Below are 60,948 nucleotides of genomic sequence, written 5' to 3' on the forward strand. Positions count from 1 at the left end.
ACCTTGCTCAGTCAAAATATAGCTCCCCTTCCCCATCCTCACCCCACTCCCAGTAGTTAATTGGTAGAGTACTTGCTTAGCATGCATGAGACCACTGGATCAATTCTCAATAAAACAATCCCCTTTTGTTATTGCTTTTATAATATTATTCCCATCACGGTCATTATCCTAATTTACTCTGCTATAAATTCATTCTAGTTTTCCAGAGTCCTTAAGTTAAATTAATTTTTATATTGATAATTTTACTTCTTAAAAGTATGCTATTCAGGCCTGGGGCTGTAGCTCAGAGGCAGAGTACTTACCTAGCTTGTGTAAGGCACTGGGTTCAATCCTCAGCACCACATAAAAATAAACAAATAAAATAAAAGGCATTTTGTCCATCTACAAACTACAAAAAGTTTTTTTAAAAATATGCTATTCATTCAGCAAGGTGGCCACATCTACAATCCCAACAACTGGGAGCCTGAGGCAGGAGGATTCCAAGTTCAAGGTTAGCCTGGGCAATTTAGTGAGGCCCTGTTTCAAAATAAAAAAAATATAGGGCTGGGGATATACCTCAGTTGGTAGAGTACTTGCCTCACATGCACAAGGCCCTGGGTTCAATCCTCAGCACCACAAAAAAAAAAAAAAAAAGAAAAAGACCTGTTGTGTAAAGTGTCAATGTGTTGCTGAGTTCAATACATACTACCAAAAAAAGAAAAAAGATGGTGATATAAAACTTAAAATCTTGGGGCTGGGGATGTGGCCCGGGTTCGATCCTCAGCACCACATAAAAACAAAGATGTTATGTCCGCCGGTAACTAAAAAAAAATAAATATTAAAACTCTCTCTCTCTCTTAAAAAAAAAAAAAACTTAAAATCTCTATGAATTCAGAGAATACTCTTTGTAATAATATTTGTAATAGTCCTTTAAATTCAGAAATTTGAAAAGTTAATTTCTACTGAGAAATAGATACTTTTTTTTTTTTTTTGTACTGGGGATTGAACTCAGAAGCTCTGGATCCCTGAGCCATAGTTCCAGCCCTACTTTGTATTTTATTTAGAGACAGTGTCTCCCTGAGTTGCTTGGCACCTTGCCATTGCTGAGGCTGACTTTGAACTTGAGATCCTCCTATCTCAGGCTGGGATTATAGGTGTGCACCACCACACCAGGCTCACGGAGAAATAGATACCTTTAACTGGCAGCAGTTGTTGGAGGATTGGGGTAACTTTGATGGAATAACCAATTCTGTAATTTGTAATGTAAAATTTACTGATTTTCTCTTACCACTCACTATTTGAAGGTCAAAGAGATTTAAATTAAAAAAAAGAGAGAGAGAGATTTAGGGGCTGGGGTTGTGGCTCAGCGGTACACCCAGGAGAGGCCCTGGGTTCGATTCTCAGCACCACATTAAAAAAAAAATTAATTAATTAATGATATTGTATCCAACTATAACTAAAAAATAAATATCTTTAAAAAAAGAGATTTAAATAAATAAGTAACAAAACACTTGTTATGATGTGAGGAATAAAGTTCTTGGTTTAGTCTTTTTATTTTATTTTATTTATTTATTTATTTATTTATATTATTATTATTTTTTAAATTTTTTATTGTTGATTGTTCAAAACATTACATAGTTCTTGATATATCATATTTCACACTTTGATTCAAGTGGGTTATGAACTCCCATTTTTACCCCGTATACAAATTGCAGAATCACATCAGTTACACATCCATTGATTTACATATTGCCATACTAGTGTCTGTTGTATTCTGCTGCCTTTCCTATCCTCTACTATCCCCCCTCCCCTCCCCTCCCCTCTTCTCTCTCTACCCCCTCTACTGTCATTCATTTGGTTTAGTCTTTTCTTTTTCTTTTTTTTTAAACTGGGAATTGAACTCAGGAATGCTTTACCGCTGAGTTATGCCCTAGTCTGTTTAATTTCTTTTTTTTCTTCCTCCCTCCCTCCCTCCCTTCCTTTCTTTCTTTTTGCTAAAGAACCCAGAGGGACTTTACCACTGAGTCACTTACCCAGCTCTTTTTATTTTTATTTTTTTCTTGATTAAATTATTTATTTATTCTAATTTGTTATACATGATAGCAAAATGCAGTTCATTTCTTTTTTTTTTTTTTTGAGAGAGAGAGAGAGAGAGAGAGAATTTTTAATATTTATTTTTTAGTTTTCGGCGGACACATCTTTGTTTGTATGTGGTGCTGAGGATTGAACCCGGGCTGCACGCACGCCAGGCGAGCGCGCTACCGCTTGAGCCACATCCCCAGCCCTGGTTCATTTCATATTACACATTTAGAGCACAATTTTTCAAGTCACTGGTTGCACATAAAGTGTTTTCACACCACTTGTGTCTTCATACATGTACTTAGGGTAATGATGTCTAAATTCACTATCATTCGTACCCCTTTCCTTCATCCATTCCCTTTGCCCTATTTAAAGTTCCTCCATTCCTTCCATGCTCCCTCCATCGCCATTATGAATCAGCATCCTCATATCAAAGAAAGCATTTGGCATTTGTTTTTTGGGGATTGGCTTACTTCACTTAGCATTATATTCTCCAACTCCATCCATTTACCTGCAAGTGCCATGATTTTATTCTCTTCTAATGCTGAGTAATGTTCCATTGTGTATATATACCAAAGTTTCCCTATCCATTTATCTACTGAAGGGCATCTAGGTTGGTTCCACAATTCAGTGTTCTGCTATAAACATTGATGTGGCTGTGGCCCTATAGTATGCTGTTTTTAAGTCCTTGGGGTATAAACCAAGGAGAGGGATAGCTGGGTCAAATAGTGGTTCCATTTCAAGTTTTCCAAGGAATCTCCCTCCATACTGCTTTCCAGATTGGCTGCACCAATTGGCAGTCCCACAAGAAATGTATCAAGTGTGCCTTTTCCCCCACATCCACACCAACACTTGTTGTTGTTTGTATTCTTGATAGGTACCATTCTGACTGGAGTTAGATGAAATCTTAGAGTAGTTTTGATTTGGATTTCTCTAATTTCTAGAGATGTTGAACATTTTTTCATATGTTTGTTGATTGAGTGTATATTCTCTTCTGAGAAGTGTCTGTTCATTTCCTTGGTCTATTTATTTATTTAGTGTGTGTGTGTGTGTGTGTGTGTGTGTGTGTTAAGGTTTTTGTTTGTTTTTGTGGTGCTGGGGATCAAACCCAGGACCTTGCCCATGCAAGGTAAACACTCCACCAATTGAGCTACATCTCAAGCCACTGGTGTTAAGGTTTTTAACCTTTTTATTTTTTATTATTTATTTATTTTTTTGCTGCTGGGGATTAGAACTCAGGGCCTTGTGCATGTCAGGCAAGCACTCTATCAACTGAGCTATATCCCCAGCCCCTTATTTTTTATTTTGAGACAGGTCTCACTAAAATTCTTAGGGCCTCCACAAATTGCTGAGGCTTGCCTCAAACTTCCAATCCTTCTGTTTGAGCCTCCTGAGTTGCTGGGATTATAGGCATGCACACCACCTCGCCCAATTTATATAATCAATTTTTATACATTTAATGTATTGTTAATATCTTTCTATGTTAGTATATATAAAGCAAACTCATTCTTTCCAGGAAGGTTTGTAAACATTTTTCTAAATCAGCAAAATGTAACAAAGGCTTAGGTAAAATCATATATATAATCAGAGTTCAAACCTGGGCATGTCACTCATCTCTGAGAGGAGAGTGTCACCCACATTTCCTCTTTTTTTTTAATTTTTTGATTATAGATGGACTCAATATCTTTATTTTGTTTATTTAATTTTATGTGTTGCCAAGGATAGAACCCAGTGTTTCCATATGCAAAGCAAGTGTGCTGCTACTAAGCCATAACCTCAGCCCCATATTTCCTCTTGAATGTGAATTTCTTTGCTATCCAAAAATAAATGTTTACCTGTGCCTTGCTTATTGATGCATTCTGCGATTCTATCCATGACTAAGTTTCCAAATTGATGTCCCCCTCATTTAGGACCTCCTCAGACCTTCACTGGTGATACTTTTTTTTTTTTTTTTTTTACCATAATGGGAATTGAATCCACAGTTGCTCTATCATCAAGCCACACTCCAGGGGCTGGGCATATAGCTCAGTAGAGTGCTTGCCTCACATACACAAAGCCCTGGTTCAATCCCTAGCAAAACACACACACACACACACACACACACACACAAAACAACCAAACAAAAAATCTACACTTCCACTCTTCTTATTTTTATTTTGAGATAGGATCTTGCTGAGTTGCCCAGGCTGGCCTTGAACTTAGGATCCTTTTACCTCAGACTCCCAAGGAGCTAGAATCACAGGTATGTGCTACTGGGCTTACCCAGTGATACTTCTGATGAGAACACCATAGGCCTTCTATTTGTTTGTTTATTTCCTTTTTTTTTTTTAATTTATTTAGGCAATACTAGGGATTGAACCCAAGGGTGCTCTACCACTGAGCTACATCCACAGTTCTTTTTATTTTTATTTTAAGTCAGGATCTCACTAAGTTGTGAGGCTGGTCTTGAACTTGTGATCTTCCTGCCCCAGCTTTGAGTTGCTGGGATTACATGTATGTGCCGCCATGCCCAGCTTTAGCCTTCATTTAAAAACAATCCATAGTTTGAATTGTCATTATAAATATTATTATTATTGTTGTCATTAAAAAATATTATTAAATTGCTGATAATATCCTTAATTACCAAGCAAAAATTGTCTTTTTCAATCGTTTGTGTATGATTTATCTTTCAATCCAAGAATATTATCAGAAATTCTAAAGTTGCTGAAAAGAATTAAATGTCAGGGCTCAGCGGTACAGCGCTCCCCTAGCATGTGCAAGGCGCTGGGTTCAATCCTTAGCACTACATAAAAATAAACAAATAAAATAAAGGTTAAAAAAAAAAGAATTTAAAGTCAAAACAAGGCAATACATTCTAGAGAAGGAAAGGTAGCAAATAAAATAGAATTATAGAGAAACAAATTATGAGTTGAGGGAGCCTGAGCCCCAATTATGAGATGGTTATACTATCTGGCACATAGCTATGATAATTAAATATTTGCCAAATGAATGCAAATGTTCAAGCACTAAGGATATTCTACAGCAAGAAAATACATTATAATAAAAATGCTTGGCTTAACCAGAATCCAGTTAATTAGCTATTTTCAATTTCAAAAATTTTGAGAACTTATATGAATTCAACATAGCACTACAGTCACTAAAAAGACTCAGACATTTTCCTAGCATGTTGTAATTCAATATCCTATAATCTAAATATATATATTATAAATTACTTATTTTCTTTTTTTCTATTCACTTGGACTGTTTACGTATTAGTATCTGAAAGTAGTCCATAAGTGAGCTATTGGCCCTGGATAGGGCCAGCAATAACAACATGTTCCAACAACGAAATGAACAAAAGAAACTTTGGAATGCACCTGGTTGCTTGTTCAAAAATAGCAGGTGATTGTTTTTTATTTTTTATTTAAAAAGACTGAGGAATTCAAAATTGTCTCAAGGATTTTTGTTGCTACCCTTCCAATAAAAATTACCCTGATTACTTCTTGACCTCTACTTTGAAATCAGAGGAGGTCTTGCCATTTGATATTAATTCCATAGCTTTGGAACTTCTAGGTTTTCTTTCTTTCTTTTTTAAATATATTTTTTTAGTTTTAGATGGACACAACATCTTTATTTTATTTTTATGTGGTGCTGAGGATCAAACGCAGTGCCTCCAACATAGGAGGGGAGCACTCTACCACTGAGCCACAACCCCAGCCCTCTATGTTTTCTTTCCTTTTTTTTGATGGTGCTGGGGATTGAACCCAGGGCTTTGTGCATGTGAGGCAAGCACTCTACCAATTGAGCTATATTCCCAGCCTCCTCTAGGTTTTCTTAAAGGGTATATTCTAAATATGGTGATTCCTGCATTGCTTGCACATTCAAAGCACACTCAAGCTCATTCCATCCCTGGATTACTACAAACATACACACATATATATTTATATATTTTTTCCTTTTTTGTGGTGCTGGGAATCAAATTCAGGGGCCTGTGCATGCTAAGTAAATGTTCTACCACAGAACCACAACTCTAGTTCTACAAATACACATACACACACACATACAGATACACACGTAAATGCATTACATAATTTTCAAGAGAAAGGGCATTTAAGGTACTTTTTTTGGTGGGGGGAGTACTAGAGATTGAACTCAGGAACATTTAACTGATGCACCACATCCTCTTTTTACTTTTTATTTTAAGACAGGATCTTGCTAAGTTTGTTAGGGCCTCTCTAAATTGCTTGAACCTGGCATCCTCCTGCCTCAGCCTCCCAAATTACAGGCCTGAGCCACCATACCTGGCTTAGGGAACATTTTTCTATTTTATATATAGTATAGATGTTTCTCTGTTTAGCAGTAATTGAAGTTTAAAAAATATTATGATACTTTCATTTTCCTACTTTAAGAGGCAGTTAATTAAAATTATTTTTGGAGGATCTGTCACTAACCAAATAAGTATTGGAGACAACTCAGAACAGCGTTTAAAATTCTTTTAAAAAATTAGAGGGTAATGGGCTAGGGTGTACCTCAATGATAGAGTACTTGCCTAGCATATCATGTTCGAGCCTTGGGGTCCATCCCAATGCCTGAAAAAAAAAAAAAAAAGGAAAAGAAAAGTAGTAAAAATTTATGCTTAGAGCCAGCAATGAAAAGTGCGGAAACAGGTTTTTTTTTTTTTTTTTTTTTTTTATGTTGTTGTTTTGCAGGGGTGTGAGTACTCGGGATTGAACCCAGAAGGCTTTTACCACTTTTACCATCCTCTTTCCCCTCAGCCCTTTTTATTTTTAAAATTTAGACAGGGTCTCACAAAGTTGCTTGGGGCCTCTCTAAGTTGCTGAGGTTGGCCTTGAACTTGTGATCCTCCTGCCTCAGCCTTGCTGAGGCATGCACCACCATGCCCGACCAGAAATAGTTTTTATTTTTTTTTTATTTTAATTTTTTGGTACCAGGGATTGGACCCAGGGGTGCTTAACCACTGAGTAACACCCAACACCCCAGACATTTTTATATTTTATTTAGAGACAGGGTCTTGCCAAGTTGCTGAGTCTGGCTTTGAACTCCTGATCCTTCTGCCTCAGCCTTCAGAGCCAAGGGCTTACAGGTGTGTGCCACTGCACAGTTAAAAACTGTTTACAGTTTTTAAACCTATTTAAAATTTTTATTACCACAAGAACTGAGATGGCATTGAATAAGAATGTCAATGGTCAGTCTTATTCAAACACAGGAACCACACCTGGAGGCAACTAGTAGACATATGAATGAGCACCATCAGGGCCTATTTAAAATGTAAAACACCTTGGGGCTTACCAGTAAGGACACCCAGCAGCCAGCTCCTTTGTCCCCAAGGTGGAAAAGGGAAGGTGGGTGTGAACCAGATGGAAGTTATAGGAAGTCAATAGCCTTCATACTTTTTCAATGCCTGTTTAACATACATTTTGCTAGTGCTCTACCCAGAACCATACATAAACTCCTTAGATGGCATACCAAAATGGTTTTTCTGCTATCAGGCCTCCTTCTGCATGGCAGGATTTCTATCTTTGCTTCAAAAAATCCTGCTCTGTTTACTCTTCTGTGATAGACCATAGGTTTTATTCTTCAAAGTTTGTGAGAAAAGAACCCAGAGGAAATTAGTGAAACAAAGAATCTAGTCTCATCTTAAAAACTCCAGTGTCAGCATCATATCAATCAAAGTTGGTCACTATAACCTCCAAACTCATTTTAGGTCACATAAATAATACAAGCTAACGGATTGCCTCACTGGAGCCACAGTGAACTCATTTTAGGTCAAACACAATTGTAAAGATGTTTTAACTTGAGATAAATCTGTAATAAAAGTTTACTTTTCCAGTGCTGGGGATGGAACCCAAGGTCTGGCACATGCTAGGCAGGTGCTGTATACTGAGCTATATACCCCGCCCAACCTTTATAAATTAAAAAATGTACATTGACTTATTGTTTCACAAGCAATTATCCAGTATTCAGAATCTTCTGTGCTCTCTCTTAGTCACTGGGATACAAAAATGGGTAAGATAAAATCCTGTCCTTGGGCTGGGGATATAACTCAATGGAAGAGCACTTTCCTAACTTATGTAGGACCTTGGGTTCCATCCCCATCTCAGGCACACACACACACACACACACACACACAAAATACTGGTAATATATTTACCCAGGCTTGGTGGTGCAAGCCTGGAGGCTAAGGCAGAAGGATTGCAAATTCCAGATATAGTTCAGCCATAGAGTGTCTTGGGTTAAATCCTCAGTACCACAGGAAAGAAAACAAAAACAGACAAATAAACAAACAAAAACCTTAGTTGAGGACTTCAGAAGTGGGTTTGTAATGTATGTTCAATGAACTGGCTGTTGAATTAAATTAGCGTTTCAGAAGTATCTATTTAGATTCTTATTGTTGACACTACAGTGAAAGCAGTGAAACTTGTCAGCAGATGATAAAGTTTTATGGTTGATTTTCACACTTTCGTATCTTGGGACCAATATCAAGTTTCTGGAAAAAACATCCTCTTTCCCCACCCTCCCATTACCAATAAACCAGACTGTCTGTCTCTGGAGTTACATGTGTCCTTGGAATAAAGAGGTATCACAATCTTTTACTTTTTTCATTTTCCATTTTTCCAACTGAGAAGTTACTTCAGCCTCCCTTCCCCCAACATCCCCCCACCCCCCCATCCCCGCGTCTAAAATAGTTTAGGTTGTTAGATTATTATACGTTCCACAGGGAAAAGCCTGCTTTTCACTGTTTTTTCAATTCCCAAGACCACCAGTTAGTGGTATTATTTCTGAGTGACTGGAACACCTTTTACAAGCAGCTGGAGGAGGTATGCGTGTCCCTAGATTACTGGCTTTCCACCGACTAGTCTTTTAAGAAAGCGGCACTGTTCCCACGGAAATTAACAACCATTCAATTCTGAGAGGCCTGAAATCTCACTGCTAAAGTGGGGGGAAAAAAACAACAACAACAACCTGGATTGTGATGGGTTGGGTTACCGTGTGAGAAGGGCACGCGGGAGTTGGTGGATAGACAGGATGTCAAAATTGGACTTCATTAAACGACTCATTCAAACTAAATCTTTGCTGACGTAGAGGAGGATTAAAAGATAAAAACTCAATTTAAAACAAAATTCAGCAAACATGGGGTTAGTATAACTTCAGTCTGGTGCTTACAAGACCACCTTCTCGGTCACCTCAAGCCAGAACCTGGGCACAGGTGTGAGGATTTTGCAAAGCAGTTTTAAAACTATTTTTCGACGCCAAGTCGTGATCCCTAAGAACTTTGGGACTGCAAAGCACGTCACGCAGCCTAGTTTTCTCCCCCTGTTGCTAACCTTTCCGCCTTTCCCATCCTGCCACTCCCCCTTCGCAGTCGCCTCCAGCCAGGAGGCGTTTGTTTACGTGACGTCCGCCGTAGTAAGCCGTCCCCGCCCTCGTTTCCCTCAGGCCGCCTCGTTTCCCGCGCCGCGGTACTTCTCCCCTTAAAAGGACAATAGAGGCCCCGGGAGCGCGCGCGGCCGCCCGGCCTTCTCCCCTCCCAGTCCGCGACGCGCGCGCGCCCGTATGCAAATAAGTTCGATTCAAGAGAATTTTGTACCGGGAGCCGCGCGTGCGCAGAGGGAAAGAGGAATCTACACCTTCCCGTCCGGCGGTAGCAACTGCAGAACTGCAGGAGACAATCTTTCTAGACAAGGCAGTTGAGGAGGGAGCGCTTGGAGGGGGTTGGCCTGGTGTGCACTCCGCACCTCGGGGACGCTATTGCGCGTGGATCGGCAGTTTTGGGAAGGTGAGTGACTCTGATCATTACTCTGGTGCAAAACTGTCTCACAGGCTTTGATTTCAGAGTGTTTTTTTTTCCTCTTTCACCTCACCCACCTCCCCCCAGCCCTCACACACACACACACACACACACACACACACACGCACACACAAACACAGGAAGTTTTGTCTTGGAGATGGCATTGCTGGGAGCGCTGTTTTTGTGATTTCCAGACCCCGGAGTCTTTTGTGTGTACATGTTTAACGTGTACTTAATAATTGGGGAGGGTATTTGAGGTAAACCGAAAGTCGGGGGCCGGGGGAAGTGAGTGGATCCTGGAAATGACTGAGGAGTCGCGGAGTTGAGGGATCCACGTTGAAGGTGACAATGACTTTTCGCAGCCGCAGTGTTCCCTAGCGAAAGGGAACCCGGTGGCTGGAAGGCCCGGGAGGAAAATGACTTGCTGGCAGTCGCGGGGCCGCCCGGGGTCGTGCGTCCGCGTGGGCGCGAACCCGAGGAGGGTCGGGCGCCGTTGTGAAACCTCGTTCTGTAGTTTGATCGCAGCTCCCTGCGCGTGTTTTGATAGGGTGGACAATAAACGCCATCGCTCGAAAACTAAGTTGCCATCTCCTTTCCGAGCTGGCGGCGCTAGGGGGTTTAAATCGGCCTTCGGTGGTCAGCGCCGGGTTTCTCGGGAGCGCACGCGGCGTGGCGTTGTTTGCCGAACTCCGGGGGGATGCGGATGCGACAATGAGAGCAACACGCGGTCGCTTAAAAACAGCCTGGCTTCCACACGCCTGCTGTCCGCGGACCGCGCCCAACAGCCGCTGGTGGCCGAGGTGTCTTTGCAGCCCGAAGTTTTGCTCCCCATTTATTCACCTGTAGCGTAGGTGTGGGCGCTACGCGAGGGCTTCCCATTCGGAGGGTGACCGCCTGCGGTTTAAGATGGCCAGTTAAGCTAAGTTCCTGGGGGATGGAGGCAGTGGCGCTGTCTGCGCTGCGGGAGCGAGCGAACTCCGGAGGGCACCGCTTTTTGTGCTCAACATGACAGACCACGTGCTTCGGGCAGCAATCCTGCTCTGGGTCTGAATGTCCAGCTCCTTGTGAGCTGTGGGATGCGGTCGCTGTCGGGCGGTCCGGCCGGCAGGACAATGTGATTCGCTGATGATGGCGTCCTGCCAGTTTAAAAAGCAGAGTGAAAGTCGCCAACTCTCAGCCTGTGCGGGGCGGGCAATCCGGGCGTTTCTCATCAAGGACACTGCAAAACTTTGATTAAATGGGCTCGTTGCCGAGGGGAGGACGGGAGGACGGGGCTCCGGACCCTCGGGACGCGGGTCGGGACCCTTCCCGGAGGTGCTCGTCAAGTGTCTTGCCCCTGAGAAACACTCCGACATCCTTGATGCTGCACGTAGGCAGCGCCGGGCTGGACAGAAAACAAAGAGCTGCATGTGCCCGTGCGGGCCCCGCGGCGCTCGGGGCGACGGCCGGGCGGAGGGCCATGCGGGCCAGGGGCCCCGAAGTTTGGGCGAGTGTCGGGAGGGGCTTTTGTCCCTCAGGCCCTCGTGGGGAAACTTTGGCGGCGCGACTTGTGCTAGGTGCCATGCTGGTGCGCAGGGAGGCGGCGTGCTTCCCTGCTCCGGGCGCGCGGGTGAGGCGACCGAGTCGGGCCCCCAGCGCTTCAGCCCAGGCTCCGGGGGCCGCGGCCGGTGAGGGTCGAGGAGAGCTAGACTCGGACTTTTCGGGCCGTTACTGGTGGCCCGGGAGTCTGCGTCTGGGAGGTCTGTGGATTCGCCTTTGAAGTCGAACTGTTGCCATGTTTGAATTACGTCAGGGCAAAGCCATGAGGAGGAACAAGCCCCGGCAGCGCGGCGTGCGGGAGGCGCGGCCTGCGGGAGGCGCCGGGCGGGCGCGGGGGCCCGTTGTTCCCACTCAGGTGAGGGAGGCGACTGCGGGGGATGCGGTTCACCTCCCGCTGCCCTCGCCCTGGCGAGCCGCTCTTCACAGGAACTTTCTTTCTTCCCGACCCGTGATGTCTTATTTACCAACAAATCCACCAGGGAGCATTTCTATTTGCCGCCTGGTGTCTCTCTCCGCGGTCGCCGCGTGTCGAGGGGACGCGCAGTTTGGGGAGGGGCGAGACCCCGGGAGAGCACGCCGGAGGCATTTTGCTGCTTTCGGGGAAACGGGCGAGTGCCGCTAGCCCCTCCTCCACGCGAGCGTCCTCGCACGTCCAGGGGCCGTACCCGGACGACACCCGAAAAGCCCCGTGGGGAACTTTCGGGGCTCCTGGTTGCCCTGCTGAGGGAAGCCAGGTCTGTGGGCGAATCGTGCGTGCCAGCAGGCTTTGTGTGCTTTGGTGTGGGAGGGGGAAACCGGGAAGGGCAGGTTTGTTTTGGTTGGGGTGGGTTTCTTGGAGTGGGAAGGTGGTGCGGAGTTTGTGCTGGTAACTATGACCCCAGTCAGTTTCTTTGTTTTTATTTTCTCCTTCTAACCTTCCATTTACTGCGGGCACTCAGAAGAGGAGGAATTACTGTTTAGCCAAACAGGGACCCTGTTACAGTTTTATCCCAGCATTGGTTTTCCCTTGCTGACGTTGTCCCAAGGAAGTTTAAAGACAACTTTTTTCTTTTTCTTTTAATAATTAAAATGAATTTGACCTTATCATTAAAAGTACACTGAAAGCACCTGTTTTGGAATTGCTAGTTTGCCAGACTTGAAAAGCCCTTTAATAATTGATGTTGCAGAACTGAACACATTTAGTTGCCCAGCCTTAAGTCTGGGAGTTTCTGATGAGGTTCCGGAGCAAGGGCTAATGGCATTTTATGTGATGATTTTGGGAGAGGGGATCTTTTTTGGCCTAGGTGTGTGCGACTCAAGTATTCAAATGCATTATCTTAGCATGACCTTGAGGAAACAAACGTTAAGGGGGTTGGGCTTTTCAGAGATATTATAAGGGGCTGGTGAGGAAGCTGCTCCGGAAGATGACACTGGTAATGGCTAGCTAGCTTGACCCTTCTAGTTTCTCCCTAGTTCCTGTGAACTGGGGTTGACCTTCTGGTTACAACCCCTCCTTGGTGTTTTTTTTTTTTTTTTTTTTTTTTGTGGGGGGGGTATGTGGCCTCAGGCATAGCTCAAAAAATTATACTGGTTTGACACATGGATGCTTCTTTGGTATTTGGGGTTTGCCTGCAGTCTAGACATTCGATAAGCAGCACCATATCTGTTGCTTCTTTGCTTCTTTCGTGATTTCTACTGTTCTAATCCGTTTAAGGGTTAGTTTAGAAATGGTTATGACTGGAAATAATGTCCTTAAATGTTTTGCACATACACACCAAAAATTCCATAAAAATTGAAAACCAGTTTTTCTTTTCATTGTTTAAAGAACACATTTCCTCCTAAGTTTTGGATGACCAAATTACAAATACTGAAAGGCAACCAGTATCAGTACATTTCTGAAGTGAATAGGAAGAGCCAGGTCATGAAAATGAAAAACCTTGAACATAGTAAATTTTGGTTTTCCTTCAGGCTATTATTTTTCATGTATTTAAAATGCCTGAGAGGTGTTTTGCACATAGATTGAGATTGTTTTTCTTAGTTCTTCATATCTCAGTTACTGGTAGATTTTCTGTATCCTGGGAAATTTTAAATACCATAGAACTTAATGCTTTCATTCTAATAATCAGATGGTGTATATAACAAAAGATTTGGTTTATCAAGGGGAATTAGGGTGGGAAAGACAGACAGGGACTCCACTACCTTCTGTTGGTATTTTGTGGGAGATTGGAGATGAAAAGTCAATGGGTAGAATATTCTAGAATCTTGATGGACAACAGGCTCTAAGGCTGCTGTTTCACAGTATTCTTTTTTATTTTTATGTATCTGAAATCTGTATGGTCAAGTTCTTTTGTCCCCTCCATTCCCTGTGCCCCACTGTATTAATTAGGTCTTGGGAAAATATTTGACCCTGAGCTCAGACTCAGGAACATTTCTGTCAGCAACATAATTTGAGTGTGATTTTTTTCCTTGTAAAATAAACTGAAGCTTATTTGAAACCCAAACCAACTTTATAAGGCTGTTATGAGGACAGTTAATTACTTTACCATTGCAGGCACATAGGTTGCTTTAGAGATATGTCATTTTCTATTAACTTCAGAGATGGTAGGAATATAATTGAGAAGAAAGGGAACATGTTTTTTACAGCGCACTTGGGTTAGTGGTTCAGAAGTTTCTGGATCTGAGATCGGATAGCCTAGTTTCCAAAGCTGTGATCATCCATCATCCATCTCAGAGTTACTTTGTGGTCCAGTTTTCTCATCTGTGAAATGGCAGTCGAATCTATCTCATGGAGTTGTAAATTATTAAGCAAGTGATATGGTTAATAAATACTGGCTGCTCTTATCCTCACAACATTGGTAAGCAGACATTTTACATAAGATAAAACTGAGACCTTTGTCAATTACCTTGCCCAGAGAAACATTTAGTAAATGTTGAATGGAAAGAGTGAATGTTTGGCCCCTTCCCCCACTTTCAGAAACCGGTTCTGGGAAGACACTGCCTTCAACTCCTGGTTGCCTTTCCAATTCTGATTGAACCATTTTACATCAGAAAGCCCTCTCTAGACCTAGAAAAGGCCACTTTTCTTTCTTGCTGATTTCCCTTGTCCACAGGAATGTCTTGTATTTTTGACATTTAGTTTTGATTCTGTGGGGATTTTTATTGTCTTGGTTCTCCAGTGTTTCTTTTAATTGTATATGTAACTAAAATTTTTTGTACTATGGAAATAATCTGGAAATCTAGTCCAAAAGACAGGTTCTTGTTTTCAATGTAAGGAGGTTTTCTTCTTGCATCAGTGATATTAAAGTTCTAGGTATATTTGCTATTATATATTCAAGTATGAAAGTTGCAACTAGGCTAAATTAATTCACTTCTAATGTTGTATTTAGTTGTTTCCACCTATTGGTTATTGTAATTTGGTTAATGTTAGTCTATGCTGAATTGCAGTAGTTCTCATTTTCCCCCACATTAGTCTGCTAATCTCCCCACACTCCCATTAGAAATAAGCATGAAATCTTTTTCCTACCAGTTTTGAAAATTGTTTACCATTCATTCTTCTCTTCAGTAATTCATTCAATTTACATTTCCAGGAAATCTATTTTATTTTTTAGTTTTCGGCAGACACATCTTTTGTGTGTATGTGGTGCTGAGGATCCAACCCGGGCCACACACATGCCAGGCGAGCGCGCTACCACTTGAGCCACATCCCCAGCCCCTCCTGGGAATCTTTAAACCCCACAATTTATAGACCAAAGGTTAAAGAAAAGGAACTCATTTTAAAACATTAGTTTTTTAAAAATTTTTCTTCCCATATTTATTGTGATCACCATTTCTTAATCTGTATCCTTCAGATTCATCTTGGCTATCCTCTCTTTGGGTAATTAGCAAATTCCTTGTGTACTGTGTACAGTTAGCACCTGGTTGTAATGTTAAGACTTTGTGCCCTGCCACAGTTTACTATTGAGCAGAGTAGGTAATACAAATAAACAAGTAAGTGATATATTGTTTGGGCAGGTGTTCTAAAGTGGGTATGGAATAGTTTTGTAAAAATTATTAAAGAATTATTTTTTAAATTTGGTACCAGGGATTGAACTCAGGGGCACTTGACCACTGAGCCACATCCCCAGCCCTATTGTATTTTATTTGGAGACGGGGTCTCACCATTGCTTGAAGCTGGCAATCCTCCTGTCTCAGCCCCTGGAGCTGCTGGGATTACAGGCATACACCTGGGTAGAATTCTTAAAATAATTTCCCAGGTTTAGGGAATGGGAAGGATACCATCTCATACTGAGTAACAGAATGGCTAGTTGTTAAAATTGGTCTGATACTCACAGAATATAAGAGTTCCAACCTGGGAGCAGCTAGTAGGCAGGACTAGATCCTGAAGAGCTTTGAAATCTTTGCCAAGGAGGTTAGATATTATCCTAAAGGCAGGGTTGATACTGTGGAAGGGAAGATTTAAATTTGAGTTTTAGGAAGATAGTACCTGTTGGAAGGATGTAGAGAATTCAGTTATGAGGTCCTAACAGGAGACCAAGCACCAAGATGAAGGACAAACAGGCAGTAGGGATGGAGAGGAGGATATGAGAAGGGAAGAAGCAGATCTCTAAAGGATCTCATAGATCTCTTGATGGGGGATCCTGGAGAGAATGAGAAGGAAGAGACTGGTTAACTTCAGATTTGTGTGTGTGTAACTGTGGGTAATAACCAAGACAGGTAAACACAGGAAGAAAAGATTTAGAAGGGTAAGTTATGTAACCAGTTTAAAAGGGCATATAAGGATTAAAATTGACCAATTGGCTCTATTGAGCTACAGCAAAAATAAGAGGTTGAAGCAGGACATGAATATTGGGAAATTACCATTAAGGGTGTTGGTAACTTCCAGAGAGTGGATGCCCCAAACAGAAAGCAAAATGATATCTGAAATGTTAGAGGACAGAAAAGGGAAAGATTCATGTATCAAAAGAACTGTCAGAACTGAGCGTAAAGTACCACTTCTTGTTGTTACTTTAAAGATATTCAAGAGTTAGAATTTATCACTATTTTATAGATGAGGAAGCAGAAGTGTCAGAAAGGTTAGGGAAATTTACCGAGGTTTGGGTTAGATCAGGTCTGTGTTTACCATAACCCCTTTCTTTTTTCTTTTTTCTTGTCCTGGGGATTGAACTCAGGGCCTACTGAGCTAACCCCTGGCCCTTCATTTTTTATTTTGAGATGGGGTCTTTCTGTGTTACCCAGGCTGGCCTCAAATTTGAGATTCTTCTGCCTCAGGCTATTGAGTAGCTGGGATTACAGGTACATACCACTATGGATGGCCCACATCCATTTTCTTAACATTTTTATCAAGCCTGAAAATGAAAAACATCTTCATAAGAAAGGACTATGGGCCTATTATGACTGTAAAGTCTCCTTAAAAAGATCAAGTTCCTCTTTTCCTGCAGGCCTAGACTTAAAACCTTAAAATAGGGAGAACTTTCATTTAATTTGTTGGATATATCCTGGTAAAGACAGAATTTACATTTCTGTAATGTGCAAGTCTTAAATTCAAGGGAAAAAATCGTGAACACAAGCACTTGTATTTTCTTATACTTGTTTCACAGCAGCATCCTTGGAAAGTAGAAGTGAGATTTTTTATCCTAATATACAAAGAGGCAAATAAAATTAAAAGTTACTTCCTATTAAGTTGTAAAGACAGAACCCAAATAGATATCAAGTTGACTCATAGTACTTTTTTCATTGCTCACTATAGTTAACATTTTGTAACTGATAATCATCCCTTAAAAGCAAATAAAGACTCTCAACCCCTTCAACTTCCTTATCCTCTGGAATCACTCTTAATGTAGAATTGGGATAACTAGTATTTTTTTATACTATCTAAAGTCTGGATTTGTGATTTTTATTTTCAATCTGTGCTGCTTTAGCTGAAGGCTTGTTTTTAGTTTGGACCCCTTTTCTGTAGGATAAGTTTTAGGCTCCTCAGCCAATTATGGATCCTGTAGACAGCCACAGTTATAAATGTTTTTCCATATTTTATAAGAGACAGGGTATGTGTGTGTGTAAAAGCTGTTGGCAAGCAAGTGGGGGTCCAACACCCCTTTTTCATTTCTTCCAGGCAGATTTAAATTTTATCTCTTAAGTGATTAAATTCAGAACCTTTAAAGCTGGGACATAATGCTGGTATCTGGAAGCAGGTAAGAGGAAATAATAATGTTTTATTGTTCCATGGCTCCCTTAAGCGCTGATGAAATATGTTTCATTGTTGGTGAATACTACAACCAAGTGGCCTAGCAGCGGGAGAATACAAAGCGCTTAGTCCTGTTGACCCTTTGTGAAGAGTGTTGCTCTAGTTACACTGTTAGTGTTTACTGGATCCTGTATTTACAGATGATTAAAGATAGTATACGATTGACTAAAATGGTGGCATAACCCATTACAGCAACTCTAGTATCCCACAGCATGTGATCAACAGGGTTTTTTTTTTTTTTTTTTTAATGCTTATTTTTCTTCCTTTCCCATCATCCTGTCATTTAAAGCTTGGCTCTAAAAGAAATGCATCTCTTTCACTTCAAAGTTGTCTTTGGTTGCTTGGTTCCTTTTGTCTTTGTTCATCGCTGCTTCCTTCCCATTTTACAAATCTTTTGCTTGTCTCCTCTGGGCAGTTTCCTTCCCATTCTGCTGTTGTCTATTCTGATTTCACTAGTCCATTCTGTAATCTGTCCCGTGTAATGTATTTTCTAACATGTATCTCTCCATCTGTAGATCTTTGAGGAAGTTTATTTAAGCCCTCTGGGCTTCTGTCAGTTTCCTCTTTTAGTTAAATGAAGGTGTGTGATGATAACCAGAGTTATGGGGGAGTGATGCTCTTGATTTAAAAAAGATAGCTGTATAGAAGGGAGCAAAGTGAAAGTAAGCTGCCTTCATTCATGCTCATTCAGAGGCAACTACTGTTTACTATGAAGTTCTCACTTTTAAAACATTCTGTGCTCGTTATTTAGAACAAGATATTTTGGACATAAGGAATGAAACAGTTTTTTATAGTACTAGTCTGATAATCTATGGACATTAGGTCATTTCAAATGTTTGTGTGTGTGTTTGTTTAGGTCTAGGTTGTTGATTTTTAGAAAGAAAACATGATGACTAGAAGCTATAAGGTTTTAGTTTATTGTAATCTAAGAATATTTTCACTTGGGAGGTTGGTTGCTTTCCTAATTTGTGCCTATCAGAATTTCAGTTCCCAAGATGGCATGGACAAGTTGTGAAATTAACTGTTGATTTACCACCTTTGGCTACTTCTCTTAGTTTTCTTCCATAAAGTCCATCCAGGGGAATGTTTGAGTTTTGAAAGGTATGTTTGAATGTAAAACAGTCAGAAGTACAACTCTAGAAAGTGGAATTGGGAAGTTACTGTATTGGAGAAACTATTGGTATCCTTTAAAGCCATAAACAATCAATTAAGGTGAGTCTAACAGATGTTACATTTATAATAAGAACTCTCTCCATTTACCTAAGTATTAAATTAACAAGCTTGTAAGATTAAAAAGAGATAAAAAATGCTGGACAGAAGTAATTTCTTCAACTTTTCACCCAATTCCATGCTAAAAAGGATATTAAAACTGAAATTTGCATTTCAGTATTAGTATTTGGTATTAATATTTTTAAAAGGTCATCTTCAACATTATCAGAAAACTTAAATGGTCTTACTACAATATTGACTTACAGTAGAAATTCTTTTTCCATACTATTTATGTTATACACAGTGAACTTAAGTGTGTTAAATTAGGTAAAATATTAGACATTATCTCATCATCTTTGGCTTCACAGTCTCATTCAAATTGACCCTTTACATCTTTGATATATATAGGGTGCTCTTATTCTTTTCTTTTTCTTTTTAATATTTATTTTTTAGGTGTAGATGGACACAACACAATGCCTTTATTTTTATGTGGTGCCAAGGATTGAACCCTGGTCCTGCTCTACCACTGAGCCACAATCCCAGCCCCTCTTTATCCTTTTCTTGACTCATCAACACCAACATTACATTCCCCATGTTTTCATTGAGGTGATCATTAGATTTATATGAAACTCAACAGTAGGTAGAAAAATCCCCAACAGATGTTTAGAATTAATTTTTGTATTTTGAAATGTCACTTTTTGGTCTCTTTGATATTTTGTTTGTATAGTTAGTTATTTCTTACCACTTTTGCTGATTTATTTGAAATTTGGGAGGTTCACTTAAATTGACAGAACTAAAATTTTAGGGTAGCTGATTTGTTTTTAACTGTTACAGTAATTCTAAAAATTTGAGTGTTTAGTCAATAGTAGCTAAGGAAATATGTCATGAATGTACTTTGTCAAATATTTATCAAAGGTAAAGTGTTATACAAATGACAGCTTTTAAAATAATTTATATTTGTGGTGCTGGGGACTGAACCAAGGAGTGCTTTACCACTGAACGACAGTCCCCAGTCTCTTTATTTTTGAGGCAGGGTCTCATTAAAGATCTCAGGCAGTTCTTGAACCTGTGATCCTCACAAGTAGCTGGAAATTATGCATTTGTGCCACTGCATTTGGCAAATGACAGCATATTAACAAAAGTTTAGTCATGAGGCCCTAAGCAACTTAGCAAGACCCTGTCTCAAAAAATGAAAAGGACTACAGATGTGGCTTTATAATTGAGCACCCCTGGGTTCAATCCCTGGTTAAAATTCTTAAAAAAGCCACATTTATTGAGTATTCTCTGATACTAGTGCTATCATAGATGCTGAGGTTATGAAGATGATAAAGACAGGAGAATTCCCAACTCATTTAAGTGTATCTTTAAGAAAGAGGCTTATAATAAATTTACATGCCATAAACTTCACATCATAATGTATGCAATTTGGTGGCCTTTAGTATGTTGACCAAGTTCTGCAGTCATCATTGCTATTTAACTTTGGAAGACAAATTTTTATAATATTTTAAGTCCTCCCTTATTTTTGGGTTTATCACAAAGCTTAATTTTCTTCTGTTCTCCCTAAATGCACCCTTAAAGGTAAGATTATGTAGAGTCTGCCTTCCACTGTAATTGTTCATCAGTTAGGAAGTGGATGGTATTTGCCTCCATCTATTAAAACAGTGCTGAAAGGTGTGATGCTTTTAACCCAGAATAGATTTAAAAGGTGCAAAGAATTTAATAGCTAACTTGTTATTTGAACAAATAAGATAGATTGTTGTGGAGGAATTATTTACTATTTCACAAGTGTAGGACTAGGAAAGAGTTCGAGAGAACTATCATACCATTTCAAATAACAAATGACATTTAAAATCAAATTATGCCACACCAGCTCTCTACTTTCTCAAAAATATTCAGAAACTTGGCTTCAGAAGCCATTTTATGTCCTTACTTTTACTCCAGAAATTTGGTAAGGATGTTTTTGGTAGGGATGTTTGTTTGGGGATTTAACTCAAGGCTTTTACACTGAGCTGCATGTTAAGCAAGCACTCTACCAACTAAGCTTTATCTCCAGCCTTTAGCCCTTTTAATTTTTTGAGACTGGGCTTTGCTCTTACATAGCCTTGAACTTGCAATCCTCCTATCTCACCCTTCCGGAGTCTCTGGGATTACAGATAGATATGTCTTACCATGCCCAGTTTGTTTTAAAACATGAGTGAGCATTGACTTAAATTTTTTTTCCAGTTAACATTAGGGCTCCCCAAACCTGAAGAATGGTTAAACACCAACTATTGCTTACCTGGGTTGCTGTAAACAAAGCCCAAAATGAAACCCCTGTGTATTTGCTGCAGATTCCCAGGTGCCTCTAAAGTGCAGAAATAAGCTCAGAAAAAACCTTAATAGCTTTATTAAAAGTAGTCATCCTTTAAAAGGTTCATGTGCCTCAGTGGTAGAGTGCCTGCCTCAGTGATAGAGAACCTGCCTCATGTGTGAGGCATTGGGTTCCATCCTCAACACCACATAAAAAAATAAAAATAAAAATAAAGGTATTATGTTCATCTACAATTAAATATATTTTAAAAAAGTAAAAAAAAAAAAAAAAAAGGTTCATGTGCAACTTGGATGTTGTATCAGAGCAAGTGTCTGCCATCCCACTCCATTTCTCACTGAACACTGACTGGAAAATGGTGAAGCCTAGGGTTTAGATTCCCCTCATGTTCAGGCAGAATTTTTTTTTTTTTTTTGGCAGTTGGGGGTACCTAGGATTGAACCCAGGAGCCCTTAACCACTGATCCACATTCCCCAGTGCTTGCATTTGTCTATCTGTCTGTCTATCTATCTATCTATTTATTTTTTAGTTGTAGTTGGACACAATATCTATATTTATTTTTATGTGGTGCTGAGGATTGAACCCAGGACCTCAAACGTACTAGGCGAGCGCGCTACCGCTAAGCCACAACCCCCCCCCCCCCACAGCTCTTTTTATTTTTAATTTTGGTCTTGCTAAGTTGTTTAGGGATTCTGTCAGAAAAGTTTCATTAGGACAAAAGTAAGGTCATAGAGCTATGTAAAGAGGAATTATGAGTCCTAAGGTATCAAGCTGTTTCCTGATGTTTAGGAAGAATATTCCTCAAATGAAGAATGAAATGTCTTGCCAGGGACTAGTGACTAAGTTTGGTCCCCACCAACAAAAAATCACTTAAGATGAACACTGGATTCACATTAGCTGTTGGTTAAAAAGAAAGCCTCAGTCATAACATTCTGTTAGCTTTCCATTGTGATAACTGGGACAAACTCTGGCTTCTTGGCCAAATCCAGCTTTAATGAAGGCAGTTAAAACTTAGAGATGATTTGAGTGCTGCATAGTTTTGCTCTCATGTTTATTTGGGAGGTAAAGAAAGAGATTGTGAGGGTGGGGATTGGGGAATCTGATTGGGGAATCTATCTGTTATAATAGGATTTGTGTATTAATGGAATGAACTGCTCATTTTTTTGCTGTATGTACTTCCTTTGTCCTTGCTGAGGAGAGAGGCTGAAGTTTCCTAGAGCTATTGATGATTGTAAGAGGAACTGTGGACTTTTGACCTCAGAGGCAGGGTGTTAGGGAGTTTGGAGATCACAGGATGTTTCTAGGACAGAATCTGTATTACAGTTTACTTTAAAATAGGAATATACAAATTAAAACATTAACTTCTACTTTCCTGTTCTATAGTCCTGTCATTTGATATTGCTTTTTCTTTTCTTTCTTTTTTTAATATTACTTTTTCCAAAGCAACACATGACCATTTTTTGGGGAGGACCTTTTCTTTTTCAGTTCTCATGTAGGTTGCTTTGTTAGATTGAAAAAGATATATGACCCAAACTTTTTCTTACTATGTAGAGGGTACTTTCTTTTTCATTAAAAAAAAAAATCCCCAAGCATTGAACTAAAATGATTATGATAAGAATATTATGCTATCTTGTTTTAACAATTCTTTTTTTTTTTTTAAGAGAGAGAGAATTTTTTAATATTTATTTTTTAGTTTTTTCCGGCGGACACAACATCTTTGTTTGTATGTGGTGCTGAGGATTTAACCCGGGCCACACGCATGCCAGGGGAGCGTGCTATCGCTTGAGCCACATCCCCAGCCCTTTTAACAATTCTTATAGGTAACTTAGTTTAGGCTTAATCATTGAAATGCATAAGTGGTCTTCTGTTTTGCCTCATCCCACTCTTTTGGCTGCATCTTCACCAGTAAAACATCAAAAAGGAACATGTGGTTAACAATAAATCTGTTTAAAAGGGAAGTTTCAGCTTTTAGCCAATTATTTTCTAATAAAAGTCTTTTAAGCTATTTTTAAAAACATTGTAAAACCAGCTGACCACTGTGGCTCACACCTGTAATCCCAGCAGCTCAGGAAGCTGAGGGAGGAGGATCACAAATTGGAAGTCAGCCTGGGCATCTTGGATGCTATCTTAAAATAAAAAAAGAAAAGAACGGGTACCTAGCTCAGTGGTAAACCATCCCTAGATTCAGTGTCCAGTACCCTCCCCACCAAAACAAAACAGAAAGAATGGATGGTATTCTGTGGTTATACCTCCTAGAACTATGATAATTATCTGTTCATGCTTTGTATGATGCTTTTGTGATCATCAGTTGGACCCTTGCACATACACTAACATAACCTCTGCACTTGCCCATTGGGGTTTAGTTTCTATATTCATTACCTTTTCATCACTTTTCTTAGTCTAGGTGTGCTGGTTTGGTTTGGATATTCCAAATTCTAAGATATACATTTTTGTATCCAGGCCTAGAGATGTTTTCATCCTTCCTTGATATTGAGATTATTTTGACCAGGAGAATTATATTTTATTTCATTCTGTATTTCTGAACATTTGCTTCTCACTATTCACTGCTCTAGCACAAAGCCTCATAGAATACTTCCAAAAACTTTATGAGGAGCAGAGCAATGGTCAGGCAATATGAGCTCATTGTTAATTTGAATTAATGATTAATAGAATTATTATTTTTTTCAGTACTGGTGATTGTACCCAAGGCCTTGCACATGCTAGACAAGTGCTCTACCTCTGAACTACACCCCCAGCATGGATTTTTTTTAATTATTTATAAATTCTAAGCTTAGATTTCTGTGAAGCTTTCATTTTCCTTTCAGCAGTTATAATTCAGGGCCAACATTGACTGCTTAGAACTTCCCATTTTTTATAGAAGAAATCCCCCCTAATTTCCCATAGAGCAAAGTGATGTGGGTTGATGCATAGTGTGCTATTTTAGTTTGAAGTAGTGGTCATGGTAAATGCACAAAATTTCCCCAGAGGGAAATCCCATTAATTACAAAGGTGCAGAATACTAAGGTGAATCTTAAATTTTAGGATGCATCCTTGATTGTGATTTTTGTCATTTTGTAGGATTTGTGGTGGCCTTTTTTTTTTTTTGCTTTAAAACTTGATTTAAGAAAAAAAAAAAAAAGGGCTGGGGATGTGGCTCAAGCAGTAGCGCGCTCGCCTGGCATGCATGCGGCCCGGGTTCGATCCTCAGCACCACATACAAACAAAGATGTTGTGTTCCCCGAAAACTAAAAAATAAATATTAAAAAATTCTCTCTCTCTCTCTAAAAAAAAAAAAAAAAAATGCTCTCCTTTTCCATTTTTGGAATAATGAGTATTGGCTAGGCTAGGAGGTAGAAACCTCCCAAACGGACTATTTTGTGGTTTTATACACTTGCCATGGTAGTGTCAAAAATGATGATAGATGCAGAAGTGCTTTCCCAGAGCAGGCCTCTTCACCTTGGTCATGAAACACCCAAGTTGCTTGGGGGTGGGATGGAACAACAAAAATCTTAATGTTTTCTTTTTCCTTTTTTGGTACTAGGGATTGAACCCAGGGAGTTCTGACCACAGAGCCATATCCCCAGGTCCCCCACTTCTTTTTTTTTTTTGAAATAGGGTCTCTCTAAGTTGCTAAGGGTCTCCTTGCTAAATTGTTGAAGCTAGCTTTGAACTTAGGATCCTTTTGCCTCAGCCTCCCAAATCAGTGGGATTATAGGTTTGCACCACCATGCCTGTCTTAATGTTTTCTTCTTATATCCCTCAACAAAGCTGTGTCAATTCCCTTGACTTTATAGGCTTTTGCCCAGAAGAAAAGATGTTTGGTTTTCACAAGCCAAAGATGTACCGAAGTATAGAAGGTTGCTGTATTTGCAGAGCTAAGTCCTCCAGTTCTCGATTCACTGATAGTAAACGTTATGAAAAGGACTTCCAGAGCTGTTTTGGGTAAGATCAGTTGATGTTTGTACCATTTTAAATAATTCAGATCATTTATATTCTAATCTAGGCTATTTAAGGTTTCTCTTCTTAAAATAAATGAAACAATGCTGACAGCCTAATTTTTTTTTTCATATTACTAGGAGCTAACAACCAAATTGTGAGCCCCTTATAGTTCTAATTAGACAAACCCTTTTGTTATCTTCATAGTTCTAATTAGACAAACCCTTTTGTTATCTTCATGATATAAAGAGATTTTTAAAGATTATCTTTATTCTCTTATTAATAGTGGTTCTTAGTATTTCATACTGTAATCTAACTTAACAGAGGAAGATGATGATAAAATTTTCTGCCCTGAAACCTGCTCAGGGTATATGTATGGTTTTGTTTCATAATTATATTCCTCATTTATGGCAATAAACCTTTGCTTAATAAGATGAAACTATTTTTTTAAAATATTTTTTTTAGTTCTAGATGGACACAGTACCTTTATTTATTTGTTTCTATTTTTATGTGGTGCCGGGGATGGAACCCAGTGCCTTACACATGCTAGTCAAGTGCTCTACCACTGAGCCACAACCCTGGCCCCAATAAGATGAAACTTATTCTCCAACAAACACTGGATAAAAGTGTTTGTTATATTTCAAATTTTTTTTAAAAAATATTTTTTTAATTGTAGATGGACACGACATTTATTTATTTTTATGTGGTGCCGAGGATTGAACCCAGCATCTCACACATGGAAGGCACGCGCTCTATATCATTGAGCCACAACCCCAGCTCCTTTTATTTCAATTTTTGAGACATGGTCTCTACAAGTTGCTGAGGCTGAACTTGAATTCGTGATTCTCTCATCTCCGAGTTGCTGGGGTTACAGGTGTGTGCCACTGTACCTGGCTTAAAATGTTTAATGTTGAACAATTTCCCATATTCAAAATGAATTTGTTTTTGTGTTACAGCTTAAAAATATTTGACAACTAGTCCTATAGATTTTTCTCACTATACAGATTAAAAAATCACTTTAAAAATTACAATACATCTTTTTTTTGTTGTGAAATTGGAACATCATGATACATTATTTTACTTAAAATGTGGCATTTTATTGCTTAATGCAATATCTACATATTTCAAGAATGACAGCATTGCTTAAAACCATGGTGATCAGGCTCTCTTCTAGATCGTAAGTCTTATTATTTTGTTTTAAAAATATTTAAAATTGTTACTGATTTATTTCTTCTTATTTTAAAATTACCAAATTGGAGTATGTAGACTTGTTTCATTGCCTCTATAGAAGTTAATTATATTTCTGAAATATGTCCCTGAAACAAAGGACTAGGCAATCTACAATGATTAGAAATTGCATCTATAAGTCATAAATGAATTTTTTTTTTCCAGGAGAAATATATTTGTGTGTATCCTTTAAACTAAAGCGACTAATACAGGTTTTATTGTTTATCATCAGGTTGCATGAGACTCGTTCAGGAGACATCTGTAATGCCTGTGTTCTTCTTGTGAAAAGATGGAAGAAGTTACCAGCAGGTTCAAAAAAAAACTGGAATCATGTTAGTTCATCTGTTTTTATCAGTTATATCTCTATTATATTTAAAGTAACATGAATTTCTTTCTAATTTAAGAAGTAATATGCCTAGGATGGCAAAGTTTGAAGAATAAAAAATAACACTACTTGCTGCTCAGATATATAATCATTTACCATGTTGATATGTTTGGAACAGAATAGCCAGGTGTGGCATTTCATAAGGCAGTATCCAATTCACAGTGCATATTCACATATCTTAAGTACCCAGAGTTAGACATGGATTTTTTTTTTTTTTTTTAACTCTTAGAATAACATGTTTATTTGAATTCAGGTTGGTACTAATGAGCCATATAGGTTTTAGAATAACACCTGGGGTTTGGATCTTTTACCACTTACAGTAGTTGTGGACTTTAGGCAGGTTATATTTATTTACAAAGGGCAAAACAATTATCACACATAGCTAATGTGAGAACAATGAGATGGTATATAAAGTAAAGCATATAATAATCAGTTAGATTGAAGTTGTTTTTAATCTATTTAAATCTAGTTGTTCAAACTGGAAATTTTAGCCCTTTTATTTTCCCATGTCACCAGAACTTTTTTTTGTGAGTATGGTGCTGGGGATTGAACCCAGGGCCTTGTGCATGCGAGGCACATGTTATTACTCAAATATCTACCAACCCAATTTTTTTAGTTTTTGATAAATTAGAACAACACATTTAAATTTGTTTGGAGCCGCAGGGTCTGGCATACCCCAGGCAAGTGCTTTTTACTGTTGAGCTCCCCCTCAGCCCCAAGTCTTACTTAATATGATCTCTTTTCAGTTCCATGAAATTTCCACAAAGTATTGTTTTTAAGTAGACAAGCATTTTTTCTTTATCTTTTCCTCTATTATCCTTAGTCTGTCTTTTGATGACAATGTTAAATTATTGTGATAGATTTTTTTTGGATCTGTTAACCTTACTAAGTATGAATTTTTCTTAAATAGTTCATCTGGAGAAGATTAAAATTCTGATTTTGAAGATGGCAACCTTTTCTGTGTGTGGGGTGATACTAGGGATTGAACTCAGGGGGACTTGACCATTGAGTCCCCAGCGCTATTTTTTATTTTATTTAGAGATAGGGTCTCACTGAGCTGCTTAGCGCCTCGCTAAATTGCCGAGGCTGGCTTTGAACTCTTGATCCTCCTGCCTCCATCTCCCGAGCTGCTGGGATTATAGGTGTGTGCCACTGCGCACCACTCTTTTTTTTTTTTCTTTAAAACTTTGGTTTTTAAACTTTTTAAGTTGTAGATGGACATAATATCTTTATTTAGTATTTTTTAAGTGATGCTGGGGATCGAATCCAGTGCCTTATGTTTGCTACACAAGTGGTCTACCACTGAGCCACAACTGCAGCCTGACAACCTTCCTTTTTACATACATATCTGCAAGTAGTAAATGTGAATGAACACACAAGAAATAGTACCATAGTAGAACCATCGTGGATAGATCAATGGCCAGGCTAGATAGGGGAGCATGTATTGCCTTTGCATAATTGACCTCAGGAATTCAACTATATAGTGAAAAGAACATGAAGAACAGATTTGAAGACCTTGATTTCAGTCTTGTCTCCTCTCTAATCACCTTGATTATTTATTAGCTTAATGGAAAAACGCAAAATATATAATTTTCTTATTACCTTGATTTTCTTCAGACTAAAATTAGAGTAACAAAAAGAGCCTCTTTACTGCTTTGTGATAGAATTAGAAATAAATGAAAGCTGTTTACATTGTTATACATCATCCTGTAGAATTGATTCTTGATTCTTCTTCACCTAGTTGGGTCATCTAGTAATGATTAACCCATAACATAAATCTATTAAATCTTTTTTTCCCACAGACCCTGTGATTATTTCAAAAAAAGAATTTAAAAACAAACACCCAATAGATAAATAGTATTCTTTATATTGTGTGATGATGAAAGATGAATCCTCAGAAACATTTTGTAAAACTCTGGTTCTCAAATAGGCATGGGTCTGAACCAAAGGGATACATATAACTCTTCAATGGTATTAAATATTCAGTGTTTTCTTCCAGGTGGTAGACGCAAGGGCAGGACCTAGTCTAAAGACTACTTTGAAACCAAAGAAAGTAAAAACTCTATCTGGAAACAGGATAAAAAGCAACCAGATCAGTAAACTGCAGAAGGAATTTAAACGTCACAGTAAGTTTGATACTTGAACATTGGTACTGAGAGTAATTTTTCAGTTTTTATTTTTTTGATGGGGGTGGTATATCGTATGTGTGGACAATTTTTCCCCATATTTCTTAACTGACTTGGTAGAGATCTTTATTTTTATGAAATTTTAGATTTTGATCTTGAAAATACTTTACTGAGCCACTTCAGATTGTACTGCTTTGATGTCTCTTTATAAATATCTTAGTTTTCTAGAAGGTACATTTCTATTTTATGTATATTTGATTTTTATGCAAAAGGAAATTGAATTTAGGAGGTATGCAAAAAATATATACCATATTTTACTGTATAATTGTTGTAGGTTTCCTGGTGGTACCAGGGTTTGAACTCAGGGTCACTCAAAACCACTGAGCCACATCCCCAGCCCTGTTTTGTATTTTATTTAGAGACAGTGTCTCACTGAGTTGTTTAGGGCCTCGCTTTTGCTGAGGCTGGCTTTGAACTCATAATCATCCTGCCTTAGCCTCCTAAGCCACTGGGATTTTTTTTTTTTTTTAAAGAGAGTGAGAGAGAGAGAGAGAGAGAGAGAGAATTTTTTAATATTTGTTTTTTAGTTTTTGGCGGACACAACATCTTTGTATGTGGTGCTGAGGATCGAACCTGGGCCGCACGCATGCCTGGCGAGCGCGCTACCGCTTGAGCCACATCCCCCAGCCCGAGCCACTGGGATTATAAGTGTGTGCCACTGGCCTGTCCTGTTGCAGATTTTATGCCAATTTTTTTTTAGAACAGTAGAGTGTGGGGGGCTTTTATTTGTAGCTCAGTGGTATAGAGTGCTTACTTAGCAGGTGTGAGGTGCTGGGTTAGATCTTCAGCACCACATAAAAAAATAAGTAGGGGCTGGGATTGTGGCTCAGTGGTACAGTGCTTGCCTAGCATGTGTGAGGCACTGGGTTTGATCCCTAGCACCACATCAGCAAATTAAATAAACAAAATAAAGGTATTGTGTCCATCTACAACTTAACAAAAAAATTAAAAAAAAAAAAACAAAAAACCAGTGGAGTGTGACTATTATGTGCAGCTCTTTTTTTAAAAAAATTCTGCTGTTATTACTCAAATATCATTTATTATTGAACTTCTTTAGTGCAAGAGAAGGATGCTTGGAATGCTTGTGAATATACATTAAAACTGAGTAGTCCAAATCAACAAAGATCATTTCTTTGACAGTTTATTGAACATTTTTCTGGTCTGAAAAAACTAAAAACATTAGTTCTTCAGGATTTGTGCATTATAGTTGAAATATTACACTTGAAAATTTTACAAAATTTGCAAAATATGGACTTAAAAAATCTGTGTCCAAAGATTCTGCCATTTTATTATTGGGTTTGTTATCTGATGGTGCTGTCCTCAGTGACACTTGTTTAGTACTGCAGCACTTATGAGCTTGTACAGACAATTCTAGGCTTGGCTTGCAGTGTCCACAAGGACAAATGTGCATCCATATGCCACTGGTGAATAGTTTGCTGCTCTGTTTAATCTTTTAAGTGGCATGAAGAACAAGATTAATTATACCATGTGATGATTATGCAACAAAAGGTTATAAACCAATTTTTTGACTGAAAAATCAGAGTGCAACAATTATGCAGTAAAATATAGTAAGCCAGGCAAGGTACACAAGCCTTGTTCCCCCCTGGAAAATATCTGTTACTCACAAAATAACTGCTATTTGGGATATTGAGGCAAAAAAGGCCAGCCGGGGCAATTTAGTGAGATGCTGTCTCAAAATTAAAAGGATTAGGGGTGTGGATAATGATAGTGGGTCCCTGGGTTCAATCCCCAGTACTGCCTATATAAAAAAAAAAAAGGTATGTAAATAATTAGTGGACAATCTGAGAGCAAAGCCTGGATTCCTAGAAAGTAATTTTAGAAATTATAACCCACAAATTGAGTAATGCCTGTCTCCAGACTTTTAGGTTGAAAGTCACCTGTGTTGTGTGTGAGATTACTATAAGTATCACGTCTGAGGGATGGTATTATGGTGGCATAACTGAAAGACAGTTAAGTGTAAACTAGGAAAAGTACTGATTGAGGGAGAACTAATTTTTGACCACTTTTGTACACTTTACATCTCTATCGCTATTATTTCCATTTTATTACTTAGGATAGGAAGCACAGAGAGGCTATTTCTTGATCCAGGTCAGTTAGTAAGTAAGTGATTGAGGTGAGTTTGACTTACAGGTTTGTCTTAACATCAAAGTCCTGTGCTCCAAAGGGCAACTGTTTTTCCCTGGTAGCATAACAAGTGCTTCAGTACTTGATCTTTTCAGATCATTCTTAGTAGAGAGTGTTATACACAGTCTTCCTTTAGTTACTCTAATGATATATTTAATTTATGGTAGCTATTTTAATATATTAATAGTAAAACATTTAAGAAACATAACAGTATGTCTGTGTGTATGTGTTTTAATTATGTGTGTTCCTTTTTTTTTTTTTTTAAACCAATTGTCATCTACCTTCCAAAAATAAGAAGGTTTAATGTTGTTAACCCTCCATTCTGACTAGATGTTTTAATGAATATTTTGGAAATTGTAATATTCTTCTATCACTTGAAGGCAGAGGAATTGATTATTCACATGTATATTCTTAGCTCTTTTCCTTTAGTAATAGACAAAGTAATATTACTTTGATCTTACCTAAGGAAATATGTCCATTGTACCTTAAAGAGTTTTAAGATAAAGCTGGACTGTGTAGTGGTTGGAAACTGAAAGTAAATCCCTTTGATAAGGTGTGTGAATATTCACAACTCAAACTGAAATAGGTTTTTCTTAGGTATATTGTGAATTACTAGATCCTGTATACATCATAACAAGTTTGGAGACAGTACATCGTGTATGGTCTGTATACTCCCTTTAAAAAAAAAAAAAACAATACTGGGGATTGAACCCAGAGGCACTTCTACTGAGTACGACTCTAGCTCTTTTTAAAGACAGGATCCCACAACTTTCAATCCTTCTGCCTCAAACTTTCAATCCTCCTGCCTCAGCCTCCTGAGTCTCCGGGATTACAGGTGTGTGCCACTATGCCCAGAAAAACATTGTTATGTGGTGTACTGGAAAGGCATTGGACCTAGAGCTTAAAGATTTGGGCATTTTGGCCCATATCTGTAATCCTATAACTTGGGATGCTGAAGTAGGAGGATTGCAAGTTTGAGGCCAGCCTCAGTAACTTAGTGAGACTCTTTAAATTTAGAGCAATTTAGTGAGACCCTTTCTTGAAATACAAAATAAAATTAAAAAAAAAAAAAAAAAAAGGGCTGGGAGCAGCTTAAGAGGCTGAAGTAGGAGGATCATAAGTTGAAAGCCAGCCTCAGCAATTTAGTGAGGCCCTAAGAAACTCAGTAACACCTTGTCTCTAAATAAAATATAAAAAGGGCTAGGGATGTGATTCTGTGGTTGAGTGCCCTTGGGTTCAATCCTTGAAGGTCTGGGGATGTGGTTCAATGGTAAAGTACCCCTGGGTTCAATCTGCAGTACCAACTGAAAAGAAATTACAGTTCTTATCATTAAGCAATGGCTTGCTTTGGAGTCAATTAACATTTATCCACAATATTCTAATTGGAGAAATGGGGATAATTGCATTAAAAAAGGGTTTTGTAAGACACACAGTCTTAGCTTTCTTCTTTTGTGGTGCTGGGGATTTGAACCAAGGGCCTTGTGTATATGAGGCAAGCACTCTACCAACTGAGCTATATCTCCAGCCCATTCGCTATCTATTATTTGTTTATTTTTGGTATGGTGGATTGAACCCGGGGTGCTTTAACATTAAACTACATCCCCACTTTATATTTTGGGACAGTGTCTTGCTAATTTGCTGAGGCTGACTTGCAATTCTCAGAACTTGCAGTTCTCTGACTCTGCTCCTGTGTTGTTGGGATTTACAGGCATATGCCTGAGTAACACCTGACTTGGCTATTTTTTGGGAGGGTAGGGTACTAGATTGAATTCACAGGCGCTTAACCACTGAATCACATCCCTAACCTTTTTTTTTAATGAATTTTTAAAAATATTTTTTTAGTTGTCAATGGACCTTTATTTTTTTATTTACTTATATGTGGTGATGAGAATTGAACCCAGTGCCTCACACTCTGCCATTGCGCACAATCCCAGTACCCTCAGCCCTTTTCATTTATTTATTTATTTTTAAATTTTGAGACAGGGCTTTCTGTGGTCCTGACTCTGGTTTTTAACTTTGTGATCCTTGTCCATCAGCCTCTTGTTTAAAAAATATATATATTATTTTACTTGTAGATGGACATAATACCTTTATTTATCTATTTATTTATGTATATATATATAAAATTTATGGTGCTGGGGATCCGAACCCAGTGCTTCATGCATGCTAGATAAGCGCTCTACCATGAGCCACAGTCCCATCCCTTCAATCAGCCTCTTTGAGCCACTGGGATTATAGGCTTGCCACCACTATGCCTGGCTCGATATTCTTTTTATGGCATCCTTTTCAAAATCTACATTGATTTCTGATTGTGATAGAATAAATGTTCCCTAAAAAGTCTTTGAAGGTCCTATTTTAGTAAAAGCATATCAGTTTCTCAGTTTCTGTAGCACATAGTGGCTTTGCTTATTACCTTTACCTACCTTATGCTTTTTTTTTTTTTTTTTGGAGACAGGGTCTCAGTGTGTTGCTAAGGCTGGCCTTGAGCTCAGATCTTTCAACCTCAGCCTCCTGAGCAGCTGGGTTTATACAGGCGTATACCACTATTCCCAGCTAACCTCATGTTACCTTAATCACTCCTTTGTACCTTTTTAAATCTTACCTAATTTTAAAGACTTTTAAGATTGCAGTTATTTGAAGAATTTCCAGATTTACATTCTAGAAGAATTCTTCATTGCGTTCAAATGTACTTCCTAGAGTTTGAGATTAAACCATAAGAAATGGTTTCTATAGGTTAAAGAAAACAGGGTAATCCAGCCTATGTGGTGCATACCTGTAGATAGCCTCAGTCAGCTACCTGAGAGATTGAGAGGTAGGAGGATTGCAGGTTCAGCAGTTTAGCGAGGCCCTAAGCAATTTAGGGTCTATCTCAAAATTAAAAAAAAAAAAAGTTTAAAAATGGCAAATAACTGGATTTTCAAATGGTTTGAAGATGTTAAGCACCTCCTAGGACAGTGAGCTTTCCTCAGTAGTGTAGAGCTGACTACTAAGGTTAATTATGTGGAAAGTTTTTTTTTTTTAATATTTTTTAGATGTGGTTGGACACAATACCTTTATTTTATTTTAAATCTTTTTTTTTTTTTTAATATTCTTTTAGTTGTAGATGGACACAACATCTTTATTTTTACGTGGTGCAGAGGATCGAATTCAGGGCCTCACACCTACAAGGCAGGCACTCTACCACTGAGCCCCAGCCCACCTTATTTTTATTTATTTTTATGTGGTGCTGATGATCAAACCCAGGGACTTGCTATTGCTAGGCTGGTGCTCAAGAACTGAGCCACAACCCCAGCCCCATATTTGGAAAGTTTTTATTCTCCTGTACTTATTCCTTTGAAGCCTTCTGTCTTGAAGGAATTTGTTAGTTTTTTTTTTTTTAATGACCTTGAATGCTATTTACACTGGAAATAAATTAATGTATTAAAAACACTCATGGTACTTTTTAGATACATAATCTTATGCTATTTTATGTAAATGCTTATTAATACAAACTTGTGAGCTCTTTAGTATCCTTTATTCTTTTTCACTCATGTAGCATATAACAGGGTTTTGTACTTAATAAATGCTTAATAAATATTTGATTGGTTTTCTGAATTATAGAATTATTCTGTTCATTTGTCCTGGGAGCAGGGAGTTTTTAGTTTAGAGGTTGCATTAAATTTCACTCTTTATTATGATACTGGCTGTGATATAGCAGAACTATAGCCTTTTGTCATAGTGAGTATCAAACAAAAGATTTGTTTTCTGGCATGTTTATGTGACGACTTCTGAGGGCCAAAATATTGGTCAGGTTTAGTTCTGCATCTAATAAATTGCCTTTATTCCTTAGTAAATCAGAATCTATTGGTTTTCCCTAATAGGTAAAGTGTTTTTCTGTAGCTGATTTCTTTCTTCCTTCTTTTTTTTTCCCTCTTTCCTTTCCTTTCTCCTATTCTTCCAGGACTTACAGTAGGGTTTCACTGTGTTCAGATTTGGTAATTTCTGTTCTTTCTTCTGTTAACTGTTTAGGTTTCTTTGTCCTCTCCGTTGTTGAGCCTGTTTATACTGAGCCTATCCCTTGCCACTTTGCACAAGGGATTGAGCCCAGAGGAATTCTGTCTGAGCCACACCCCCAAACATTTTTTATGTTGATACAGGGTCACTTTAAGTTGCTGAGGCTTTCTTGACCTTGAGATCCTCCTGCCTCAGCCTCCACAGTACTAGGGTTATAGGTATGTGCCATTGGCCTGGCTTATGTTTTCATTTGTTTTAAACATTTCATGATTGCTTATTGAAGTGTTTTTTCTTATGGCTGCTTTAAAATCTTCATTAGAAGCCAGGTGCAGAGGTGCATGACTGTAATCCCAGCGGCTGGAGAGGCTGAGGCAGAAGGATCATGAGTTCAAACCCAGTCTCAGCAAAATCGAGGCTGCTAAGCAAGTCAGTGAGATCCTGTCTCAAAATATGAAATAGGGTGGGGATGTGGCTCCAGTGGCCCTGAGTTCAATCCCTGCCCCCCGCCCCAGAGGGGTGGGAATCTTCATCAGATAATTCTAACATTTATCTTTTTGGCATGTCTTTTCATTTGGTTGGAATCTTTGTGGGTTTTGGTATGATGTGATTTTTGGTTGAATCTTGGACATTTTCGGCTTATATTGTTAGACTTTGGATCTTATTTAAATTTTACCTTTTTTGGACACTTGCATCAGGGCAAGGGGGAAGGGGTGCTATCACCATGTTATTACTACTTTTTTTAGAAGTCAGATCCCTCAGTCACCATTGACAGGTGAGGGCAAAGATTCCTTGTTATTAGTGTGGGGAAGCGAAGCAGGATTTGTAGGACTTTCACATGGTAAGGTAGCTTTATTCTTAGTGAAAGTCCTGGCTCTTCACTGGGCTTCCTCTGGCACCTGGTGGAGATATTGGTGCCTCAAAGCAATTTAATGAAGGTGGAAATCTAGGTTCCCTCCTTAGTCTTTGCTTGGAGTGGAGGGCAATGGCCACCAGTGTGCTGCTGGAGGTAATCATTATTGTCTAATAAAAGAAAACTGTCTTAATTGCGTTTTTCCTCGTCCTTTGACTAGAGAAAGCTGGCTTTTATTGAACCCTTTGTTTTTTTTGGCGTGGGGGGCGGTTGGGGAGTCATCTGTGCATTTTGTTGTTTTTGGTTTGCTGAAGCTTCACTTCCAAATTTGAGGTGAAAAGAAAATCCAGTAAAAGTAGGTAATTCATGACTGTCATTCATTCCTTGGGCCCCAAGCTGCATATATGGTCATCACCTTTCAGAGTTTTAGGTTAGTTTTATATGTAATGCACAGGTTTTTAGTTCTATAAGCAGGAGGAACAGAGAAAAATACATGCATTCCATCTTCTTGGAAACAGACATTCTCTTAAAAATTATTGCAGTGCAAACATCTTTAAATATCTGTCTTTTTTTTACCTTCTTTTTGCCAATTTATTCAGTCTTAAGTCTCCATTATGTCCTTGATTTAGAATTTCTTGATTGTATGATAGTGTGAAAACAATATGCATTTAATAAAAGCAATACTTCAGATTTTGAATTTGAATCTTTTCTCAAGCTAGCTATGTATACAGTATGATTCCCTTAAAATGCTGGGCAGCCACAGCAAACAGTAGCTTCCAATCAGCTATACAGTCAAGCCGGAAACAGCTATGTTTAGTAGGCTAAGGTGTATTGAATACATTTTTTAAAAAATATTTATTTTTTAGTTTTAGGTGGACACAATATCTTTATTTTACATTTATGTGGTGCTGAGAATTGAACCTAGGGTCTCATGCATACTAGGCAAGCACTCTACCACTGAGCCACAATCCCAGCCCCTTGAACACATTTTTTTTTTAAATATTTATTTATTTTTAGTTATTGGCGGACACAACATCTTTGTTTGTATGTGGTGCTGAGGATCGAACCCAGGCCGCACGCGTGCCAGGCAAGCGCGCTACTGCTTGAGCCACATCCCTAGCCCCTGAACTCATTTTTTTTAAAAATATTTTTTTAGTTGTAGATGAACACAATATCTTTATATGTGGTGCTGAGGATCAGCAGTACCTCACATGTGCAGGGCAAGCACTCTATCCCGGAGCTACAGCCCCATCCCAATCACATTTTGTATTTAGCATTACTTACAGTGGGCCTATTTGTAATTAACACAATTTGAAGTTTAACAGCACTAGTTGCATTTACATGTAATGAAATTAACTGTTTTTTCTCTTTATTGCAGATTCTGATGCTCACAGTACCACCTCAAGTGCCTCCCCAGCTCAATCTCCTTGTTATAGTAACCAGTCAGATGACGGCTCAGATACAGAAATGGCTTCTGGCTCTAATAGAACACCAGTTTTTTCCTTTTTAGATCTTACTTACTGGAAAAGGTAAATGCAACAGAAAATTTCTTTTCTTTTTTCTTTAAAATATATATATATATATTTTTTTTAGTTTTCGGCAGACACAACATCTTTGTATGTGGTGCTGAGGATCGAACCTGGGCCGCACGCATGCCAGGCGAGCGCGCTACTGCTTGAGCCACATCCCCAGCCCAGAAAAATCTCTTTTCAATCAGCACCCATCTTAATTACAAGAAGCATTTTCCCACTTACAACTTTTGTCATCAAAAAAACCTCCAAAACCACAGCTGCTAGACATATAATTTTAAAAAGTTCCTTTTTAAAGTCAAATGTCATTAATGGGTGGGTAAGTTAATAAAGAATACCCAGGACAAATGCTAAGTGAATGTGTGGCCCCAAAGCCCCCAAAAGAGAAAGTAGATAGGGATTGTTTTTTTTTTAGGATTCAAGATAAACAAAAGGCAAGATTTTCATCTGTAGACATTGGGTAGTGAAACTACAGAATACGAAAGACAAAATATAACTGTAGGGAGTGAGAAAACACATTATTTTCAAAGGAACACATTAAGAAGCATGGATAAAAAAAAGCAAGAAAACAGTAGATTAATATCTTCAGTGGACCAAGAGATAATACTTCTTGATCTAAAATTATATATAGCAAAAATATCTTTTGTAAAAAAGCTAATGAGACATCCTCCCTCCCCCCAATGCTTTATTTGGTTTATTTAGTTTTATGTGGTGCTGGGGATCAAACCCAGAGCCTCACACATGCTAGGCAAGTGCTCTAATACTGAGCTATAACCCCAGCCCCTCATGAGACATTTTGACTAGGAAAAAAAATTGGAGCTTGCCAGCAAGCTGATTCTCACAGAGGCAAAAGGAAAGAGATTCTACATTGAGGTTCTGGGAGGAAAGAAGGATAAATAAATTAATAAACATCTAGATAAATTTGAACACTTTACAAGGACAGTAGTTGTAATAGTGAAGAAAAAAGAAATGCATGATAATTATAGCATTTTAACTTGAAGTGATAGAGGTGGTAGGAAGTGTCTAAATGTTCTTTGCCTTTTGATAATAAGACTGAATAACTTTTTAGAATTTGATAAATTAATTGTGTAATCACTAAAAGAATAAAAAAGTATAAGACCTCCAAAGAAAAATGGAGGAGGCGGGAATTATAGAATAAGAGTAGTTTCCTACCCAAAAGTTTGCAAAACAGAAAAGGCATAAATCACAAGTGGGACAAAAAGTATAGTAGAAATACAGTAGAATAGGGCTGGGATATATCATTGTTAGAACTTAAAAAATATTTATATTTTTGAACAAAAACTAAATAACACCATAAAACAAGATGTGCACAGTGAAACTAAAAATGCAGATGGAGAAGTATTGTCTTTTTTTTTTAATGTGTATTTTTTGGTTGCAGTTGGACACAATACCTTTGTTTTATTTATTTATTTTTATGTAGTGCTTGAGGATTCAACCCAGGACATCGCACACGCCAGACGAGCATTTTACCTCTGAGCCACAACCCCAGCCCCATATTGTCTTTGATTGCTAAAAAAGGAAGACTTGGGCTGGGGTTGTGGCTCAGTTGTAGAGTGCTCCTTTAGCACATGAGAGGCTCTGGGTTCGATCCTCGGCACCAAATTAAAAAAAAATAAATAAATGAAACAAAAGTATTGTGTCAAACTATAATTAAAAATAATTTTTTTTAAAGGAAGACTTAAAAATGAAGAATCTGATATGTATCTAACATAAAAGCCAATACAATTATATATATAATAAACGGGAATCCCAAAGATGAGAGTAGAAGATTGGAGATGTAGCTCAGTGGTACAGCACTTGCCTAGTGTGTGTGAAGTCATGAATTTGATCCCCAGCATTGGAGGGTGGAAGGGGGAAGACAAGAAATAAATAGGACAGAAAGGTGATATACAGAGGAGAGAATTAGTAGGTTTTCAAAAAGGTTCTTATGAAAAAAATTAACTGGAGATGAAGTGCATCAAGAAAAAGAACATACACAAGCAATTTTAGGGAAGGAAAAAAGAGGCTTAGATGAAGTAGAAATTTAAAAGATTAAAAGTAATTATAAACAACTTTGCCAATAAATTAAACTTTTGTAATGTGGACACATTACTAGAAAAATCTAACCAAGTCTGTCTCAAGAAAGACTTGAATTTTCTTTTAATAAACATTGATTCAGTGGTTAAGTCTCCTCCCAAGCCGATAGGGGTGACACATGCCTAGGATCCCATTGGCTTGGGAGGCCAAGGCAGGAAGAGCACAAGTTCAAATCAGCAACTTACTGTGATATTGTCCCCCACCCCCCCCCCCAAAAAAAAAAAAAAAACGGTAGGTGGGGATTTGCTGGGATGTGGCTCAGTGAATAAGTGTTCCTAGGTTCAATTAAGGCAGAGGGAGAGACTTCCCTCAAAGAAATCCTGGGCCTTGAGTGGCAAGTTCTACTAAACACTCATGATTGTAATCTTGTACTGACTTTTCCAGTCTGTGGATATGGGTAGAAGAAAGCATAAGCCTCAAACCTTTATAAAGTCAATATAACTTTGATACCATAAATTACCAGATACATATATTTTGGGGATGTAAAAGAAAGGGAAGGTGGCACAGAGAAGGTTTTGACAAATGCAAACATTTCTTTAAATTTTAAAACAAAACATAAAACAGGCATAGAAGAGAACTCAGTTACCTGGATAATGGGTATATTAAAAAAAAGTACAGCCAGCATCATACTTAATTGTGATAAAATGAAAGCATTTTCTCTTCAGATTAGGAATAAATCAAGGAATGTTTACTATCACAGAAGGTTAGCAAATTCAGTAGCTATGGATGATGTGGTGATTGTTGGTTAGTGGTAGTAACAGTAGTAAACACTTGGAACAGTGCTTTATAGATGGTTTGCATATATTATTCCATTTAATCCTTAAAACAGTTGTAGGATGCATTTTATGGAAACAGGTAGAAAGGAAGTAATTTATTTATTACACAGTAAGTCAAACAGAATTTAAGCCAAGGCAGTTTTGTATTAGAATATCATTAGAAAATATTTTTAAAACCTAGTAGTAAATAAATAAATAAAACCTAGCGGGAAATATAGAACCCTTTATGTAGAAAATATCTAAAAATCATATACATTATTGAATAACATTTTATTTATTTTTTTTAATTTTTTTTTTAGTTGGTGATAGATCTTTATTATTTATATGTGGTGCTGAGAATCAAACCCATTGCCTCACACATGCCAGGCAAATGTGGTACCCTTGAGCTCCAGCCCCAGCCCCTGAATAACATTTTAAATAACTAACGAGGCATACCACATTCATGGTTATAGTAAAACTGAGAGGATGTGGTTTTGTAGCCTGCATGAGTCCCTGGGTTCAATTTCTAGTAGAAGGAAGGAAGGAAGAGGATATCTAATACATCTGCCAAAGTATTAGTATGTTGAATACATAAACAACTCCTGTGAAAGGAAGTATAAGACAAAACGAACAGAAAACTGGGCACAGGACTTGGTATTACACAAATGAAATAGCTCATTAAATGAAAACATGTTAAAAAAATTTGATAATCAAGGAAATATAAATTAAAATTGCATTTTCTACCCATTATTGTTAAAAATAGAATAAAATCTGTTGTCAGATGTTGAAGAAGAATTGAAATGTTGGTTGTGGTATAAGTAGTTCTAACCACATTGATTAATAAATTGGCATTTTTGAGTAAAGGTGAAGATAATCCCATTCCTATATCCTAGCAACATGACCTAGAAAACTTTAGGCGGTATACCCTGGCAAGTACAGCAGTGTTTGTAATAGCAAAGAGTGGATAAATAAAACTTGTATATTCACATGTTGGAATAGTATACCTAAATTATTTTAAATAAAGTCCCCTAACTACATGTGAATCTCAGTTACTCAGTGTTGAGCAAAAACTTGGAGAATACGTTGTGTGGGTGGGGGTTGTTTTTGTGGTATTGGGGATTGAACCCAGGGATTTTATATTACTGAGTTACGCTAAATTTTCTATCCTTCTCTCTCAGTCTGAAGTCGTTGAGGGTTATTGGCATGTGCCACTATACCTGGCATGTGCATGTGTTTTTATGATGAGTTGTTGAGCAATATGTTCAAAGATGCAAACAGATAGCAAAACCATGAAGTGTAAAGAAAAAAGGGAATAATAAACTACAAATTAAGGCAGGAGAGAATAAAATGGGAGTTAGGTAGGACTGGAAAATGTCATACAGGTGAATTCATAGGAATTGATGTAACATTCTTGTAATATGTGATGCACTGATTTTTGTTGTCTTTAAAATTTTTTTAAAAATTTATTGGTATTAGAGATTGAACCCAGCGGTATTTAGCAACTGAGCCACATATTCAGCCATTTTAATTTTTTATTTTGAGACAAGGTCTTGCTTAGTTGCTTAGGACCTTGTTCAGTTACTAGGCCGTCCTTGAACTTGGGATCCTCCTGCCTTAGCCTCCTGAGCACCTGGGATTACAGGCATGCACCACCACACCCTACAGTTGTCCTTTTTGGATGCCTTTATGTATATTTGATAATGCATATATATGGTTTTTAGTATTTAACTGAAATAAAACCACAAGCTCTATCAGCTTGTTTGGGGTGGATGGTTTTCTTCAAGAATTAGTGATACTTGGCTGGGGATGTGGCTCAAGTGGTAGCGTGCTTGCCTGGCATGCGTGCGACCTGGGTTTGATCCTCAACACCACATACAAATAGAGATGTTGTGTCCGCCAAAAACTAAAAAAATAATATTAAAATTCATTCTCTCTCTCTGTCTCTCTTAAAAAAAAAAAAGAATTAGTGATATCTGGGTGCAGTAGTGTGTGTCTATAATCTGAGAGACTCAGGAGGCTGAAACTTAGTGAGACCTTAAGCAACTTAGTGAGACCCTGTCTCAAAAAAAATATATTAAAAAGACTGTGGATGTGGCTCAGTGGCTGAGAAGCCCTGTGTTCTATTCCTGGCACCCCACCTCACCCCACCCCATCCCACACCAAAAATGTTGATATTTGCAGGAAACAGTTAACAACTTTAATAGCAGTTGCTATCTTTCAGAATGCCTTCTTCCTCCATACTTGAGAAAAATTTTCATTGTGGAATTTAAAGAGACTTGAGTAATTCCCATTCTTTAGCTATTGGGGTAACTCTAGGAGCCCTTTCATTGGGAATGTGAGAAGATTATCAAAGTACAGCCTTTTGGTCATGTTAGGCTGGTTATTACATGAGGAGTAGAGTTTTTTGTATGCTTTTGGTATTCTATTCTGCTTTATTAATATATTTCTCCGTTTTTTCTTTCAGACAGAAAATTTGTTGTGGGATTATCTATAAAGGCCGTTTTGGAGAAGTCCTCATTGACACACATCTATTCAAGCCTTGCTGCAGCAATAAGAAGACAGCTGCAGAGAAGCCAGAGGAGCAGGGGCCCGAACCTCTGCCCATCTCCACTCAGGAGTGGTGACTGAGGTTTATGTAGAAGGGGAACAAATGATTTAAATTTTGAAAAGACCACAAAGCAACAAACTGACCTTACTATTTTTAACTTGGATACCTGCTATTCTGCCAAAAGACAATTTTCTAGAATAGTTTTGAATGGGTTATTTTTTCCTCCAGTCCCATAAACTTTGAAGCCAGTGTCTAGCTTACTAAAAGAAAAAAGAAGTGTACATAATATTTAAGATGCTGAGTATTTCATAGGAAAGCTGAATGCTGCTGTAAAGTGCTCTTTAAGTCTTTTTTTTTTTTTTTAATAATCCCCTTCTAATGAATTAAACTAGGGGAATTTCAGGGGACACAGATGGGATTTGTTGTATGATAAACCATATGTAGTTTTTAGTCTTTCTATATTGAGAAGCAGTGGTTGGGGCATTTTTTAAAGATGGCTGGCTACACTTGTTTTCCCTCATGTTAGTAGACTTGTCATAACTCAATAACATGTCTTGCCCCTAGAGGTAGTTGTTAATAATTTTGATATAATTGAGTCTCTCCAACTTTCTGATGAATCAAACCTGTACTACTGATGATTAAGCAGGACAGACTGAGCTTTTTGGTGCAAATACCTTGACGGAGGAAGTAATTTCTAATTATATAGAGAGAAGCTTGACTGTATGTGTTGCATCCTGTGTCACCTTCCTTCATATTAATATTTGTTAAAGATTTTAATTTATGTGAATCTTTTCAAGCAGAATGAAATCTCCTCTTGGAGAAGAGGTGAGTAGGTGGGATAGATGAGATCTTATATGAATAGTACCAAAGCATTACCACACCGTGGAAAACACACTCTTAAAAATGTTAAACTATGTGCAAGTCTTCAGGATGGCACAAAACAAAGGTTAATGCTTCTTGGGCACGTTGCTTGTCGGGCTTGCCCGAGTGTGTAAATAATTGACTTTATTTGTGTTACATGACTGGTGACTTCATTGAAATCTTCACAATTCAGTTTTAGCTCTGGATTACTTCACTTGACCTTTGTGAAGGTTCTATCTGCATAGAGTAGGTGTTTGACTTGTTTTAACCTGTTGGGCTTTTGGGTTTTTTTTTTTTTTTTTCACTATTTAAAAGTAAAATTTACTAAGAAGAAAGGTGGGTTCATGCTAAGGGGGGGGGGTTAGTGTTGGTTTGGCTTCTTTTATAGTCAGTCTTTCTGAACATTGAGATAATGCTGAAACTGGAGCTTTTAATTCTAAAATCCTTATTAAAAGCCTCTTATTGAACCCAAACCAAAGTATTCTTATTGCTTCTTTTCTAAAAATTCAGGAAAAAAATAGCACCAGTTCAAACTTTCCATACATGAGGGAGGAATATTTGCCTGCCTTGTAATAACATGACTCAGTGCTTATTTTTAAAACTGGATTATAAAAATTGGATAGCATCACAGTAAGGAGTGAGCCACTTTTTATGGGTACCCTATGGTTTTATAGTTCTTTAAAACTTATTTTATATTTCTTCCTTTTGAGAAAATACCTACATGCTACAAGCCACCATATGCACAGACTACACAGTGAGTTGGGTCGGCTCTCCCATAGCCTTTGAGGTGTATTACAAGAGTCCAGCCATTATCATTCTCCTGAGTTATTTTGAAATGGGTTTTTTTTTTTTTTTTTTGTACATTTTGGCTGCAGTATTGGTGGTAGAATATACTATAATATGGATCATCTCTCTCTACTTCTGTATTTATTTATTTATTACTAGACCTCAACCACAGTCTTCTTTTTCCCCTTCCACCTTTCTTTGCCTGTAGGATGTACTGTATGTAGTCATGCACTTTGTATTAATATATTAGAAATCTACAGATCTGTTTTGTACTTTTTATACTGTTGGATACTTATAATCAAAACTTTTACTAGGTTATTGAATAAATTTAGTCTTATTAGAAAATAAAAGGAGATGTTTTGTGGCTTTGTGTTAAAGGTCTTTGGTCAGAATAATGTTTTTGTTCTGCACAGGTATTCCATTTAAGTTTATAGTATGGTAACAAAGACATGAGGCAGGAAAATTCTCTTTATTCCCACCTACCTCTACTCCTACCTCTTATTATTACCCATTTGAGCAATACAGTTTAGAGGGGTTTGTGTGTGTGTTTTTTGTTTTTTTGGAGACGGGGTGACACAGAGTTGCTTCTGGCTGGCCTCAATGTTACCTTCAACATACTTTTTCCTTAATACCCGCCCGCCCCCCCAGCTTCTTTACAGAATTATGAGGAATCCTAAGAAGTATAATCCACATCAATTCTCAGATTGTTTTGTTTTCTGCGGAAGATTGATTTTTATAGGCCAAACTTTTTATAGTATTGTTGAAGTTTAATGTGTGGATGTGTGTAGGGATTGAACCTAGGGCCTCCCTCATACATGCTAGACAAGCACTCTACCAAATAGTAGAAAGGTGACAGTATCTGTATTATCAATTGCTGTATAACAATTACCACAAACTTAGCGACTTAAAGCAAAATTTGTGCTAGGTGCTATCACATCTGCATGTAATTCCAGCAACTCAGGAGGTTGAGGCAGGAAGAGTGTAAGTTTAAGGATAGCCTCAGAAGGTCCCTGGTAATGTTAAAACTGAACACCTCCCACCCCTTCCCAATCTCTGATGGTGACCCCCCTGCCCCCGCATACTGGAGGTTGAACCCAGATGCTCTACTGCTAAGTGACACCCCAGTTCTTTTTTTAAATTTTGAGTCAGGGTCTTGCTAAATTGCCCACTCTAGCTTCTGCATCAGCTTTCCCAGAAATTGGGATTACAGGTGAGCACAGGGCTGTGCCGTTTTTTTTTTTAAGTATCAAGTGCATTCTTGACTTTTAGCTACTTCTAAACTATTCCATGCTGTTCATACTGCCCTTGCTACCTCAAAGTTTACTGGTGGCTTCATGGGAAATTCCAAAGCCCTCATCTTATTTTTTCAGGCTTTTCACAGCAATTGATGTTATCAGTGGTTACCCTGTTGAAATAATAATAATAATTATTGCAGTGCTGGGGATTGAACCCAGGACTTTCATCTTGTTTTATCTCCAGCCTTTTTGAGATATTCTTGACAGATAACACTGGCTTCCAGGTTATCTCTTAATTCAGATACTTGTTGGTCCAGGCTTTACCTTCAGCTTTCTCAGACCATCTCCATTCTCACGGTCCTAAATGTCATGTAAAATATGTTGGAATCTCTCAAACTGTCTGTAGAGCTTTATATCACTTAGGTTGCTGGCAGGAAGTTGATGGCTTATTGAAATTGAATAATTGGAGGAGAGTTTAATAAAGGGACTTTATGTGTACAAGGTGTACAGATACTTCAAGGGAGAGTATAGTTCTCAGGACCTGTAACTTTGGTGCTAGTAATAGGATGCTGTTACTACTACTGCTGGTCTCATGGTTGAGGGAGGAAGTGGTCAATGGAAACAGGAGATAAACAGACCATGTAAAAAGGGCAAGGGTTTGGAAGAAACAGCAGGAATAAACATTATCACTCTCCATCATTATTCCAATGTATGGAAGCACATACATTATTCAATAATGTATGTGCTTCCATACATTATTCCCCCTGACCCATTTCCACATCATATAACTAAGCAATATCTACTTGTCTTTAAGGTTTAACTCAGGCCCCACTTAGATAAGCCTTCTAAAACAAAACATTCTCTCCAATACGCATACATGGGATTATATGCTAAATGGGTTCCATGAAAGCCTGAACCATATTTTGTCACCATTATAGCATCAATGCATTTAATTAAAAAATATTTTTATTCAAAAGTGGGGATTGAACCCAGGGCCTGCCTCATGCATGCTAGGCAGTTGGTCTGCCATTGAGCTATGTCCCTAACTTTTTAAAAATTAATTTATTGAATACTGGGATTGAACCCATTAGTGTTTTATCACTGAGCCTTTTTATCACCTAGCCCTTTTAATTTTTAAAATTTTTAGACAGGGTCTCATTTAAATTGCCGAGTCACGGTCTTTCCTGCCCTTGAACTTGTGATCCTCCTGCTTCAGACTCCTAGATTGCTTGGATTACAGTGTATGCCACTGTGCGTGTGTTTTTCCCTTTTGGAAATGAATAAGTCTGCAGTGAAAACTGTGGCAGTTTTAAAACAGACTTTTACTAATTAAGCTCCTATATCCCAATACCCTACTAAGTGTTCTAAACAGTCATTTGATACTTGAGAAATCATGGGGCTAGAAACAATAAGTCCTTTTAATATCACCAGGGCATAGATGAACAAATGATGGAATTAGAAGACTTGGATTGAAATCTTGGTGTTTCTTCTTAATTGACTATGATCTCTGATAAATTTTATCTATGTTCATTTCCTCTTCTATAAGCTGTAGAAAATAATCTGAAACAGTTGTAGTTAAGAGCAAAAGAGAATGCATCCTAGTGGCCCTAGCCTATACATAATAGGTGCACAGTGGTAAGTTTGTTTCATCATTTGTTCGTTCAGACTTTAGTACTGAAGTCTTAATTGAATATGCTTGGAATGAAAATTCCTTATGATTATAGTGAACCCAAATTCACATCAAGATCCCCACTACCATCATCATCACCACAAAACAAGTCATAAAGCTTTATTAGGTTTCAGGGCTTGGGAACATATATTCCTAAGATTATTATACTTGGGAAGCACATGAATCCCAGAATTGGGAATTGTATAGAGAGCATAAGTGATGCCAGGTTTGATCTCACGAAAGTTCTGAAAACAAGAAGTGACCATGTTAGGCCCTCACGATGATTTTTCCGGGGTAAAATTTGATTCCTATAGGGCTGGGGCCGTAGCTCAGTGGTAGAGCACTTGCCTAGGCATTGAGTTTAATCCTCAGCACCACATAAACAAAATAAAGGCATTCTGTCCATCTATAATTATAAAAAATAATAATAAAAAATAAAATTGACTCCTATAACAACACTGTGGAACCAATTCATAAAACATGCTAAAATAGTAAAACATCTCTTCCGCCTCAAGGGCTAAAGCTCCAACCTCAGTTTCTTCTTCTAGCAGAAAGTCCTGAAACAGCTGCAAGGGAGCACCCACCATTCACATTATACAGAATGGCTCCCCTTCCCCCTGGTTACATTAGGATCAAAGACAGTGCCACTTAAGGGCATGAATCCAGGGTGTTAATAGCTCTACTGACTTCTGAGACATCTTAGTAAATCAGTGACAGGAGGTGAAGTAGGGGATCTGATATCTTAAGGGTTATTTCTAAAGCATTGTTAGGTTATCAATCTCTGAATTGCTGATATAATTGTCTGATATAAATACAATTTTCTTATTTTTTAAGAACTAAAACCATTTTATTTATCCCCAGTGATGTATGAATTATTGAGAAGCTGCCATAGAGAAAGGCCAGGAGAAAAAGCTCTCTGGTGCCAATTTAACCAGCTGCTCTTCTACCCAGACCCAGTGGTTTCTCAGCGTATGTTACCTGAATGTCCACGAGGTGGAGCCAGTCACAACGTAGTATGGCATCCTGAGAAGTTTTTGGGTCATCCAGCTTAGTGCCCCTATTTTACATATGAAGAAACTGACCTAATGGTCACCCAGCAGTTCATTTTAGCACTAAACTGAAATAATTAATTGCTTCTTCTATGGTCTGCTAAATTATTTCAGCTCATATATAAGCCTTAGAAACATTTAAAACTTTGGTGAACCTATTTCCCTTTGTTTAACCAAGATAGTTTTAATCTTAAGTAAGAACTAAGGGACAACCTTTACCTTTTTCTGCCTTTGGGTTATCACAAAGGAGAAAGAAAGCAGACTCCTATCCCTGGTGCTGTTGTTCTCCATGAGTGCCACTGTGGGCAAGCACCTGCCTTGTGGGATGTAATCCTTGGATATTAGATTCTGTGGCCCACAGTTCTAAACCTCTGGGAATATTATAATGGACATTATCCCTGTTGTCAAGTGCCTTACATTCTTGGAGAACAATAACAAATTCTAAGATGAGGTTATGTACAAGGTGCTGTTAGTACATGGAAAAGATTCCAAGCCAGGTGTCTTGGCACATGGGAGACTGAGGCAGGAGGATTACAAGTTAAAAGCCAGCCTCAGCAACTTCATGAGGCCCTAAGCATCTCAGTGAGACCCTGTCACTAAATTTAAATAAATAAATAAAGAAAGAAAGAGGTAAGAAACTGATTAATGGTAATACCCAAAATTGTGTAAATTAAGCAGAAATCTGAGAAACTGAAAAACAATGAGATGTATTTAGATTAAAACAGCTTGTTTCTTAACTAAAAAGTTTTAGGTTTTTTAACTTAAAAGTTAAGCCTTCTTTGTATACTTATTTTCAAAAGTTTCATCAAAGTATAATATTTTTTTTTTTTTTTTTTTTTTTTTGCCTTTGCAGTGCTGGATATCAAACTCAGGGTCTTGTACATGCTAGGCAAGTGCTCTACACCCTGATCTATATCCCCAGCCCTCATCAAAATATAATACAAATTGGGAGGGACACTTACAGCTTAAGGGATTTTAACCACTGGGCACATCTATGTAACTTGCATCCATCCATTTTAAGAAACAGAAGATGACCAGAAGACCCTCCATCTTCTGTCCCATTTGTTCTCAGTCACTATCTTCCTCAAGGGTAACTACTATCCCAATATTGAACAATATAAATTAATTTTGCCTGGTTGTTGTACTTCATATAAATGAAATTGTGTAACATGTACTAATTTCTAGATCATTCTAATTTTAGATCATTCCCATTAACATTATAGCATTTTACTATGTGAATGTACCACAATTTTTTGGGAAGCATTTGGATAGTTCCAGTAAACATTCCTAGTACATGCCTTCTTTTGAAAATATGGATGCATCTGGGCATTTGGGGCATGTCTGTAATCCCAGTAACTGGAGGCTGAGGCAGCAGGATTCCAAGGTCAAAGCCATGCTGAGCAATTTAGAGAGACCCTGTGTCACAATAAAAAGGGCTGGGGGACCGGGGATCAGCTCAGTTGGTAGAATGCTTACCTTGCATGCACAGAGCACTGGTTTCAATCCCTAGCACGGGCGGGGGAGGAAGAGGGAGATGCTGGGGATGTGGCTCAGTAGTTAAGTGCTCCTGGGTTCAATCCCTGGTACCAAAAAAAAAAAAGAAAGAAAGAGGAGAGGGAGGGAGGGAGATGAGAGTGGGGAAAAGAGAAATGAAGGAATGGAAAATATGGATGCATTTTTGTTGAGTATCTAGGGGTAGAATTGTCATAGAGTATAGATACTTTTAATGTTAGGAGAAAGAAGCAAATTGATTTTCTATTGAATCCCACCTCATCAACCAGTAAAGTACTGGGAATGGAATCTCTAGGGCACTCTACCTTGTTTTTTTTGTTGTTGTTGGGGGGAGCTACTGGGGATTGAACTCAGGAGCACCCGACCACTGAGCCATATCCCCAGCCTTATTTTGTATTTTATTTAGAGACAGGGTCTCACTGAGTTGAGTTTTTGCCTCCTTAGTCACTGGGTGTGTGCCACTGCGCCCGGTCCCCCTGCCACTTTTTTTTATGGTGCTGGGGATTGAACCCAGGGCCTTGTGCATCCGAAGCAAGCACTATACCAACTGAGCTATATCCCCAACCCACTCTACCCCTGTCCTTTTAATTTTTTATTTTGAGATAGGGTTTACCTAAGTTGCCAAGGCTGGTTTCAATCTTGTGATCCTCTTGCCTCAGCCTCCTGAGTTGCTGGGACTACAAGCATGTGCCACTGAACTGGATTTATTGACTTTAATAATATATAGATATATATTATATAACATATTAGAGGAATTTTGCTCACCTGATTTCCTGAATAATGGATTTTATTCACAAGATGTAGGGTGCAGTGGACTCATGCATTAAACATGACGTTTTTTATACCAGTCCAAATATCCATAGCTAATAAAGCAACCTGTTCAACTTTAAAATATATATATATAGATATGTTCCAGGACTATGGAAGATAACCCCAATGCACAGAATGCTCAAGCACCTTATATAAATGTACTAAACTTTCATATAATCTATACAAATTGTCCTGTACACTTTTTTTCTTCCACATACTTCAAATCATCTGAAGATTAATTATTATACCTAAGACAATGTGCTGTATAAAAGTTGTTCATTATTTATGGGATAGTGAGAAGATATTCAGTACAGCCACAATTCCCCCCTCCCCACATATTTTCAAGGTGATTGGATGAATCTGCAAATGTGGAACCCATGGATACAGATGGCTGATTCAATTCTCCTTTAAAGACAAGGTAACAATGTTTTTGAAAAGAAGAATTGCTTGTAAATCTAACTTTTCACTCCCATTCCCCACTTCAGGATCAGCCTTGGTCTTTTATCTTTGAATCCAGAACTCAGTGTCCAGCCTGTGTTCTTTTCTAGTAGTTATTTATGTTCCACTGCTACATAAGCAGTTTTCCAAGTCAGTAGATGGCCGAAGTCAAAGAAGTTTTTTTTCCCTCTATGGCTATATCAGCACTGACGAAATACTGTCAGGGAGAAGAGAGGAGATCTTCAGTGATTTCTACTGTGTAGTTCCAAAGAAAGAAGTGTAGGAGAAAAGCAGGTCATCCATGCTTATAAAAGTGGAGGGTAAAGGATAGTTTACTGGGATGAAAAGGAATGCTAGCCACACATGGTTTCTGCAGGTTCTCATGTGTGTAAAAGCCTTGAACCCACTTATTCATCCATGCCATCTTTTTTCTTTTTTCCTTAGGAGATGTCTTGCTGTGACTGACCTTGTTGCCCAGGTTGCTCTCAAACTCCTGGGTTCAATTGGTCCTTCTGCCTGAGCCTCCCCCGTAGCTATAGGTGGCATCACCATACCTAGCAGCATGCTATCTCTTCATGTGGAATATTTAGAAAAATATTTGACAACAATATGACAGTTAAGGTACAAAATGTGTCCTCACAGTGACAGAAGATTCACAAAGTAGCTTCTGAAAAGCTAATTTCTGATTTTACTCCTTTGCTTACAAAGAAAATTTACACACACACACACTTGTCCAGGCTGGCCTCAAACTTGTAATCCTCCTGCCTCAGCCTCACAAATTGCTGGAATCACAGGCGTGTACTACCGTGCCAGGAGTGAATATAAAGAACCTTTATAACTCAACATTAAAAAGACAATTAAGAGAATTAAAATTTGGGTAAAGGATATGCATAGCTGTTTTCTGAAAGAAGATATGCAATTGGCTAGTAAGCACATGAAAAGATGTTCAACTTCATCAGTCATTAGGGAAATGCAAACAAAAAACCCAATGAGATTACTGTTTCATACCTACTAGTGTAGTATAATAATAATAAGGGAAAATAACAGGCTTTGGCCCAGTTTTGGAGAAATTAGAACCTAGGAGTGCTTAATCACTGAGCCACATCCCCAGCACTCTTTTATATTTTATTTACAGACAGGGTCTTACTAAGTTGCTTAGGGCCTCGCTAAGTTGCTGAGGCTGCCTTTGAACTCAACATCCTCCTGCCTCAGCCTCCAGAGTCTCATCATGCCTGACCTACATGTATAAATCTTGAAAACATAATGCTGAATGAAAGAAGCCAACTACAAAAGGTCATATATCATATGATTCCAGTTTTATGAAATGTTTAGGATAGACAAATATAGAGTCTGAAACTAGATTGGGGATAAAAGCAGGGAGGAATTGGAGTGATGCTAATAGATCTGGGGTTTCATTTTTTGGGGTGATGGAAGTGTTCTGGAATTAGAGGATAGCAATAGTTGCATATCATATTGAATACAATAAATAGAAAAAACACTGAATTTTACACTTGAACATAGTTAAAATATGCCGCCCACCATTAAGCAGGAAGTAGCCAGAGGACGTCCCACATGTCAATTAAAAAAACAAAAAGGGAGGAATGTTAGGTGCAGGACAGGCTGAGTAAGCTGTCTGCAGGGCATGCCAAACAAAGTTAGCTGCAGGATGACCTGGCCTCTCAAACCCTCTGTCTGGTTCTTTATCAACTATTTGCTTCAAGCCCAAATGCCCAAGCCCCCGCTCAAGGCTGAACACTCAACCCCTTGCTCATGGCCGAACACATAACCCCCCTTATGCCAACAAGGCAGCTTGCAGACCCAGAGACCTCATTAGATTTGGGCTATAAAAACTCCCTCCTGCCGGGCCCCTCTCTTCCTCTCTCTGTCTCTCTTGCTCTCTCTCTTGCTTTCTGTCTCTCCCTTGCGTGCACTTCCCGCCCCCTCTCTCTCTTTCTCTCTTTTCTCCTCTGTTTCACTGCTGCAATAAAGATCTCTTGGTTGCTCTGAGTGTTGTGGTCACTTTCCTTTCATTGGTGCCGAAACCCGGGAGAGGGTTAAAACCCACTTTTGGGTCCCTCTTCCTTCGGACGTGCCACTCACCGGACAACCTGAACCCATTTTCTCGACCGCCAGAACTACATCCACCACAGGCCTTCGATTGGTGAGTTTCCCCTTCCTGGAGTCCTAAACCCAATGGTGGTGTCAGGAGGATTTGACTGCTGATTGTCCGGCAAACCTCTTTGCCCACCTGCAGGGAGGAAAACACCCCACCACAGCCTTCAAGGCTACAGTGGCCCTCAGGGACTCCTTCCTAGGGCAGAATATACTCCTGGGTTCAAAATTATTCCCTTCTCTTACCAGCTGTTAATTTACCAGCATAGGCTTTGTAGGTCTTCCTCAAAGGACTGTGTAACCTCTGGGAACACATAACGGAGAACTGAACATCACACCCCACCCAGACCTTCATGGTCTCGGTGGCTCTCCTAAAATCCTAGTCCTTCACACTGCTAGAGAGACCCTTACCCTCCCCTTCCTCCCTCTTCCCCTGTCTCTCTCTTTCCCCTCTTTCCGGCCCTGGGAGCATCCGACCTCTCCAGGAGGGGTCCCAAAAAGCCTTGGCCAAGGTCTCCCAAGGCTCCGGCTCCGTCCAGGACGAGAGCTTCGACTGTCAGGATTCGGTGACAACCAATCTCTGCAGCTCGAACCTGCCACTAAGGCACTCCTGATTTTTGGCTCTAGCGGGGACGCCCCTTTTGCTAATAAATCAGTTTTCTCCTCCTCTCTTATACTATCTTTGCGTCTCCTTCCCTCTCCCTTATACTACGTTTGCGTCCTCTTCCCTCCTCCTTATACTATGTTTGCGACATGGGTAATGTGTCCTCTCTGCCGGTCGACTCTCCCCTACAATGCTTCTTGGATAACCTCAAAACCCTCTCCTTGACACCAGACATCAAACCCCCAAAATTGATCAAATATAGCACCCAGGCCTGGCCCACTTATCCCTTAAACAACCAAAGCAGATGGCCCCCTTTTGGGTCCCCAAATTCTTCCAGCTTGCAAACCAACTCCCCCAACCATCGATCCCCAACTTTCTCCTCTTCCGGACTCATCCACTACTTTTAACCCTGCTAATCAACCTCCATCCTATCGCCTGGCTCGAATAGGTCCTCACTCTCAGCCTTCTGCCTCAGACTCTCCGCCGTCACTCCCACCTCAGTAACCTGTTTTCTCCCCTCCAATTACTGGATCAAAAACATACACCACCACCCTTCCTCAGACTGTTGCCCCCTTGCTGAGGTAGCAGTTACTGACGGAATCCCTCCACCCACTCACTCCTCTCTTCTACTGTTAGCACCCACACCGGGTCCCACCAGGTCCTCTTACCAGCTAACCGAAAGCTCAAATGAGCTGAGGAGAGCCCTCAGACCCCTATCCAAGATCTGGTGAAAATGGCCTTTAAAGTTGCTTTGTCGTCACTGAAAACAGGTTACAAAGAATTAAAGTCCCTTGTAGGCATTTTAGGATATTCACTCCCGTCTACCCCTCTGCTCTACTGCTCAAGTTTTCCTTGCTAGGGAAAATCCCAAACCCCTTTCCCATTATCCACCCTAGCTGCTCTCAGCCCCGCCTTCCCGTCTTTCCCCTCCCTACCCAGGCCCACAGAAAAGTCTTAACTGACCTTCTCCAGCATATTCACCATGGCTGATTTTAGGACTTTCAGGAAAAGAAACTACAAAAGAGTTCAATGTAGATAAACTTCTTCTTTTCGTGTTGCCCTGTTCTACTTGGCCACTAGCTGGAAAAATCAGCACTCCAAAAGTTAGACACCCCTTTACTAGTTTTTCACAAAATATGTAAACAAGGCCTCTAGCCTTGAGCTGGGCTTCACAGTGCTGACTACATTTCTAAGATAAGAGAGTTACTAACTGGGCTCCATGGTAACAGCTGGCAGGGGGAGGGAAGAAAGGGAAGAAAAAGCTCTCCCCTTCCCAGGTGTCCTTGAAGGGTTAAATTGCCCAGAACAAAAAAAAAAAAAAGAAAAAGAAAAAAAACCAAAACTGCTTTTTGTGAACTTCTGCACACTGTGAACTTCTGAGCCCCTCCCCTTACATGCTGGGTGCAAAATTCTAAAACTATCTAAATTTGGGGTTCAGGGGATTAATTGATTATGGCAGAAGCTGTGCGCTCTGAATCTAGCTGCAACTAAATAAGACTGTTTCCCTATCTTTGGTGCTATCTTAGGTGCCTTGCCTTGTCCGTCCCTACAATGGTATAATTCTATACACTTAAACATTTTTTATGTTTTCATGAAATGGTAAACAGATGTGATTAATTGTGTACTTCAAATAACAAAATATCTCTTATTGAAATGGAATAACTTGCCTAAATTCAGAAATTTACAAGGATTGGTTCAAAATGTGAATAAAGAAGGAGTTAACAGATGGGAAAGAAATTAGAATTTTCTAAGTATGGATTTAATAGAAGGAAAAGGTGTTTCTGGATAAGAGAGTCTATTAAGTAAATAAGAGGGTTTAAGCAAGTGATAAAGAAGGTCTATGTATGTTGGCTATATAGGTTGTTTTTTTTTTTTTTGAATTTTTCAATATTTACTTTTTTTTAGTTTTCAGCGGACACAACATCTTTGTTTGTATGTGGTGCTAAGGATCGAACCCCGGGCCGCACGCATGCCAGGCGAGCGCGCTATCGCTTGAGCCACATCCCCAGCCCGGCTATATAGGTTTAAGTAAGTGATAAAGAAGGTCTATATACGTTGGTTATATATGTAAGTTTTTTGAGCAAGTAATCTTGAAGGAATTAAGGATTATACAACTATGGTTAAACAACAACTGTTATTTTGCAATATTGTAATATGTTATTTCTTTAAGAGCTAAACTTGATTAATATAAAAACTTCAATGTAATTGTGGTACTATTACTCTTTGTATATTAAGTGTGTTCATATTTTCCAGGTATATAAGTCTTTAAGATAAAAACTTAAAAAAAAATTATCAAGCTGATGTTCTCCAAAAGGTCGCATGGTAATTTTAGACTTATAAAAATAACATATTGGTGATTTATTTATATCATTTAATGTTCTATAACTGGACCTGTTATCAATAAGATTAATATAAAGTTTTATACACTGGGTACAATTTAAATGTAATATCATATTGTGTTAGCTAGTATTCATGTGACATCAAGCAACAATATATGTAAACTTTATAAAATAATATTTAAAAAAAAAAAAGATCAGCTTCAATACTAGAACACTTTACCTAAGATTTATAAAGAGCCCTAGCTTACCTGAGGTAAGGCTGTGCCTCCCACCTTACTACATGTAATAATGACTCCAAAGTAGGCCAAACTTCAGCTAAAGCCCAATACTCTTCATGGATGTTTATGATCAAGACTTAAAGTTAAATTAAAATGACCAAGAAAACCAATATTTGGCTCTGGCCCTCTGAGTCAGTCTAAATCCAGGGAACAGGGAACTTCTCTAAAGAGCTTTGCAACTCTGGGCCACATAACCTCCTGATCAGGAGATTAATGAGACCACTGGAGAATGAAAAGCCAATCAGTGCATTTGCTATGAAGAGGAGGGTCATTGGAGACAGAAGACATCCTTGATGCTTCCAAGGGAAGCCACATAGTCAAGCAAGACCTGGACCCATCATCCTAGCGCAAATGGCACTAGCAGAACTAAGAAGCTGCTCTCAAGTTCCCCCACGAGTAACCCATATTGGAACTCAGCTGACTCTTAACAATAGATAAAAACAAAGTCAATTTTGACCAGCTTGATCTTAAACACCTACCAAAAACAGTTAAGCCAAAATACAGTCATTCCTGGGGGTAATGAAGGACAAAGAACAGCTAGAAAAAAGGAGATAGCAACTAGGCCAACAGGCTCCAAGAGGAATGTTCAGTCAAGTATGGCCTTGGCTTCTCCCCCTTGCAGGACCCCTATTAGTCCTCTTTATGTTTCTCCTAATAGGACCATGTCTATTAAATTGCCTACAGAAGTTCCTGCAAGATCAGATACACAAATTCACCAACCAGTCAGTCAATCAATTACTTCTTTAAGACTACCAGCCCCTGATGCCCAAGACAGAGACCTATGACTCATGACCAACTCCTCTATCTCTAGAGACTCTGCCCCCACCTAAAACCCTCCCTAACCCCTTTTCCAGGTTTTACAACCCTTCTTTCACTTCCTAGGAATGAGAACTACTCTCTGGCAGGTCCACTCTGCTTGTTCTGTCTGCTTTACAATATCCCCACAAGGAAGCATCAAACCTAAACTCCCCAGGCATCAGATGAGGAGCCACTAGCCAGGCAAAGACTGGTAGATCAAATTCACTCATGTGCCTAGGCACAAAAAGCTTCGCTACCTACTTACTTTGGTTGATACTTTTTCAGGTTGGATAGATGCCTTCCCTACATCCAGGGAAATTGCTAACACCATTGCCTCCATCCTCATTGAGGGGATCATTCCCAGGTTCAGACTTCCCGCCTCCATTCAGTCAGACAACAGTCTGGCCCTTCACTTCTCAGTTTGTTCAACTAGTCTCCAAAGGCCTCAACATCACTTGGAGGCTCCACATCCCCGACCAACCCCCATCCTCAGGTAAAGTTGAGAGGCCTAACAGCATTCTCAAGGATCATCTCACTAAACATGCTATTGAACTCAGGTTCTTCTGGCCCAATCTCCTGCTGTTGGCCCTTGCCTGAATTCAGGCAGCCCCTTGAGCTCCCTCAGGCCTTAGCCCCTTTAAGCAACTCTATGGGTGCCCTTTCTTAACCACCCAAAGCTTTACAGTCACTCCTCCTCCCCTGTGCCCTACCTGTCCTATCTTACACTTCTAACAAACTCCTAAGGGAACATGCAGACTGGTGCCTTCCTGTTCCATTCATTGCCTCAATCCCAGCACAACCACAAACTGAATTGGACCCTCTTCAACTGGATGACACAGTCTTACTTCAGGAACTGCATTCTCAATCATTGTAACCTCGCTGGACAGGACCCCATACAGTCATAGTTACTACCCCAATGGTGGCCAAGCTTTTGGGCCATTTCCTCTGGTATCATGTCTCTTGCCTTAAAAAAGGCACCTGTTCCAAATGTCCAGTTCTGGACTTCCAACACGCCCACCAAACTCAAAATTTCTCGCCAACCCTCTTCTTCATTTACTAATCATTATTCTCTCTCAAGTTTTTATCCCAACCACAGATGGCACTTTAACATCCAAGAAACATGGCACCAGGATGACACCACCCACTTTCAGTTTATGGGTCAAGGCGATTGCCCTTCCACTAGCTGCAATTGGGCTGTCACCCTTAACATTACTAGATTCAACCAAGCCACTCTGATACTTCCTAGAGTCCCTACAACAGGACCAATGGCTGATATCAAGAATCTCCTCCACCCAGGACTAGTTTGATGCCATCCAGGACTTGTGGCTTCAAGGAACTTTTATGGACTTTACCCCTATCAAAGTAGTTACCTATAACCACTGAGTGTTATTTTTAACTGCCCTGGTGTTCTCAGACCTGTCCTCCGAACATTCCTCCACTTTCCCCCCTAGGTCCTATGCCGCCCACCATTAAGCAGGAAGTAGCCAGAGGACGTCCCACATGTCAATTAAAAAAACAAAAAGGGAGGAATGTTAGGTGCAGGACAGGCTGTGTAAGCTGTCTGCAGGGCATGCCAAACAAAGTTAGCTGCAGGATGACCTGGCCTCTCAAACCCTCTGTCTGGTTCTTTATCAACTATTTGCTTCAAGCCCAAATGCCCAAGCCCCCGCTCAAGGCTGAACACTCAACCCCTTGCTCATGGCCGAACACGTAACCTCCCTTATGCCAACAAGGCAGCTTGCAGACCCAGAGACCTCATTAGATTTGGGCTATAAAAACTCCCTCCTGCCGGGCCCCTCTCTCTCTTCCTCTCTCTGTCTCTCTTGCTCTCTCTTGCTTTCTCTCTTGCTCTCTCTCTTGCTTTCTCTGTCTCTCTTTTGCGTGCGCTTCCTCTCTCTCTCTCTCTTTCTCTCTTTTCTCCTCTGTTTCACTGCTGCAATAAAGATCTCTTGGTTGCTCTGAGTGTTGTGGTCACTTTCCTTTCAGTCCTCTACTGCTTGGCCACTTGCATTGAATATTTCCTGCTGGCTCTTTCTATCTCTCTAGTATAGGGGGTAAAAAAAAAAAATCAACAACAAAAAAAAAGAGATCATTGTGTTGGCAATAAAATTGTCAGGGCAGCACCTGGGAGCTACTGTAATAGAGTCTTTGAGCCCTTTCTGGTAATTCCACTTTTTAGATGTTTCTTTCTTTTTTTTTTTTTTTTTAAAGAGAGAGAGAGAGAGAACTTTAGTATTTATTTTTGTTTTTTTTTAGTTTTTGGCGGACACAACATCTTTGTTTGTATGTGGTGCTGAGGATCGAACCCGGGCCACACGCATGCCAGGTGAGCGTGCTACCGCTTGAGCCACATCCCTAGCCCCACTTTTTAGATGTTTCAAACTATGTTGTAAACTCTTCATTCACATTCAAACTTAGCACCTTTTACTGCAGTCTAGAGATTTAAATGTTAAAAATAACAACTTTTTAGGATTGGGTAGAAACAAAAAATAAAGCTAAGCATTTCCAGAACCTGAAATATATTCTTGTGCGTCATTTTGCTTTTTAAAATGAAAATTTTTACATCATAGGGCTTTTTTGTTTGTTTGTTTTTGGTATACTTAACAAGTTGAAAAACAATATAAAATCAGCATTTTAAAGGGACTTACTAGCCAGGAGCATAAAAATTAAACACTTTTAGAGTCAATAAATTATGAAATTATTTTTACTATCAACCAAGAGAAAATGATACATTTATTAGCTCTTTACTAAATTATGTGAGTTTGGGAAGTTTTTTTTTTTTTTTTTAAGAATGCTGCTCACTTTAAAAATTTTTTAAATTTTTATTTATTTTTTTGTTGTAGATGAACACAATGCCTTTATTTCACTTATTTATTTTTTTGTTTGTGGTGCTGAGGATTGAATCTAGTGCCTCACAGTGCTTCACACTGCTAGGTGAGCACTCTACCACTGAGCCACAATCCCAGCCCTCTTTTTTTTTTTTAAGTTGAAGATGGACACAATACCTTTATTTACTTTATTTATATGTGGTGCTGAGGATCAAACCCCAGGCCTCACACATGCTAGGTGAGTGCTCTACAGCTGAGCCACAACCCCAGCCCAACTTTGGGAAATTTATATAACCTGTGTCTTGTTTTTTTTTGGCGGGGGGTGGGGTGGGTGGTGGTGGTGGTGGTAGTGGTGGTGGTGGTGGTGCTGGGGATTGAACCCAGGGCCTTGTGCATGTGAGGCAAACACTCTACCAATTGAGCTATACCCCCAGCCCTGTATCTTGTTTTTTTTAACTTTTTTTTTGTGTGTGTGTGGTGTGATTAAACCTGTTTCCCTCACTCATGTGAGGTAAGTGTTCTGCCACTGAACTACATTTCCCAACCCTCAGGGTTTCTTTTTCTTTTTCTTCATTTCTTTTGGCAGGGATTGAACCTAGGAACACTTAACAACTGAGCCACATCCTCAGACCGTTTTATTTTTTATTTTGAGACAGGGTCTCACTAAGTTGCTTAGGGCCTCATTAAATTTCTGAGGCTGGTTTTGAACTTGTGATCCTCCTGTCTCACACTCCCAAGTTGCTGGGACTACAGGTATGTGCCACTGTGCCCGGAAGATTTTCTTTTTTAAAGATAGGAATCATAAGACCTAACCCACTGTGAAAGCCATGGAGTTTCACTATTCAGCAAACCCAT

General features: G+C 39.0%; 1 protein-coding gene and 1 non-coding gene across 3 annotated transcripts; one reads left to right on the forward strand and one right to left on the reverse strand.

The window, feature by feature from the left end:
- The first annotated feature begins 9,681 nt into the window (after positions 1-9,681).
- Sinhcaf (SIN3-HDAC complex associated factor) lies at positions 9,682-44,771 on the forward strand. 2 transcript variants are annotated; one of them, XM_027934148.2, is made up of 6 exons: positions 9,682-9,835; positions 24,918-25,065; positions 26,519-26,618; positions 28,671-28,797; positions 37,224-37,374; positions 42,691-44,771. In XM_027934148.2, the coding sequence occupies exons 2-6, from the start codon at positions 24,938-24,940 to the stop codon at positions 42,848-42,850; spliced, it is 666 nt and encodes a 221-aa protein (XP_027789949.1). In that variant the 5' UTR covers positions 9,682-9,835; positions 24,918-24,937; the 3' UTR covers positions 42,851-44,771. The 2 variants fall into 2 exon arrangements, with proteins under 2 accessions (XP_027789949.1, XP_071466104.1); XM_071610003.1 differs by lacking the exon at positions 9,682-9,835 and adding an exon at positions 12,071-12,120.
- A 15,681-nt stretch (positions 44,772-60,452) lies between these two features.
- On the reverse strand, positions 60,453-60,525 carry Trnav-cac (transfer RNA valine (anticodon CAC)). The gene has a single exon. It is a non-coding gene; the product is annotated as a tRNA-Val (tRNA).
- Between the last annotated feature and the right edge of the window lie 423 nt (positions 60,526-60,948).

Source organism: Marmota flaviventris, chromosome 3, assembly GCF_047511675.1.
Source record: "Marmota flaviventris isolate mMarFla1 chromosome 3, mMarFla1.hap1, whole genome shotgun sequence".
Classification (NCBI taxonomy): domain Eukaryota; kingdom Metazoa; phylum Chordata; class Mammalia; order Rodentia; family Sciuridae; genus Marmota; species Marmota flaviventris.

Excerpts from the sequence above, each read along its gene's own strand:
- Sinhcaf (XM_027934148.2), top strand. The coding sequence starts at position 24,938 with ATGTTTGGTTTTCACAAGCCAAAGATGTACCGAAGTATAGAAGGTTGC. Across the intron at positions 25,066-26,518 it reads GACTTCCAGAGCTGTTTTGG|GTTGCATGAGACTCGTTCAG; the intron begins GTAAGATCAGTT and ends GTTTATCATCAG. Across the intron at positions 26,619-28,670 it reads CAAAAAAAAACTGGAATCAT|GTGGTAGACGCAAGGGCAGG; the intron begins GTTAGTTCATCT and ends GTTTTCTTCCAG.